Source organism: Labeo rohita, chromosome 14, assembly GCF_022985175.1.
Source record: "Labeo rohita strain BAU-BD-2019 chromosome 14, IGBB_LRoh.1.0, whole genome shotgun sequence".
Lineage (NCBI taxonomy): Eukaryota > Metazoa > Chordata > Actinopteri > Cypriniformes > Cyprinidae > Labeo > Labeo rohita.
The window spans coordinates 779,195-851,283 of record NC_066882.1 but is presented as its reverse complement, the minus strand read 5'-3'; the positions used below and the strand labels follow the sequence as shown (position 1 = coordinate 851,283).

Below are 72,089 nucleotides of genomic sequence, written 5' to 3'. Positions count from 1 at the left end.
TAACTTTAAAATATATAAAATTTTCTTCCAAATCCTAGAAATGCCCGTGTTTAAGTAATGGCAGATGCATCGCGAATGTATCTCCAAGCATTATTTTTCATAACAATAGTATGGTAGTCTGGCATTTCCATTTGGTAAAGACATAAATACTCGGAGACAAGCGTTATTATCTTCTCCAATGTTGTTCAGTTGAAGTAGAAGCAGAGTGATCGGTATTAGTCCCGCCCCTCCTCCGCTCTGATTGGTTGGCTGACTAGAAAGTGACAGTGATGAGCGCAGCGTTTTACTCAAAGTTGAACGTTCTTCAACTCTCGGCGTCAAGAAATAAAACGCCCAAACGCTAAGGGGGAAAAAGACGCTCAGCGCTCGGCGCTCCTGGCACGAGTCCTTTTCCTCAAGTCGAGCCAAATCTGGAGTCATTTCAAGTCAAGTCTGAAGTCTCTACTCTAACTACTCTCTTTCTACATTTGCTTTGTTTGTATGTGGTTTCAGATTGGTTTAGACCCCATTTCCACCTCAATGAGTCTTAATAACAGGTGTAAACGGTGCATCTCCAGGGTGTTGCTATGTGGTTGCTAGGCTGATCTCATCATTATGAGCACTGGCCATTAGCGCCGTCTGACTTTAAGCATCCTAAAATGCGTCAAATGCAGCACTGAGATCCGTTCACCTCCGATTGACTCTGAATGAACCTTCTTTGTCCTCAGAGTTTAAAAGTTGAACGTGGATGTTGTGCAACTCTGCGCAGATAATATATCACACGCATGACAGCTGATAAAAGTTGCTGCGCTGTAATTCACGCTGACAGCTAGACTCCTCTCGCCGCTCGTGCACGCGCATGCGGTCGATCGGTCAGGAGCGCGTTTGGCCATCAGCGCTTATGAGAGATTCTGCGCTGCAAGGCCAAACACGCCAACAACACGCAAACACAATATACACACACACACAGACACACACAAACCTGCCAGCTGCAGCTCATGTGTGTGTGTGTGAGATGAAGAGTTCAAACACACACACACACACATGCTGAAGTACGTCAGTCCCACCCAGAGTGATGACAGCTTTTACCTGAAGCAAGGTAACACGTTCACTAAAACATCCTGCAGAGAGGAAGAGAAAAGGCAAACAAAACACACACAGCTGTGTTTTACACACACACACACACGTATGCACACACCAGGGTTATTGCAGTTAACCACAACTGTTATTAACTTATCATTATTAAAAATTCAAGTGTTTATCAATCAAAAGGTGTTATTAAACCCTTCAGCCAATCAGCACCTCATCAACACAACAACTAAACAAGCAAACGTATTTCTGGGAAACTTATTCAAATCTCCAACTTTAACTGTGCAATAACGAGTCTGAACACAAATTAATTTCTTAATTCTTAATTCATACGTTCCTGGTTTTCTTGTGAACAATTCAGTTGAGTTCAGTGGTGTTATTCTAACTAAAACATCTTTCAGCAAAATTCAATCTTTTCATCCAACGTCATTATCCTGAAAAAGACGGACTGTAGATTATAAACGTGCAGATCTGCTGAAGGTTTACAGACATGAGCTAAAAACCCACAAAAATCTACATCATTAAAACTCTGTGATGATTAAAGAAGACAAGCAATAATATTTCTGGCAAACTCTGTGACATCGGGTTAAAACCTGAGCCAAATAATCATGAGAGTGGAGGATCAGACCGACGAGAGCTGATGTGAGGAACGAGAAACATCCTACATTCATCTGAGATCTGGACAACAAACACACATTCAGAGCCAAACCACAACAGCCACGAGAGAAGAACAGTTACCTAATCAGATTACTATATTCAAGGAATAAGTAAAGTAACACATTACTTTTAAATTTACAGGAAAATATCAGTTACTGTTTCAAATAAGTAACACCAGTTACTTTGTTTCCCACGTACTGATTGTCAGCTCCTGCGTTGCCATGTTGAGAGAAATCAGAAGTAATTGCATTTACTCATCTTATTTGCATGAAACTGATTCAGTATTCCTTTAAACAAATAAAAACAGTGAAATGCAAACTCAGATATGACGCAAACCTGCAATAATTAATCGCTGAATAACACTAATAACCTTTAAGTATTTAATCACATTTTATTAACCAGCATCTTTGCTGCTGATTTTAAATGACCCAATTCAACCATACTAATAAGCAAAAATAAATAAATAAAAATTTAGCAATTGCAATCCAGAATGGCAGCAGCTGAAAGGTTTGTCTGAACTGCATCCTCTACTGCACAGACATAAATGTACATTTCAGCCTGAGGCTTATTTCATTTCACTTTTGATGTGAAAGGGCTTTTTATATTAAAAACAAAAAAGCAAGCCCTGCCCACAGGAGAAAAAGCAATGCAAAAGTAACAACGCATTACTTTCCATAAAAAGTAACATAATTAGTTACTTTTTTAGGGAGTAACTGAATATTACTTTTTAAAGTAACTTTCCCAAACACTGGTTATAAAAAACAAAAACACAAATAAACAAAAAAATATATAAATAATTAAAATATTTTGAAAATTACCTGAAATAAAAAAGCCTTAAGTTTAGTTTATTTTAGTTAGTTGACAAAGCAACATTTATAATTTTTACTGGAAATAAAATAAATGTTAACTGAAATAAAATAATAAAATTAAATAAAATTAAATGAAAATTAAAATTAAACTTTTTATTTCAGCTAGGGGATTTCTCTAAAATTGACTAAAAATGATAAAAAACTATATAGATAAACACAAAAACTACTACAAATGACAAAAGCAAAACAAAATTACTAAAACTTCCATTAAAAATTAAATGAAATATAAAATGTTAAAAAAAATTACAATAGTATCTCAATTAAACTAAAATGGCACTCTTTCTTCCTCAGTACTTTATCCTTATTTTCCAGTAAAAATATTTAAACTTTCTTAAATCAACATACTTTACGAAAATTCAATCAAAATGAAGTTTTTGCTCAAAACAAGAACAAATATCTGCTAATGGGCTCAGAAAAACAAACTTAATTCAAAGGGAAAATAACATTATTTTTTGGACCCTATTAACAGATATATGTTTTTATTTTTAAGTCTTAACTCAGTTAAGTTCTACAAGTAGCTCATAAAGAAACTATTTAAACCTTTTTTTTTTTTTTTTTTTTTTTTTTTTTGCTTTGGTTTTATTGCACAAACTTAATAGAAACTGCATAGCAACACCCTGGCAACCGCTCAGCAGGTTTTGCACAGACAAACTGCAGTCAGAAATCGTTTTTTTCACCGTTGTATGTTGTCGTGAGAGCAGATCTGCGGATGTCGGTAACGCAGCTGATGGTGTGACTGATTGACTGGTTTATGAGGGTTTGAACTGAACTCGACCTCCAGAGTCTGAACGAGACCGAACACGCCTGACAAAAGCACAACATTATAAAGAAAAAAAAAAAAAAAAAAAAAAACACACACACACACACACACACACACACACACATTCCTTTTGCTCTTCTGACAGGAGAATCTCCGATACGACACAATCACAAGTAGGCCTAAACAGTTGCTAAAACTAATCAACTAAAAAATTAAAATGAAAATAAATAATTTAATAACTATTAAATAATAATAATAATAATTTAAATTGAGAACAAGAAGATTAAAAATTAAAATTAAAATAAATATATATATATATATATATATATATAAATAATTTGTTTACCTGTATTTATTTAAATATATACACAATCTTAAATCAAGATACATTTAAGAAACAAAATGACTTAAGATATTAAGTCTTGTTTTCTAAGAAACCAATCAAAAGTATGAGTTAATGCAAAATATTGGTTTGTTGGGTCAGAAACATAAAAGTTTTCCCTTTAAATTAAGGCAATTTTAAATAATCTATTAACAATATATTTCTGACGACATTGGCAGATATTTATTCTTGTTTTAAGCATAAACTCACTTTATTCTGATCAATTTGTGACAGAAAAAAAAGATTAATATCTAAAATCATATTGCATCTCGTAAATATTTTTTTATTTAAATATGTTTAGATATTTGTACTGAAAAACAAGACAGAAGTACTAAGGAAGAACATCAGTTTTTGCAGTAAATAATAACAACTTTGCTAAGAGGAGAATTGTTACTTAAATGCTGCTTTTTCATCTATATAGCTTCTTAAGTATCAACTTTGTTTAGATGTTTCTCCTAAAACTCCCCAGGAAAAATAAAAATAGACACAAATTAGTCACTAGTTGTCATTCAGTACAAGTCTAGAGATATAAAATGATTATAGTTCACACACCTATAACTGTAAGAGAAACATCTGAGAACATAAAAAGCAAAATCTGAGCAATAACTGCCTGTGGGGATCAGCTGTAGTCATAACGTGACTTGATTTGTGACGGCAACAATATTTAGCATCTGAAAGAAAAAAAAAATGAGAAAGGGAGGAGAGTTTAAGCTCTTAATTAGCCATATTTTTATAGCCTCGTTTGTCACGCATTTCAGATGAACTCATCTGAACCTCAGTTATTGTGGCTGTTTCTGTGTCGCCATCAGATCTTTCACAATAACATTCACAAACACATGAAACCAGCAATCCATCACTAATAACTCCTGATTAATCGTAACCCCTGAAAGCGAAATAAAAAAATCTATTAAGTTCACATGTGACTCATGTTCTCCTACGGCAGACGTCCTCAGATGTCCTCAAAGCAGGGTTTCATCACATCACACTAAAGAGAGCCGTGTGCGTTTCACGTGTTTGTGAGTAAACACACACACACACACACTAGTAATAGGTTTGTGCTGACGGACGTGTTTAGCAAACAGCCGGCGCGTTCAAGCTCTCGACAGGTGCTGAGCGACAGGTGGGTGTCAGAACGACGGGATGCTGACGACAGATTCACTTAGAGTGTTGACGATCTGCAGGGGTCAGGGGTCACTGAGGAGGAAGTGACCTCATACATAGACTGTTCACAAGTCTGGGGTCAGTATGATTTTTCTTTTTTTTTAAATCAAGGACACTTTAAACTGATCAAAAGTGTCAGTAAAAACATTTATGATGTTACAGAAGATTTCCATTTCCAATAAATGCTGTCCTTTTAAACTTTATATTCATCTGTGAATCTTGAAAAATAAAATATATGACAGTTTGTATGAAACTATTGTGCAGCACAACTGTTTTTACATTGATAATAATCAGAAATGTTTGTTGAGCAGCAAATCAGCATATTAGAATGATTTCTGAAGGATCATGTGACACTGAAGACTGGAGTAACAATGCTGAAAATTCAGCTGCGCATCACAGAAATAAATTACACTTTAACAGATATTCACATAGAAAACAGCTGTTTTAAATTATAATATTTCACATTTTTTACTGTATTTTTGATCACATAAATTAAGCCTTAATGAGACTTCTTTCAAAAACATTTTAAAAATCTTACACACCCCAAACAGTGGAAACACCAGGACTGAAACACACACACACACACACACGTTGTGTTTCCATGTTTTATGGGGACATTCCATAGGCGTAATGGTTTTTATACTGTACAAACCGTATTTTCTATCGCCATACACCTAAATCTAGCCCTCCCAGGAGACTGTGCACACTTTTATTTTCTCAAAAAAACTCATTCTACAGGATTTATAAGCCTGCTTCATCATGGGAACCTCACAAATGTCCCCACAACTTCAAAATTTACTGGTATTACTATCCTTGTGGGGACATTTAGTCCCCATAACATGATAAATACCAGGTACACACACACACACACACACAGAGATCACCGTGAGCGTTCACTGTTTGGTTTGGGTCTAATGAGCAGCAGTGAGCTGGAAATGAAGGAACATTCTGGAAGAGCAGCTGAAATAACCTGCTGTCCAGCTGTGGACGCTTCAGCTGGTCAATAATGTCCAGTTATAGATCACAGCTACACCATTCACATCCATGGATAAAACAAACGCTTAAACAACTAATATTTCATTCCAATCTGGTGGATGTTTTATCAGTGTCTGAGGCTCTTAATGCAGTGGTTCTCATTCATTTTGACAATAACAACATTAAAAAAGTGGGTATATTTTTAATTTTACAGGAATGTCTGTAGATTAAAATAACTAACTGAAATAATTATAACAGGGACTAAAAAGGGACTTAAAAATATAAATTTAATTTTATATATATTTAATTTTTATAAGTTTTTGCTGAGGTCGCCACTGTCGACTATACAAACGTACATGTTATGGTCTATTTCGTGCACAACTTGTACAAACTACAAGAAGTAAAGCTGTGTGGACATTGACAATATCATTTAAGGAGAAGTCCACTTCCAGAACAAAAATTTACAGATAATGTAGTCACCCCCTTGTTATCCAAGATGTTCATGTCTTTCTTTCTTCAGTCGTAAAGAAATTCTGTTTTTTTGAGGAAAACATTTCAGCATTTTTCTCCATATAATGGACTGATATGGTGCCCCGAGTTTGAACTTCCAAAATGTAGTTTAAAGCCGAGGAAGAAGGGTCTTATCTAGCGTAATGTTATTTTAATAAAAATAATACAATTTAAATACTTTTTAATGTCAAACGCTCGTCTTGTCTTTCTCTCCCTGAACTCTGTGTATTCTGGCTCAAGACAGTTAGGGTTTGTCGAAAAACTCCAATCGTATTTTCTCCCTCAACTTCAAAAATAATTTCAAAATCATCCTACATCACTGCAGAAGTACAGACACAGTGTTTGTAAAGTGAACATGCAAAGAAGATCAAACACCCTTAACAAAAAAGGTAAAACAGTGATATAGGACGATTTTGAAGTTGAGGGAGAACATGAGATGGGAGTTTTTCGACACACACTAACTGACATGAACCAGAACAAAAACAGTCCAGGCAGAGCAAGACAACACAAGAGTTTGACATTTAAAAGTATATAAATTGTATTATTTTTATGAAAATAACTTCTTAGATATGACCCTTCTTTCTTGGCTGGGATCATTTACAATCGTTTGAAGCCGCATTTAAACTTAGGGCACCGTTAGAAGTTCACTATAAAACATAATTTCTTTACGACTGAAGAAAGAAAGACATGAACATCTTGGATGACAGGGGGGGTGAGTACATTATATGTGAATCTTTGTTTTGGAAGTGGACTTCCACCACAAAACTAGCATTTCCATGAAAAAAAAAAAGACCAGAACACAAGAAGGATTCAGATTGTTCAGATATTTGTAGTGGAAACAATTGTTTCTGCAGTGCAGGGAATCTCCAGGAGTGATTCAGCACTAGTTGCTTGGTTTTTATACGTTTACGGTTTAACTTGGCCTGTGCCGACAGGAGCTCCTGAGACCAGCCTTTAATTATAACAGGAAGTAGAACGACTCTCAGGTGAGAGAACAGAGAGAAACACAACAGAGCAGGGGCTTTCCTCTGTGTGTGTGTGTGTGTGTGTGTGTGTTAATAGCAGCATGGCTCACAGCTGTGGCTCTCACTCACTGACGCTTCACACACACACACACACACACACAATGAGTGTGTGGTCACCTCTTTTATAGGATTACACCCTTTCTTTCTTCTTTCCTATTATCAGTGCTAAAGTCAAAGATCAAAGAGTTTAATAACACACACTCTCAGACTCACACACACACAAGCTCTTTCAAACACACAGAAGTTTTACATTTACACTGATATATTCAGCAGATGCTTTTATCGAAATGGCCTTTAAAATGCAAAACACATGACTGATGCACTACAGTACTGAGAAACGCAAATAAAGAAATTAAAGATTTAAGTAAGTCATAAGATCACTGGACATGTGTGTTTTCAGAATAAAGCAGTAGAGAAATGACTCGGTGAATGTGATTATAAAAGGTCAAACGCGTCTCTCTGCACATCTGACTATCTGTTTTCTCCTGCTCTGGATTGCAGACGTTCTCTGGCTGTTTCACAGCGTGGATTCGATCCAGCAGAGGATTCTGGGAGAGCGGCACAGCTGGCAGAAATATGCAGCTTTCTTTAGTCACACATGCCAGAGCAGCGATTCCCAGCCGCAGATGGCATCACACACACACACACGAGAAACACCTCTAGAAACAATCATACCCATATTATCAGGATTGTGATCTGAACTGAGTTAATAGTATGGATAGTTCATACAAAAATGATAAACTAATAAAAACCTTTATCTGACAATTCTGACAAGACTTTTTTTTTCTCACAATGATGAATTTATATCTCACAATTCTTTTTTTCCCCACCACATTAATTAAAAATAAAAAGGTTATTGTGACTTATGTCACAATTCCAACTTACTAAGTTGAGAAAAAATATCTCACAGTCCTGAGTTAATAGTTTTTTTTTCTTGCCATTTCAAGTTTATATCTTACAATTCTACAAGTCTCAATTACCCTCAAATCCCCCAAAACAGGCTTTTATAATGCAGCAGGTGTATTGATGATGAATTAGTTTTTATTTACAATAAAACTAGCTAAAAAAGTTGCATGTACAGCTGCAAAACGATTAGTCGCGATTAATCAAAATAAAAGTTTATGTTTGCATAGTATAGGTGTGTGTACTGTGTATATTTATTATGTATATATAAATACACACACATATGTATATATTAAGGAAAAACGGTTAGATTTATATGTAAAATATTTATATTTATATATAATATAAACTACATACAAGTGTTTACATACAATACATACAATTTTTTTTATATATACATATGTGTGTGTGTATTAATATATACATATTAAATATACACAATACACACACGTAACCATGACATAAGGGTCAATTTTGTGAGATGAGACATCATCTGAAATCTGAATAAATGTTTGTTAGGACAGGACAATATTTGGATGAGATACAATTATTTGAAAATGTGGAATCTGAGGGTGCAAAAAAAAATCTAAATATTGAGAAAATCACCTTTAAAGTTGTCCAAATGAAGTTCTTAGCAACACATATTACTAATCAAAAATTAAGTTCTGATATATTTACGGCAAATAAATTACAAAATATCTTCATGGAACATGATCTTTACTTAATATCCTAATGATTTTTGACATAAAAGTAGAATCAATCATTTTGACCCATACAATGTATTTTTGGCTATTGCTACAAATACACTGATAGGACTGGTTTTGTGGTCCAAGGTCACATATATTATGCAAAGATAAACTTTTATTTTGAATCGATTAATCGCAAGTAATCGTTTTGCAGCTGTAGTTGCATGTACAAAATATTGGAGTTCTGTATAATTTGGATAGAACATACCTTCATACGTTGAATGAAAACATAAAGCAAAAACACGCCTGATGCACAATTCCTATTTATCATTTTGTAGAAATCTTGCAGTTTTTTGTAGGAAAGGTACACTGCATTTGTACATATCTGATATCGTAATCAGTATGACTTTGCAACTCGCAAACACAAACTTTCCAGGACCTGAAATGTGTTCCAAACTCCAGAATCAGGCCTATCGTTCTGCATGTTGTTGATCTGTATGTCGTGCATCTTTATGAATGATCTTTTGATTCGTTATGAACATGATTAAAGGTGTGCGCTGATGTTCATGAGGGATGTTGGCGGGTTTTGTGTCGCGGTTCTCTTTGGATTCTCCAGCGCTGAAGTCATGAGGGCCGCAGACAGCAGATTCACAGAAACACCTGCGACTGCGCCTTCAGCTATCGGCGACGCTCATCTGAAAACACACAATGAGCCAGCATGAGCGCGCTAAACCGCGCTACGACTCCAGGCTTTTTATAACGGATAAATATGGGGAGAAGCGATGGAGGAGAGATACAGAGACACGCGGAGTCACTGAGAGCGAGACGAGAATGAAAAGCCGGAGAATGTGTGTGTGAGACGTTCATCAGTTATCAGTAAAGCATAAACACTCACTGGAGCAGAACTTCCACCCCCATCAGAGAGACACCCACATGACAGACAGGTGTGTGTGTGTGTGTGTGTGTGTGTGTGTGTGTTACCTGCAGGGTGGCCCAGGATATCACACAAGTCAGTTAGGCCTATTCTGAAATCAGACAATCAATCTTTTTACTATGTCACGTAGATAATGCGAGCACTTTAACAGGGCTAAAAATGTTCAGTATATACATTAATAATGGCCAAAAACAGGCTGTTAGAAATTAGAACCAAATTATTTTTATCCTTATTTGTCAACCTCATTTTGCCAGTTACTTTAAAAAATGAATTCATTACACTAATTTAGGATGCAGACTTATGGAAGCCTGTTTTTAATACGGAACAGAAATGTAAAAAAAAAAAAAAAAGCACAATTCTGTGCCTAAATCTCACAATTCAGACTTTTTACATGTCAGATTGTGAGATATAAATGTAATTCTAAGAATTCTAAATTGTGTGATATACACTCTCAACTGAGCAAAAAAAAAAAAACAAGTCTAAATCGTGCGAAGTTACAATTATCTTATTTTTATTTCATAGCAGAACCAAAAATCTAAATTGTGAGAAAGTCAGAATTCTGCATTTATATCTTGTTATTCTGTGCTAATATCATGAATCTGAGTTCATATACGCTGCCAGTCAAAATTGTTTGATCAGAAAGGTTTTTAAATGATTTTTAGTGTTTAATTAAGTTTCTTCTGCTCACCAAGCCTGAATTTATTTGATCCAAAGTACAGCAAAAACAGTAATATATTTTACATATTTTTACTATTTAAAATAACTGTTTTCTATTTGAACATATTTTAAAACGTTATTTATTCCTGTGATTTCAAAGCTGATTTTTTTAGCATCATTACTCCAGTCACATGATCCTTCAGAAATCAGTATTATTACATTTAAAACAGCTGAGTAGAATTTTTTTCACATTTCTTTGATGAATAGAAAGTTCAGATGAACAGCATTTACCAGAAATAGAAATCGTTTGTAACATTATAAATGTCTTTATCATCATTTTTGATCAATTTAAAGCACCCTTGCTAAATAAAACCATCAATTTCTATAATTTCTTTCCACCAAAAAGTTCAGATAAATGCTGATCGTAAGATCTTTCCATTCATCAAACAATCCTGCAAAAATGTACTCAACTGTTTTAAATATTGATAATAATAATATCAATGAGGAGCAAATCAGCATATTAGAATGATTTGTGAAGGATCATGTGACACTGAAGACTGGAGTAATGATGCTGAAAATTCAGCTTTGATCACAGAAATAAATTACATTTTAAAACATACTTAAATAGAAAGTAGATATTTTAAACAGTAAACATATTTCACAATTTTGCTGTTTTTTCTGTACTTTGGATTAAATAAATGCAGGCTTGGTGAGCAGAAAAGGCTTCTTTAAAAACATTACAAATCTTACTGTTCAAAAACTTTTGACTGGTAGTGCATCTTATAATTCTGCATTTACATCTATCAATCACAATCATAAACACACTGGTTTGTAGTGTAAATATTTTTACTGCTTTCTGCACTGTCATTCTTTTAGCTACTTACCTATAGCGGCTGGAGCAGGTAGTTTTACCTTTACTGCAGGTAAAAGTGGGCAATCAAAAAACTTAACATTTAGCTCATGCTTAATGCTAAACTTAATGCTTGTATGCTTAAATACAAGCAATTAGTCAAATGTAATCCATGCAATATTTCAAACCATTAACCCACAGCAAGAGTTTAAAAGTAGAACAAAGGCAGACTTGGCAACCCTGCATCCAACAAGCGGACGCTTTTATCCAAAGCAACTTGAAAAGTGACTGTATTCACTGGGAATCGAACCCATGACCCTGGCATTGCTAGCGCCTATTGCTTGAGCTTCAGGAAAACCTGATTATATTCAGTGTATTTCATCCAGCCGCTCTCCTCTGACTATCTCTGCAGTATGCAGTACATAAACTGAAACACATGCAAATTGAAAATGAATTGAAACCGAGACCTTACAAATTTCATAAATCACTAAAAAACATGTTCTTCCATCAGAATACACAGATACTTCTTAATGAGAAAGATACTCTTTGCAGCAGTTACAACATCTTCCAGCATCGAGTTTTTGGCTCATGATTTGATGAAGCTGCCAAAAGTTCAGATCGTTTGCACACAAAACTGGATTTAAAAGCCAAATGATGTTTTTTACAGATTTGAGCGTCTCCTGTGCATTTGAGAGTCTTTCTAAAACAGACCTACAAACCTAAACATCTACAGAACAAAAGTTACGGGCACAAAAATCTATTTTTAGAGGAAACATAATGTGTGTGTGTGTGTGTGTGTGTGTGTTTCCTGCAGCTGCTGTCCAGATGAGTTTCAAAAGTTCCTCTGCAGGTTCATCTCTCTCTCTCTCTCTCTTTCTGTTCTTCATCATAATCATGTCAGAGAGGATTGTGGGATATAAAGGAACAGAAAGGCAAATATTTGAGCAGATTCTGCATGTGTTTATCAGCAGATGTTTGGAGGATCTGCTCCGCTCGGCTCCTAAACTCTTCTGACAAACACGTCCAGCGCTGCACTCCTCTGATTGTGAGGACGAGCCTCTAGATGGCGCCGATTACAAATGAACTCACAATCAACAATTTAATATGAGCTAATATCAACAGCCAGCACTGACATTCACTGTCACTCTCATTCAGAGGCGTTTGTGTGTAGTTCAATGGTCTCAGATGAGTTTTGTCCACCTTTTGCTTTAGTTTCTTTCATGTCTCACTTCAAAGAACAATCACTAATCCATTCCCGCTTTATGATTATTAAACACAAACATATGCAGAACATATTTCACATGGCATTCAGAAGCCTTTCATGTATCTCTCTCTGTCTGTCTCTCTCTCTCTCTCTCACACACACACACACACACACACACACACACACACACACACACACGGTGCTGTACTGCCATCTCATGGCTCATAGTAGAACTAAATTACACAGGGTTCATACAGATACTGCAAAAATAAATACTAGGATTTTCAAGGATTTCAATCAGAGATCTCACTTATCAAACAATGTCTTCTCTTTCAAATTGTAAAAAAAAGATAAACAGGTAAATAAAAAAACACTAATAAAAAAAAGGCTGATCTGAAACAAACGATTCACAACACCTGCTTCAAAGTCCCGAACTGAATCAAATGATTTGTGATCGACGCTCTGAATCCCGATCTGAATTATGATTCACAAACCAGAATTTCAGATCAGGACGTGGAGCACAAATCATTTTATTTACATTGAGACTTCAAATCACGTATCGCAAACCATTTGATTTGAATCATTCAATTTGTGAAATGATTTACAAACCTGTTCTGATCCAAATCAAATGATTCGCAATACACGCCTCGAAGTCCTGATATGAATCAACTGATTTGTGATTCGCGATCTGATTGGAGCACTTCAAAACAGGGAATCATTTTGCGATGCAACGGTTTAATTTGAAAATGAATGGCTCTTTTAATTTGATCTGGTTTTTGCTAGTGAATCGCTTGAAATGAATGATCAAACCCACGTGTTTGAATCAATCAGGAGTGATTCCAGTGTAAATGAATCAGTTGATTTGGTTAATCTGTTCTACTTTTCATGTCTTCAGCTATTTTTACACAAAATTGTCAGTACTACTACTGTCTTAGCTCGCTAGATATTAATTGAAGTAAGCGAAAAAAGGTATGGTGTTTTTGAAAAGAAAATATGTGCTTATTGAAATAATAAAACAGAAGCAATTTAAACTACTTAAGGCACTTTAAGCACCTTGTATGAACCTTGATTATAGCAGAACTGACACTGGTTTGATTGTGATTTATAATGATTTTTGTATCTCAAACTGTATACAAAGTTTCTAACACTGTCAGAAATTCATCTGAGGATACGATTTATCACAAATGGAATTGATCGACCATTGATCAACATGTTAAACTAAAAAAACTCCAGTGAAAAAGTGATCTAGTCTGAATGAGGAGAGAAATCTGCACAGATCAAGCATCGTATACAAGCCAAAGCAGCTGTATTAAAAGCAAACGCCGGTAAAGGGTGTCTGCTGCAGTACTGTGTTTGTCCAGCAGGTGTCCGTGTTTTACCTCACATCATCCATCAGTGTTCAGTGTGTCGACAGTCTGTTCAGACGCTCCGTGGATGTTTCTTTATGATCTTCGGGATGATCAGGACTCCTGCAGAGGAAAGAGAATGTCCTCAAACATCTGCTGTCCAAACCAAACATTTCACATCTCTCATCTGTTCAGATTCAGACTGCGGTACACTGAAAACATTCCCTGTGGAAAACCGGAACAACCCGACAGTTCCGATCAGAGTTTCACTGAGACTAGTTTTCATTTACATTTATAACAATTACATTTCAGCTGAAATTTTAGTAAATATGTTGTTTTCGTTAGCATTTCCACCCTATATATATATATATATATATATATATATATATATATATATATTTAAGTTTTTGTTATTTTAGTTAAAAAGTTGAACTAGTAAAACTTTAATAAGATTACGTGTTTTGTGAACGCAGTTTGTTCATGTCTGCATGAATTCAGGATCAATGACATGTTCCTACCAATATCCAGCCACTACTATATTGTCCCTAACAATAATTTTGATTTAACAATTACATATATTTGTATGTAACTGAACGTAGCTGAAGTGTTTCAAACTTACGAGCACAGTTGAGTTTAATGATGTGGTTTACCCTCTTTAACTTCATGTTCAGCTATTTTGTGTCAAAATTATTTCAAATATAGTAAATTAAGCTACAAACTCGATTGTAATGCACAATGTTTCCATCTAACATTTTTGAGGTGCAGCTCGTCATTTTAATATATTTTCACTAGATAGCAGTAAACCGGTTAGGTTACCTCACCTCAATATGTTAGTGGATTTGGATGTCTTTGACGTGGAAAGCAGTTATCCTCGGAATTAAAACATGGATATTTATTTGTAAACATCATCCTTGTTTCGCTTATTTGAGATAATCTCATACAACTAGCGAGCAAAGCAAGTAATACTGACAACGCCGTGTAAACACGACTGAAGACGCGAAAAGCGGAGGAACAGACCAAACCAATCAATAGAGAGTCAGAGTCATTTACACCGGAACCGAGCCGACTGATTCAAACGAGTCATTCATTTTCGAATTTCGACATCGCTTGTAATGTTTTAAAAAGCAGTGATGGGTTAGGACACTCCGTCACAAAATGATTCACGTTTCGAAGTGCTCCAATGGGAGCGCGTATCGCGAATCATTTGATTTAGATCGGAACATCGGAGCGGGTTCGTGATTCTCTGATTCAGATCGGACCTTCTCGAATCATTTCGCGAACTGACTGATTTGCGATCCGTGCTCCAAAATCTGATCTGATATGGTTCGCGAATCATTTGATTTAGATCGGAACTTCGGACAATCATTTGATTCAGATCGGAACTGAGGAGCGGGTTCGCGAATCATTTGATTGACATCGGACCTTATGAGCGTATTCGCGAATCATTTCACGAATTGAATGATTCGCGATCCGGGCTCCGAAATTCCGATCTGAAATGATGGTTCGCGAATCATTTGATTCAGTTCGGAACTTCAGAGCGGATTCGCGAATCATTTAATTCACATCGGAACTTCAGAGCGGATTCGCGAATCATTTGATTCAGATCGGAACTTCGGAGCGGGTTCGCGAATCATTTGATTCACATCGGAACTTCAGAGCGGATTCGCGAATCATTTCACGAATTGAATGATTCGCGATCCGGGCTCCGAAATCACGATCTGAAATGATGGTTCGCAAATCGCGGATCATTTGATTAAGATCGGAACGAAGGACAATCATTTGAAGATCGAAAGTTCGGAGCGGGTTTGTGAATCATTTGATTCAGATCGGAACTTCAGAGCGGGTTCGCGAATCATTTGATTCACATCGGACTTTATGAGCGTGTTCGCGAATCATTTCACGAATTGAATGATTCGCGATCCGTGCTCCGAAATCACGATCTGATATGATGGTTCGCGAATCGCGAATCATTTCATTTAGATCGGAACTTCGGAGAATCATTTGATTCAGATCGGAACTTCGGAGCGGGCTCGCGAATCATTTGATTCAAATCCTAAATTCAGAGCGGGTTCGCGAATTATTTACTTTAGATAGGGATTTTTCGCAATTCTTTTTTTCTGATTTATTTTTTATTAGACATTACAAAACATCAAACTATTAAGGTAGTACAATTATTAAAACAAAACAAAGAAAAAAGTACACACAAATACAAATCCCTTAATAAAATTTACCATGGTTTTACTATAGTAAAAGTGTACTAGTATTTTTTTTATAACCACAGTTCTACTACAAATACCATGGTTAATCTGTGTTTAGTGTAGCAGAACCATGGTTAATTTGTGGTTGACATAGTTGAACTACTAACCATTTCATAACTAACTTTTTCTAATCTGATCAAAATGTCTCTGTGTGGTTCATTGGCAAACAAGTGAATGAATCTTCCTCAGAAGAGACAAAAACAGCAACTTCAGTGTCTGACATATATTATAATCATGTCCATTTGTGAAATGTGGATGAGCTCATGAATCTGTTGTTTGATCTCTTCATATTTAAGGAGAAAAATTAAACCTACACCCTTGGGAGTAAGACACAGTTTGACTGTACAGAGCCCATCATTTATCAGAAGACTGCAGTCTCTCTCTCGCATGTATTGATGTGTATGATCTGATCTTTGAGTCAGCAGAAGCTCCTCACAGCTGAGAAAATGAAGTTGTGTTCAGAGCAAAATTAAATTGAACTGAATGAAACTGATGTGAACTGAGTTTATATGTCTGAACCTGAATTTCCATCAAACTGACAGTTCATAATCACATCATCCATCAGAGAGACGCTGAACGGTCATGTGTGACTGTAATATATGGGGTGTGATTTAAATACATGAATATGCTAATGAGATGCATTAGTATGCAAAGAGTGAATGTCAAGGATTTAACGCATTAAAACAAAAGAAAAAGCTGCAGATCATTGAACATTATTAATAACACTTGATGACTGTAAATACTCTCTCTGGGTTTTATTGTGCAATATGATGCCGCTCGTCTGTATAATGAATATCTGCATCATACTGTGAATCAGAACAATATGACAAACACAGATTCATCAGTCAGACCGACTGTTCATCAGGATGCAGATGTGAGCTGATGTGTGTGTGTGTGTGTGTGTGTGTGTGTGTCTGGGGGCTGATGGGTAAAAGCACCCGCTTTTGTTATCAGTGTGTTTGTGTGTGTGTGTCTGAATGAGAGGCAGCAGGTCAAGGGCGTCTGTATTCAACTCATCTCATACACACTGAGAGCGTCTGTCATTGAGGAGTGTGTGTGTGTGTCATGAGCTCTCAAGGCCAAAATCACTGTTATTATGTGACATTCATGGTGAATCTCCTGAAAATGTTACACATTCACCTCAAAATCACTTCATGGGTTTTAGCACGACTGACATGTTTTTTCTTTGTGATGTTATTTTCATATGCTTTAAAATATAAAAATCTTAATGCATTTAGCACTTTTATCCACAATTACACAAGTATTATACATATAATAGTTTTTAATAATTATGTCATTTTTTATTTTATATATTTATAATGTGTTTATTTATTATCAATGTTGAACTTGTTTTCATTTTTTGGTATTCTTTGATGGATAAAATAAAAAAAAAAAAAAAAAAAAAAAAAAAAAGGACAGCATTTATTTAAAATAGAAATATTTTGTAACAATACACACTACCATTTAAAAGTTTCTGAAAGAAATTAATACTTTTATTTTGCAAGGACGTGTTAAATTGATCAAAAGTGCCAGTAAAGACATTTACGTTACAAAAGATACAAAAGATTTCTACATATTTTTATTTGATTCAGATCAGAACTTTGGAACGCAGATTACGAATCATTTGACTCAAATCGTAACTTTGGAGCGGATTCACAAATCACTTGATTTAAATTGGGACTTCGGATTTTTTGTGATTCTTTTTTGTGATTTTTTTTTACAGAGTACAAAACATCAAAACATTAAGGCAGTACAGTTATAAACAAAAAAAGAAAAAGTACACACAAATAGAAATCTCTTAAGAAAATAAACTGTGGTTTTACTATAGTAAAAGTGTAGTAACTGTTTTTATTTTTTATTTTTGTATAACTACAGTTTTACTACAAATATGGTTAAACTATATTTAGTGTAGCAGAGCTATAGTTAATTTGTGGTTGACATGGTTTAACTACTAACCATTTTGTAAGTAACTTTCTTATCTGAGCAAAATGTCTCTGTGTGGTTCATTGGCAAACAAGTGAATGAATCTTCCTCAGGAGAGTGGCAAAAATAAATGCTGTTCTTTTGAACTTTCTATTTCTCTGTCAATCCTGAAAAATAAAATGTATAATGGTTTCCACAAAAATAATAATCAGAAATGTTTGTTGAGCAGCAAATCAGCATATGAGAATGATTTCTGAAGGATCATGTGACACTGAAGACTGGAGTAATGATGCTGAAAATTCAGCTGCGCATCACAGAAATAAATTACAGCTTAACAGAGATTCACATAGAAAACAGCTGTTTTACATTATAATAATATTTCAGGTTTTATAGTATATTTGGTTTAATAAATGCAGACCTGATGAGCAAAAGGGATGTCTTTAAAAAAAACTTTATAAAGTACTATTTAAAAACGTGTATATATATAATTTATTTTTTAAGTCACTAGGAAACTCATATTAGAATAACAACCACCCAAAAGCTGAAGAAACCCATCTGAAGGCCATGTGTATCTCAAACACACAGACACACACATTCAGAGGGTTTTATAGGTTTTGGATTTGTGTTGTACAGAGAGAGAAACTCGTTATTAAAATGTTCAGAGCAAATAAACAGCAGCTTGAGCCGAACAGAACCAGAATGTGGGTCGATCTCTTTCTCCTGGAGCGACCCGAGTGTGTGTGTGTGTGTGTGTGTGTGTGTGTGTGTGTGTGTGTGTGTGTGATGGAAAGTTTAACAGGCTCATATGGCAGTCATTACTGCACAGTTAAACACGTGACACTGATGCCTCTAGTGTTCACTAGTGAAACTACACACACACACACACACACACACACAAACCAGGCTTTTGTTTCCAGCTTCATGTTTTACAGCACCAGTCAACTTTACTTAGTAGCCTTCACCAAGTTAGCCATCACCAGTACTAGTTCTGATAGTAATTTGATAAAACATTCACATGCAAATGCTAAACAATCTTTAAAATCACAAAAATCCCTAAACTTTTGTCTCTCTGTCATTTAGTATGAAGTGTTGTAATGTTTTTGCACTGCTGGATTTTCCCTTTGTTTTTCCTTCATTTCCATGGATTCCCGTCGGCAGAATGACTCACTGAATCCGGACACTGATCTCAGATCATCAGATTTTCCTTCATCTGTCCGAGTCTCAGAACAACCTACAGAAACACAGAAATGACAATATTAATTTCAATCTTAGAAAGTTTTTAATGTCTATATAGTTTTTGTCATTTATTTCAATTATCGCAACATTCAGTTACATTAAAAATGAAGTCAAATCAAACATGCATTTTTCCCCACACAGTAAAAACAGTAATAATTACTTCCATCCCTCACATGTGTTACACAGACGCTCATTTTCACAGAAATATTCTTCCATTAGCAGATAAAACAACATTCGCGCACACAAACAAACATCTGGAGAGGAATTTCACATGGTGAACGACGCTCAGATCATTTCACTGCATGCAGCTTTCATTTACACCCGTATTCTACGGTATTCTTCATTTGGATTCAATTTTGTAATGCAACTTTTTCATTTTTCTATCCTTCCTTACTTTCATAGGCCTGTGTAACTGTCTGACGTGAAGCTGTGTGTGTGTGTGTGTGTGATCTGTCCAGATCTGTGCAACTCACAGCAGCAGCACACGAGTGTGTTAGAGACGCACCGATGGCCTCCGTCCAACACCTCCAACCATCTGACTGGAAAAACAACTAAGAGACTTTAGTAGGTCAAACACACACACACAATTTTTTCATTAATCAAAATAAAGCTGAAAATAAACAAAACAAAAAAATTAACAATAGAAAATATTGTAATATAATATTAGAAAATAATATTAGAATATTAAAGTCCCCCTGTAGTGAAAACCATAAAGTTTTATGTTGTTTATTTGTGGTGTTTTTAATATGCTTTTAGACAAACCATGTGCCAGTCCATTAATCAACACTATTGCTGAGTATTTTCTCCTTAAAACTGTAGTTTCCTAAAGGCTGTCCCAGTAATGCGGTTTGAAACAGCCCCCCCCTTTTTTTTTTTTTTTTTTTTTAAATCGGTCATTATCCATGTTTCTGCATTATATCGTGTTTACTAGAGTTCAGTTAGTGGATCACGGGGAGAAGGGTATAACTGCAGCCTGGAGATCTCCAAATGGGGGCGGGAACTCCAAAATAGGGTGTGGCTTCCTTCCATTGACAGACAGGCACGACACGCATGTGTAAATTTTTCCCCTGATCCACTTAAGTGCAAACTCTGCCCCACAGCTGATTGTAAAGGGTTTATTGGTTGTGTCAATCACAGTGCTGATTTCCTACACTATGCTTCAACAAGGCTAATCCCTAACCTTAACCAGTGAAATTGACTGCACAGTTTCTTAAAACAAAGCGATAGAGTAAAACCTTTCCCCTGTGCTGTGAAGGCTCGCGGGAGAGCTTGCGGGTGATTCCCGTTTATATCATTAAGCAGAGGTTCTAACTCCAGTCTGAGCACCACTGGCCACAAGCTTTGGGCTCTGCTCTCAGTGAGCATATTTCTTTATGTAGCGTATTTAGCTTTATTTTAAAACAAACAGAAACAATGTTTAATTTATAAAGTTTTATTTTGAAACGCAAGTCAATAACAATTGGCTGAAGCCAGAGCCAATGGTGAAAGTCTTTGCGTGACGAGACCCCGCCCCATTTCAGAGGTTCTGCCCACTTTTGGAGATCTCCGGTCTGTCTGCAGTTATACATACTTGGGATCGGGAGCTCTGGCTGGTGTGACTGTGTGGGGGCGGGGCTCATTTGCATATTCATATATGCACATATAGTAAATGAGGCAAGGGTGGTAGAGTTACATTCAAGCTGTTTTAAGGGATGAGAAAATTATTTTCACAAGAAAAAACATTTAAATATGTCATTTTGATGATCAAAGATCAGTTTTAAGAGATAAAAAAAACTGACTACAGGGGGACTTTAAAAATATAAATAAGCAGAAGTATTAGATATATAAAAATTAGATTAGAAAATTTTATTTTAGCTAGTTGCCAAAGCAAAAATTACACAAAAATGTAGATAAAGAACATTTAATGTCTAAAGAACCTTTCTGTTTCACAAAAGGTTGTTTTTGGTGAAAGAAGGCTCTTAGGATTATAAAAAGGTAAGCAAGAGATCTTCTTTAAAGAGCCTTTGACTGAATGGTTCTTTGTGGGACCAAAAATGGACCTTTCAAAGCTCCTTTATTTTTAAGAGTTTATGAAAGATGTTGTAAAAAAATAAATTACGAAAACTATATTGACATTTAAAAACAAAAAGCTAATGAAAATGACAAAAACACAACAAAATACCAACGATTTACCTAAATTATATTAGAAAAAAAAAAAAACTAATACTGAAATAACCCTGTGGGTTAACATGCCATTCAGTGGGTTTGTGTTCCTCACGTTCCTGGTGTGGTTTTGTAAATCCGATCCAGTCCAGTCTTCGGCTCCGGTTTCAGGCGTCCTGTGGGGTCGTCAGGGTCCCGTTTCCTCCGGCCGCTGCACAGGGGGCCGGCAAACATCTGGAACATCCATCTGACGGGGAACCGCTGACGTTCCTCACTGACGCAGACGGACCTCAGATATCAGACCGCCATCTGTGAACTCCACAAACATCTCAACAAACCTGCGCAGGATTTCATCACACTCCACATTCCTTCATTATTGTGTTAAAGGAAAGTTTAGCCTCTAAATGATCGTCCTGTCATCGTTTATTCACCCTAACGTCGTTCCAAACCCATATTTGTTCTTTTGTGGAAAACAACAAGTATATTTTGAGGAAAGTCCTGCTCATAGTTTGTCCAGAGCGAAGGAGGACTGGAGCTTTTAAGCTTCAAAACAAGATGATAAAGAATGAGTCGTCCGTATGACACGTGCATTAAGTCTTCTGTAGTCATCAGACAGAATCTCTTTTGAGATGAAACTTTTTTTATAAATCAGTACATTCATTTCAGTAGTCTGACTTTATGAATGTTTAACGTCTCTATTTAGAAGATTTAGAACATGAAGATGAATAAATACTGATGAACTGTTAAGTTTTGCATAAAATACAAGATTTTTAAGTGTAATCCAGGTAACATTTAGAACATTTTCTGTAATTAAAATCATGTAATCATTATCAGATGAAAAACTTTAGCAACAAACTAAAGTTGAATACGTATTAAAATGTTGTAAATAAATAAAGAAAAATTTTCTATGGAAACTTGTTTCTGCCACTGAATAAAAAATAAAATAATTGCATTATAATAATATGGTAATTGTGACTTTTCCTTTCACAATTCTTACTTTTTTTTTTTATCATAACAGTAGTACAGTAGTACAGGAGTTTACACGTAGTAGTTCTGGCTTTTTCCTCAGAATTGTAAGATATAAACTTGCAACTGTTAGAAAATAGTCTTTTCTTCCTCAGAATTAGACTTAAGTTCAAGTTTAAAATTTCACAACTCTGAGAAAAGAAATAAGAATTGTTAAAAAAAAAAAAGAAGCCGCCTGAATTGTGAGTTGATATCTTTCTTTATTTTTTGCAGTTATGATTTTGTATCATGCAGTTTTGATTTTTTATTCAGTGGCAGAAACAGGCTTGCATATATTTAAGTCTTTTTACTTCAAAATTGTTTAACATTGTAACATTGAATGTTTATTTCAATGTTACTTGCTGTTTCTTTGTAATCGTTTGTAAACCTACTACCAAAATGTAAGTGAAAAATGTTTCAAAGTACATCCTACACCACATTTTCAGTGTAGACTATATTAGCTGAATTTTATTACATACGGTTTTTGAAGAGATTTTAATAAATAATACTGAATTATGATTAAAAGACCATTAACAGTTTTTGCTCTTCTTTTGACACTTTGTGTTGCTCTGCTGATGAAGATGAGGGTCTGTTCCTGCGTCTTCATCGTCCCGCAGCAGGAGGGCAGAAGGTCAGAATGACTCTTCTGCTCTCGTCTGATGGGAATCTGACATGACAAGCTGAGGAGGAGAAAATTCCCCACGAGAGTCAATCCTGAATCCCTGATCAATGAACCAGAGCTAAACAACACGTGTGTGTGTGTGTGTGTGTGCGCAAATGAAGCAGACGGGTTATTGATTGTCTCCTTCATGAGGATGACGGGACGCTCCAGGGACGAACTGACAGGTTTCTTCAGAGGAACAAAAGCCATCAGAACGTGTGGCATTCATTGACCTCGTGAGAAATGAGTGATGCTGAGAGACTGATGAAGAAGCACTGAAGACTCACAGATCAGAACCTGAACAACAGGACAGAATAACAAACTATGAGTCAGAGTTATAAAATAACGTAATGTTCAAGTAAGAATAACTGCAGCAGTATTTCCAGAAAAACACTTACCGGACTGAAGCGATAATCATTTTGTAGAAACATCAGTGAGTGTCAAATCTGATCATCAGGATCTTTTGAGGAAGGTTTGTTTCCAGAAGGGTCACTTTCACTGTTCCTTAGTGGAGGAATGATCTTCACAAGCCTCCAAAACATCTCACATCTTTTGAGGAATGTTTATTTGTTCATCTCTCAATCATCATTGGATTGCATTGCATTATATGTTTGGATCATTTCAATCTCATCTTACTAAGACATATTACTGGAGATACAGACCACTGATATTTTATGTCAGTATCTGCTCTACTGTTATAAAGATTGATTTTCATTACAAGCATCAGAATCTCATCATACAGGGTTCAACGCACCCCCTAAGAAAGAAACATGTTTTTCACTGTGCCCAAAGTATATAATTGCAATAAAAAATTATGTACATTTGTATTGAACATTTTATGGAGCAACAGATTTTGTGTGAACATAAATCATACAAGTCGTTTATTTTGTTTAAAAATCTCATAAATATATGAGGTGGCAAGGGCGGGGGCTTTTACCCCACACAGCATTGATACAAATACTTTAGCTAAAATAATTAGCTTTTTTTTTTTTTTTTTGAATAATATATAAGTTAATACTTGTTCAAAACAATCACTTTAGCAAAGTTTGTACTATTTTCTGTGTATTTTGATAAATAAAATAATTATGTTTTGGTCAATAAATATACAGTCATTAAAATGTGTTAATATAAAACATATTTTAAAATACAGAAACAAAACCATTTTAAAATGTAAAGATTCTGAAAGCATATATGTGATACATATTATATGATATAATTAATAGCATGTTTTAAATTTGATGGTTTCATGGTGATTATCTCTAAGATGGACACCCAACATAATATATGATATTTACCATCTGAATCTAACAATGTCAACAAATGGAAAAAAAAAACAGCATTCTGTTAATTATCATGTTAATTATTGTGCCTTTTAGCCCCAACAGCAGGGCCACTTCTTACCCCAAATACCATACTTTTACATATTCTTTCACTATTTAAAAACTGCTGCTTTAATTATCTTAAACAAAACTGAAAATCATTAAGAAGACCTTTGCCTCAAGATATATTGCATAATTGTAGAGCTTCTCATTTGCTACTTAAATCTACAACATTTTTAAAAACATCAAAACTTAGATCCAGTAAGCACAGAATCAACTTTGCATGTGTTTACATCAAGGATCAGACAAATTTGCACGTGTATCTTGAAAAGCGGACGTTTTGGAAAGTGTTACGCCACATTTTCTGCCATCTAGTGGTTTAGACGAAGCACCTGCAGCAAATTCTTCTTTTTTTTCTCAGTTTGTGTCTCTTAACAAAATTTATCTGTTTTTCCTCCATATTCTCACTATATCACACTATACGAGCCATAAAAACCTGATGGATCAATATGATATAAAACATATGCAACTTTTTTATTTCAGTTTCAATAAACTGTTCCACTGAAAAGCATTTTTAAGCCTAAATTACTCACTAAAGTATGATTATTATTATTATTATTATTTATTAAAAAGGTGTTTTTTTTATTTTTTCATAAAATGACAAAAAAAACAACTGAATTGTTGATCGATCAGAACAAAACGTGAAAACTCATCACTGCTCTCTCCTACTGCTTATGCAAAACATGACATTTAGAGATGACACACACACACACACACACACACACATGCAGTATATGAGGTGCTGAGTGTTTTAGGTAACAGGAAGTAGGTGGGTCTTTTGTCCTGTTTTAAGTCACTTCCTGTCCTTACAGCGACTGACACACAGAGAATGTGCTGATTTATTCTTTACTCCCTAGAACAGACATTTCTCGTCTAAAGCAGCTCTTTGTCCATCAGATGAAAGTACGATCATAAATAAAAACAGAGAGCATCTATCCATCTGTCCTCTGCTTTCATGAAGGAGCACACGTATAATCACGTCTCTTCTGTGACTTCAGACGCTCTTTTATGATCTTGCTCTCATGATAAGCGTCTTTGAGCGTGTTTGTGTTCGGGCGAGTGCAGACTCATCACACGTGAGTTCAACAGACGCAGGTGTTTATAAAGAGAATCACATCACAGGCCAACAAGAAATCAAACCCAACTTTGACTCATTGACTCTTACTGTCAATCGTTCATCAGTGCTGATGTTTGTCGTCAGAATCTTTCATCAGAATGTAATACCTCTGAAACACACACTTTACAGTGTTTTCACCTGATGAAATGTCTTATTCTCTGACATCAAACACAGATTCATCCACATCCAAATTATGCATCAGAGACTTTGTTAAAGGGACAGTTCACCCAAAATGGAACATTTGTGACTCTGGACCACAAAACCAGCCATAAGTGTCAACTTTCCATTGATGTATGGTTTGCTAGGACAGGACAATATTTGGCCGAGATACAACTATTTAAAATTCGGAAATCTGAGGGTGCAAAAAACAAAAAAACAAATGAAAATATTGAGAAAATCGCCTTTAAAGTTGTCCAAATGAAGTTCTCGGCAATGCATATTAATAATCAATAATCAAAATATCACAGTTTTGATATATTTACAGTAGGAAATTTACAAAATATCTTAAAAGAACATGATTTTTACTTAATATCCTAATAATTTCTGGCATAAAAGAAAAATCAATAATTTTGACCCATACAGTGTATTGTTGGCTATTGCTACAAATATATCTGTGCTACTTAAGACTGGTTTTGTGGTCCGGGGTCACATTTTGTCATCATTTACTCCTCCTCAAGTTGTTTCAAACCTGTATGAGTTTCTTTCATCTCTTGAAAATGAAAGAAAATATTTTGAAGAATGTTGGCAACCAAACAATTGCTGGTAGCCACTGACTTCCATAATATGGAAAATACCATGTAAGTCAATGGCTACCGTCAACTGTTTGGTACCCGACATCACCTACAGAAGTTAACCACCCTTTTGTTAAAAAATATAATGTTTTTCATTATGAGAAGCCTTGAATATCTCTTGAATATGTCAGCAACTTTATATTTTATGCAAACGTTTTTTTTTTTTTTTTTTTTTTGAGCAATATTTAAAGATGTGATTTATGATATTATGCTTTTCTTAAATGCATATTTTTGTAAACATCTTTTTCTTTTTTTGTTTTCCCCCAATGTAATTCTTTCATATTTGACATATGATTGTGCCCTCTCTGGTAATATAATTTAATGTTCTGAAATAAAATAAAATAAAATAAAATAAAAGATAAAACAACACATTTTCTCATCCCCTCACAGTGATGGAATAAGAAAGACAAAAAACAGATATTATTATATCTGAATAGCAGAAAAATAAATGTGGTAAAGTCTGTCAAACCTGTTCAGTCTGTTTATTTCTCATGGTGATGCAGCACCTCATGGAAACATGATTTCACAGCAGACGTCACATCAGCGTTGTGTTGGTTTACGAACGTTGAGCTCAGTGTGACAAAACACAGCGATCTGGGAGAAAAATGAGAGAGATGCTTCATCTCATAAACACACAAAGAGCAGGACATTGTTAATCTGTGAAACACAGGTCAGTCTGTCTGCTCGTCATTCTGCGTAACAGCAACACTGATATGATTGTGATCAGTTTTAACACCTGTCTGTTTCCTCTCCCATAATGCCCTGCAGCCTGACAACAGCTGAAATCTCTCAGAGAGCCATTTATATGGTAATACACACACACATACACAGATGTTGATCGAACACTGAAAGCTGAAGGAGCTCCAATTAACACAGTGACATAAATTCAACACACACACACCAGTCAATCTGAGCCACTCCTCCCCCTCACACACACACAGTGCTGTTATAAAGCCGCTGTCCTTGAATGAACCTCAATCATTAGTCACACACACACACACAGAGACTCATTTCTCTTCTCTTGAGGTTAATATAGCACATGTGAAGGAAACAAATCAATGAATGTTTTCAGCTTGTGTGTCTCAGGTCTGAACAAATGCTTAAAAAAAGTAGTAAATAAATAAATAAATAACTATATAACCAGGCATATTTACAGTAGGAATGCAAACGAAGGGATATTTATTATTTGTGTCATATTTACTATATTTAATATAGGGTAAAGTCAGCTGAAATGGGCTATCAGATCAGGTAAAATGGGATAAATAAGGGTGTAGCATCATATCTCTTTAAATGTTTACAGTCAGTCATAACAACTGATGCTACATTGTTGCTTCGACAATTGTTGACATGACAATTTTGATTATTCTGAGTTTTACAGAGTTATGTGAAGTTTGTCAGAGAAACTGTAAGGCAAGTGAGCCTGACATAGCAACTTTCATTCATCACTAATAAGGGTACTTAAATAATTATAAGTAAGCTTACTAACAAAGCAAATGTTTATGAACAATGTTTTGACATTGACACTTTCAAATAAAAAAAAGTTTCAGCTAAAATGGGCTCCATACACAAACAGAAATTGAGGGTGAAAATAGACTTATAGGCCTAGATATGTATACATACTAAATCTTAACTTCTTTTTTAAATTTTTTTTTTTTACATTTTTAATGTCCTTTTTTTTTTTTAAATTGCATTACAGACAGTATGGCAGGAGGACAAGCAAAGAAAGGAAACAGAAACAAAGAGAAGAGAAAGGGAAAGAAAAGAAAGACATTAATGCACAGAAACACACACCTATACAACATAATCGGTTCATTATTTTGCATTGTTTAATGAAATATTTGTTCAAATTTCTAATTAAAGAAATATATTTATGGTGTTGTTTTTACGCCGCACTAAAGACAATAGTGTCAGTTTACTGTTAAAAATAAAAGGATTTCAGTCGAAATTACCTGTTGGTTCTGTTTTTACATTGGCCCATTTTACCTGAATTTTGTGGTTCAAGGAGGTACCTGCTGATACTATAACTCAGAATTTTAAAACAACTGTACTTCACATTAAAAAAAAAAAAAAAAAAAAAAATATATAAGAGACCCATGCTAATTTATAAAAATGTCATTAGATCTCATGCACAGCTTATCTGATGGCCCATCGTAGCTGGCTTCACCCTAATTATATTTTATATAATAGTTCTGTTACATAATAGAACTAATGTATAATAGTTCTGATTCATTTCAGTGTTTGATATTAAAGACATTTGTTGTTAATGTTGGCAGATGGGTAATTGTGTGTTGTCACACTGTGACCAAACCAGATGAGGAGCGCTGATTTAGGAAACAAGCCACAATGGCAGTAAAATGACACATTTGGCTTCTCTCACACACACTCGAGGTCTGACCCTGCGTGACCTCTGACCTGTGCATTCGGCAGGGTCATGGTCTGTCTTAGCGCTTAACGATTACAGTAATGAATGCAGACAGACGTATGTGGATGTGTTCGACCGGCAGGTGTTTGTCTTTATTAGTCTGGGAACATTTATATCTGGAGAGATTAAACTGTGAAAATAAGATTAGATTATACAATACATTCACGTAATTTCTTAGGTTATTGTATGTACACTACCGCTCAAAAGTTTGGGATCAGTAAGTCTTGTAATGTTTTTTAAAGAAGTCTCTTATGCTCTTTAAAGGCTGCATTTATTTGATAAAAAAAACATTAAAAAAAACAGTAATATTGCAAAATGTTATTACAATATAAAATAATGGTTTTTATTTTAATATACTCTAAAGTATAATTTATTCCTGTGATGCAAAGCTGAATTTTCATCCGCTGTTACTCCAGTCTTAAGTGTCACATGATCCTTCAGAAATCATTCTAATATGCGGATTTATTAGTAGAATTATATAGAATTGTGCTGCTATTTTTTTTTGGAACCTGTGATTCTTTTTTTTCAGGATTCTTTGGTAAATATGTTAAAAAGAACAGCATTGTGATATTACAACAATGTAATATCACTTTTTATTAAATTTAACACATCCATGGTGAATAAAAGTATTAATTTCTTTCAGAAAAATAAATAAAAATGTACTGACCCCAAACTTTTGAACAGTAGTGTATATTGTTAGAAAACCTTTCTATTTTAAATAAATGTTCTTCTTATGATTGTGCATAATTCTGAACTGAAATAGAATTAAGGAAAGTAAACAGCACACAGTATTGCAATTTGAATTAAATTAATTGTGGTTAAATAAATTCCTCTTCCTTTAATTAATTCAAATGAAAATTCAGTTTCCTAATTAAAAACAGAAATTCACACTCTTGGATTGCAAGGTGCCAGTTCTTTTTGCACAACACTGTTGGTCTGCAGATGTAAAGCTAATGGAGGTTAGAGTCACATGACCACGTGACACATCATGCCATCTATAAATTATTCAGTGCTCTATTGTGTCACACCTGTGTACTGCAGACACACACACACACACACACACACACACACACTAACAGTCACCCCTCCTCACTCAACAGCACAATCAAGAGACGCTTGAAAACATCAGGAAACTTAAACACACCCACCTTTGTGTCTGAGAATTTTTCACAGACTGTGTGTGTGTGTGTGTGTGTGTGTGTGTGTGTGTGTGTGTATGTGTGTGTGTGTGTGTATACACACTGACTACAGGAAGTTCCAGTAACTGTAAGTTCTGCTCCATGAGACTATAATTCGCCGACATTAGAGACGTGTCCTCAGTTCAACTCTGAACACATGCTCACACACACAAAGAGAGTTCAAGAAATCCTGCAAAGGCATCCAAAACACTGCCATAGCAAACACACACACACAGCTGTTGATACAGAGATTCCCAGAGTTCAGCACACACAGTGACTATCTGACCGTTACCGCTGACAGCTTTACTGATCACTGAATTAGTTTCTCTCCATCCATCTGTCCATTAACACGAGAGCTTGTCCCTCTACAGAAGCACTAATAGAGATATTTTTTCAGTGGTTTTTAACACTTTGGCTGTGTCAGGAAAGAAATGTGAAATAAATGTACATTAATTTAATGAAATCACATGTTTCGAGTAAAACGAGGTGTCGACACATCACATTATATTGTGGAAAAAATGGAAAAATTTTGGAAATAATAAATCATGTTATCAGCCTCCAATCATTTATTCATGTTTTTCTTATTTTGTATTTTCAGTTTTCATTTTAGTTTTTTTGTAACTTCGTGTTTTTGTCATTTTTATTAGTTTTTCCATTCTTTCTGTGTATTACCATTTAAGTTTCATTAAATAAGTTCACTTTTAGTTTTTATTTCCTATTAGTAATTTTAGTTTGTTAACTTGAACTTCTTACAGTTACTGTGATATTTTAGTATTATTGAGATACTATTATCGTTTTTATTATGATTTTGATTTAGTTTTTATTTTTATATTTTGTTTTCATTTAAATTTTAGTTACATTTTTAGTATTTTTTTGTATTTTTTTTTTTTTTATTTTTTTTTTTTTTTAAATGTGCAGTTTTATACATTTTTCGGTTTTAGTTATTTTAGTAATTTTATGTTTTTGTCATTTTTATTCGTTTTTCATTCTTTCTATATATTACTATTTAAGTTTCATTGATTATGTTTAGTTTTAGTTTTTATTTCGTATTAGTAATTTTAGTTCTTTAACGAACTTATTTCACTTACAGTGATATTTTGGTATTATTGAGATACTATTATAGGTTTTATTAAGATTTTGATTCAGTTTTTATTTTTATATTTTGTTTTCATTTAAATTTGAGTTACATTTTTAGTAATTTTGTGTATTTTTGTAATTTCTATTAGTTTTTTTTTTTAAATATGCAGTTTTATAATTTTTTTTTTCAGTTTCAGTTTTAGTTATTTTAGTAATTATGTGTTTTTGTAGTTTTTTATTAGCTCTCCATTCTTCCTATATATTACTATTTAAGTTTCATTGAATAAGTTCAGTTTTAGTTTTTATTAGTTTTATCAGTAATTTTAGTGCTTCAACTTGAACTTCTTTTAGTTACTGTAATATTTTAGTATTATTGAGATACTATTAGTTTTTATTAAGATTTTCATTTACATTTTAGTTAAAGTTTTAGTAATTTTGTTGTGTATTTTTGTAATTTTTAAGTTTTTTTTGTAATGTGCAGTTTTTATAAGATTTTCAGTTTTGGTTAGGTACATCAAGTTAAACTAAATGGTAAAACTAATAAATGAATTAATTAAAATAAAATAAATAAAAATACACATTTAAATATAACTATAAAAATAAAATAAAATAAAAATAATAAAATAAATAATGTTTCTTTTTTCCTACATTTCATTTTATTTCAATTAACATTTCATTTTATTTGAAGTATCAAATTTTCTCGTTAAATTTTTTTCTCACATAATATTTATATTTTCTATTTTTTCAGTTAACAAAATTATTTTTAATAGTTTTAGTTAATGATAACAACCCAGACAGACATCAATCATTTAAAAAAAAAAAGAGAGAGAAGTCCTGCACATCATTAAATCTGAGTGAACGCAGGACGAGAGGTTTTCGCAGTGCGCTGCTGCGGTTTATTACGTGGCCCAGCGTCACGTAGCCCATAAATCTGTCGGGTCAGCGTAACGGGAAACATTTAGACATGACTCGGTTAAAAGTTTGAGGTTTGAGCTGCAGCCCCTCAACCTACGGCTGCCACGTGCAGCTCAGGACGCGGCTGTGTAATTACGGCGCTCACCGCAGGACGAACGATGGAAAGACTGAGGAAAGCTGGAGTAATACCAGCGTCTGCTGCTGCACATCAACTCACTGCTTCACTGCTGTCAGATTCTTAGAGTTCTCAAGGGCTTTATGCTTTCTAAGGGCCACAAACAAACCCTTAAAGAGACAGTCCATCCAGAAACAAACATTCTGTCAACATTCACTAAACAAGACATTTCAAGAAATGACCACTTAATGAAAGTCAATGGGTTCAAATATTGTTTGGCTATTCAAAATAACTTTTACAACCCTTTGAAATCTTTACAGATAATAAACAGATGAATATTGGACTCCTGGTTTCTACAAACCAAAAAGTTAAAGGAACACAATAAAACCAGTCATTAAATCCTGAACCATATGAATCTCTTTCTTACTTTTCTTCTGTGAACACAAAAACTGTTTAGCATCATGTTTACAGTGCTTATCGCCATACAGTAAAAGCGGAACAAAAGCATGAAAAAAACATACTTTGTATAAGTCAGGTGCCTCATTCCAAGTCCTATGAAATCATATGACAGCTTTGTGTCAGAAAGATAAAAATAAAGTTCTCCATTGTAAATCTAACCCTGCGATGCAGGTTCAATTCGAGACGTGTCTCAACAGGTTTGACGTCGACTGTCAAACATCACCGGTTCTTTCGTGATGTCGGCCAAAACTGGGCCAGGTTTGACCTGAACGCAAGCGCGAATGAGATTTGAGAGCTATCCTGCCTACACAAAGCTATTTAAAGCAAAGTACTTTTTTAGAAAGCCACAGTCCCCTTCTTGTTCACTGTATGGATGAACAGCTTAGACACTGTGTGATATTTCTGTGTTTCAAAGAAGAAAAATTCTAAGTACTGTATTACACTTTGGGTTCATGGTTTGGATACCTGTGTAATTCTTTACCTAGAAGCGTGAAGAACCGGATGCAGAATCAGCTTTTCTCGGTCTTATCATTCGGACTCTGAAAACACAAGATACTTCATGTGTGAAAACTGTCTGAGATATCGCTGGCTCCTTTCTGTATGAGATCTAGTCTGAGATACAGGGAAAAAACATCAACACAATGCATTTTTGTCATGGTGTCTACAGGCCGTGTGTCGAATCAGAACACAGTGTCCGTATCTGAATAGTGTGCAACTTACAGTCAGAGTTATCAAAGAAATTACAAACATAGAAAACAGAGAAATTATTTAAAGGAAAGACACTACAGGTAAATAGGATAAAAATTTGTATCTATTAGATCCCACCATACTCGCACCAGCTGATGAATTGTTTTTCACCACAAATGTTCTGAAATGTTATGTTTAAATATGCAAATATGGCATAATTAACTACAAAAAAATAAAAATAAAAATAAAAAACTTCAGAATATTAAGTTTGGTGCAAGTGCTGCTGATGTGGACAAACAACCTTTGAAATCTACAGACTTAACAGATTAAGTGCAATAAAATGCATTTTAATTTACAGACAATTTACTCACCCCCTTGTCATACAAGATGTTCATGTCTTTCTTTCTTCAAGGGTTACTAAACCCCAAAATGTAAATTTTGTCATTAATCACTTACCCCCATGTCGTTCCAAACCCGTAAAAGCTTCGTTCGTCTTCGGAAACCCAATTTAAGATATTTTGAATGAAAACCGGGAGGCTTGAGACTGTCCCATTGACTGACAAGAAAATACCACTGTCAAGACCCACAATAGTATGAAAGGCGTCGTCAAAATCTGCCATCAGTGGTTCAATCTGAATTTTATGAAGCAACGAGAATAGAATACTTTTTGTATTGTTTGCGTCCAGCGGATGAAACGAATTGTTGAATAAAGAACATTGCTTCATAAAATTCAGATTGAACCACTGATGGCAGATTTTGACGACGCCTTTCATACTATTGTGGGTCTTGACAGTGGTATTTATTTGGCAGTCAATGGGACGGTCTCAAGCCTCCCGGTTTTCATTCAAAATATCTTAAATTGTGTTCCTAAAACGAACGAAGCTTTTACGGGTTTGGAAGACACGGGGGTAAGTGATAAATGGCAAAATTTTCATCTTGGGGTGGAGTAACTCTTTCAGTCATAAATAAATTGTTTTTTGAGGAAAACATTTCAGGAATGTTTGCAAGTTTGAACTTCCAAAATGCAGCTTAAATGCAGCTTCAAAGGGCTCTAAATTAAAATCTAAAGAAGGGTCTTATCTAGCGAAATCGGTTATTTTCTAATAATAATAAAAATTACAATTTATATCCCTTTTAACCTCAAATGCTCATCTTGTCTAGCTCTGCGATGCGCATGCATACTCTGTGCATTCTGGTTCAAGACAGTTAGGCAATGTCTCAAAACTCCCATCTCATTTTCTCCTCCAACTTTAAAATCATCCTACATCGTTGCAGAAGTACCGACCCACTGATTCCAAAGTGAACATGCAAAGATCAAACGGCCTTTACAAAAAAAAAGGTAAAACAGTGATGTAGGATGATTCTGAATTTGGAGGAAAAAATGAGATGGGAGTTTTGAGACAATCCCTAACTGTTATGAACCAGAGTGCACTCATGTGCTCATGTATATTGCAGAGGTAGACAAGATTAGCATTTGTGTATAAACATTAATTTATTTAAGAAAATTACTAATCGTTTTGCTAGATAAGACCCTTCTTCCTTGGCTGGGATTGTTTAGAGCCCTTTGAAGCTGTATTTAAACTGCATTTTGGAAGTTCAAACTCAAGGCACTATTGAAGTCCATTATATGGAGAAAAATCCTAAAATGGTTTTCTCAAAAAACAATTTCTTTACAACTGAAGAAAGAAAGAGTAAAGAGTAAATGACTTGTACATTTTTGTTCAGCAAGTGAACTAATCCTTTATTCTAAAGTAGATCTGATATTTGTAAAGACAACATGCATGATGCTCACCCGTGTAAATCGCTGTCCCAGGGCATTTCTACGCTGCTCGAGTCCCTCCTTCAATGCATGTCTGTGGGTTTAGTTTTGTCAAACCAGCAAGAGCAACAAGAGCAATGACCAACACCGCAAATGAAGAAGAAACACTTAATGAATTGCTTTGGCAGAAAAGCAGATATGTTTATTAAGCACTTTAATATGTCAGAAAATTCAGCTCAATATAATACAGGAAATTAAATTTCAAAATGTGAAAGTTTTCAATGTACACGGTCAGCTATTTACAATCAACCTTCTCTTGAAATGAACTCCAGGCTCACAACCAAAACAGCTGAACAAAGAAGAAAAAACAAAACAAAACAACAGCATAACAGATGGCTTGAGATTTCTGAATACTGTCCAGGGTTCATCTTCATCTTAAAAGGCTCATTCTCTGTTCGTCCTTGTCCTAGGCTTAGTAAAGTGGCTTTCTGTAATTCTTCAGAGGACAAGCTTTCTGATGCAGTTACACCCAATATGGCCTTACTGAGCGTCTCCTCTCATAGCAAACAGATGTCTGAAATCCACTCCACACCCGCCCCATTCTCCCTCCCCCACCGAGAGCCGCGGCTCGGAGACATGAGATCCGGCTTCACAAGACCGTGGGCTTTTTTGTGTTTTAACTTTGGCTTGAGGAGTATACATTTCAAACCCTGTCCTGAAATCCAAATATTACTGCGGTTCGCTGCTTGGCATGAGTAAAAAGCACAATGACCTTTCTCTGACCTGATCATCAGAAGTCCCTGACGTCGCCTGCCGCATTTTCTCACCGCTTGTTGCATTTCTCTTTAAATCGCTGAGGACTCTGCATTTAGCACCAAACTCTGTAGTTAACGATACACCGTCGGTTGTTTAAATATGCAATTATGTAAATAGAGAAAAACACAAACAAACAAACAAACAAACAAATAAAGACAGGTCCCACAGGGACTAAATAATGAAGTACGGTAAAGCCAGAGTTACTCTTCTTTAAGGGCATCAATAATGCTACAAACATAATATAGAGTTTAAAATGATGTAATAAGACGTTTGTGGTTCAAAAATAATAATAAAAAAATTATAATAGGCGACGCCAAAACATAGCACCATGATTTTAGCAAATACAGCACACGAAAGCGGCTTTTTCTCTGAAATAAATACGTGCGAAGAGTAAACGAAGACTGGTTTCGTGATTTTATGAGTGCACTGAAGGACTAATGGAGACTGAAGAGATTTGAATACGACGGAGAGTTCGCGAAATCTGTCAGAGGAAACAACGTACTCCAGCGGCACATTGCTGTCAGTTGCACTTATACAAGTCAAGACAAAACAAACATTTCTCTTTTTTTATAGTAAACTCTGATAAACAAACAAAGCATTAAAATGCAAAAAACTAAATACAATTAAGATTTTTTCAAAAAAGAAAAAGGAAGAAAGTGCATCCACTGCCTATTAAATATTAATGCATTAAATTAAAAGCGTCTGTGTGCATCATGGTCACCACAAGAAGGCTGGAGCATCGACAGGCACGAGTATGAATTTGCATCACCATTGGCCGATAACCCCTCTTCGGTTCTTTCGCGTTCCTTTCTTCTTGAGATGTTCCACAGGGAAGTGTGGAAAATGGTTTCAGTTCTTTTGCGGATGAATGCGTTCACTTTGGCACAGTCTCTTTCTGAATGACGAATTAGGATTAAGACATCTGAAACGGCATCAAAACTACTTAGGTCAGTGTTTGAGAAGTTATTGGCATTCTTACAATACATAGATGAGTGGTTCTTAAACTTTGCAGACCAAGTACCACCTTTCATCAAATCAGAGTGCCTAAGTACCACCTAGTCACCAAGTTTCTACTAAAACCAACCCAGCAGGCGCCAGACGTAAATATAACGTCAGATCATCGGTCAGGCGCTGCATGTTGGTTGAGAATGAAAATCGGGTTGACGTCAAGATTTGACATCAATTTGACATTTACTTAACGTTGGATTTTGCACTCTAAAAAATGCTGGGTTAAACATAACCCCGTGGTTGGGTTAAATGTTTAACCCAACCTTCTGGGTAGTAACCCAATTGCTGGGTCAAAACAACCCAATCGCTAGGTTTGTCCATATTTAACCCAGCATTTTTTAGAGTGTGGTTACACAACCCAAAAACAACAAATTACAAACGTCAGCTGACATCAGCGTTGAACATCCAATTAACATTGACATTGAACTGACACTGAATTTTGGTCACCCATCGTCACAACTGAAATTTAACGAAATATCAACGTCTTATGACGTTGTGTGCCTGTATTTAACAAAGACCAGATTTTGATTAATATTCCTATCTGATTAAAAATCATGCTGCCCTTTGTAGTTAGAGAGCACCTAAAAAACACAATTATACCACAATAGTAGCATTTATAAGTTTGTGGTACATATACCATAGTTTGAGAACCACTGACTTTGCTGCACCTCTATAACATTTATAACCACTGCTATAAACGCTGCAAAATTGCAGCTTTATGTAATAATACACTGTAAATCTACATGACAATCTAATAATACTGTGAATGTAAGTTACAAATGTGCTTTCAGCCACAAAATCTCCCAACTCGAATTACAATAGTCTTTAAAACGTCATGTACTCACCAGTTATAACGGCGTCTCTTTTTTGCAGTTTAACCCAGAGTCCGATCCTTCAATCTGAAGCTGTAGGGCTTGTTTCAGGCTTAGTTCCGTCTCCCCTATTGGGTAATTGTCCAGAAGGTCCTGGTGGCCCCTGCTGGGAACAGTTCTGGGGACTGAAACTCTCCCAAGAAAAACTTGGTTTCCCTGTAGGTGGTAGTTGGGGTTGGTCATAATGCCATTTCTCTTCTTCTCCGCACAGCTCTGAGTCTGAATATAAAACTGCTCCTGCAACTGGACAGAATCCAGAGTACTGGATCTTCCCACCATGATCTTACATTGAGGATCTTTCACTGCAATGTTGGACACCGGCTTATTAAGCACAAGCCTTTTATCAAACTGAGTCAGTTCGTATTCAAGAACCTGGCTCTGTGAATAAGAGCCGTTCTTGCTCTTCTTCTTCTCACCAGATGTTCCTTTGTTTGAGCAGTTTTGGCCATTCTTGGACGCTTTGGTGGATTTGAGGCCTGGTTTCACCTGGCTCCAGTCAAACTCGCTGGTTGGAGAGCCAGGCTGAGTGCCGACGGACCTAGTGGTGGAGGAGGGAGAAACGATGGATTGACGACTGCGACTGCGAGGCAGTGAATGCTGCTGGATCTGTTCAATGAAAGAAAGGGCATGGACGCTGTCGATGGGGACAGTCTGGGCAGTCGCAGTGGACGAGGTGGTCCTCAGCGAAGAGTTCTTTGAACTTTTAAGTGAGTTATTGGAGAGAGAGGACTTCTGCCGGTCCACGGTTGAGTCTGGAGATTCAGACGGTGAGCTAAAAGCATGAACAGGTCCGTTGGATTGTCCTCGGCCTGCTGAATGCACGTCGCCAGCTCCTGTGCTTCCAGAGCTGCTGGACTTTATAGTGAGTGACTGTACTTTCCCAGCAACCGAAGCGGGTGTTTGCTGCTCCATGGTGTGGACGGGAGACGGGTTGCAGCCATTGAGACTCGTGGCACCGTATTTTTCCAAGAGTTTGATTATGGAGGTGTGTCCACCTTTGGCTGCCACTCTCATGGCGGTGCGTCCAAACTGGTCAGCGTGATTAGGATCCGCACCATGCTCTAGAAGAGTCTGAACCACGTCAATGTGGCCCTCTTGAGCGGCGATGCCCAGAGCTGTGGCACCCTGGTTGCATGTGTGGTCTACAGCGGTGCCGTTGTCAATTAAGATTTGAACAATCTTTATGTGACCCTGCCAAGCTGCCGACTGGAGGGCAGATCTTTTCTCGTTATCACATGAGTTCACGTCCGCATGGTAGTTGATTAGCAACCTGACCATCTCTACATGACCTTGCCAACATGACACATGCAAGGCCGTTCTGCCTTCCAAATCACTGGCTTCAACATTGGCTCCGTTTTCGAGGAAGTACTCCGCCATGGCCAACTGATTCTCAAGTGCCAGGATGTAAAGAGTCGGGCGTCCGTCTGCATCCTTGAAGTCAATATCTGCCCCGTGGCTCAGCAACAACTCCGCGATGTCTCGGTGTCCCTCGAGTGCCCCAACTCGGAGAGCATTTCTCCCATCATACCCTCTCTGGTCAATACACGACTTGTTCTCCAGCAAGATGTGCACGCAGTCGTAATGACCCTCTTGGGCAGACAGAATCAAAGGGATACGTCCATCGTTGTCAACCTCTGTGCAGCGGGCACCTTGTTCAATGAGAGCGTCGCATACTTGTCTGTGACCCTCAAAAGCGGCCATGTGCAATGGCGTCCATCCTGCATCATCTCTGTGGTTTTCATCCAGTCCTCTGTCCAGCAGAGTTCGGACAACTTCCACGTTCCCCTGTGCGGATGCAATGCTCAGGACGGTCCTGCCTTCACTGTCAATACTGTCCACTGCCGCACCCCAGAAAAGCAGAGTGTTGACAACAGAAGCGTGTCCCATAGACGCTGCAGCAAGCAAAGGCGTTCTCCCATTGTTATCAGTGTGATCGACATCCGCTCCTCCTTCTAGAAGCAGATCAACCACATCCACATGGCCTTCGTAGGCAGCCACCAGAAGCGGGGTCATGCAGTCTTTGTCGCAGTGGTCCACCTCGGCTCCACGATCGATCAGCAAGCTCACGACCGCGCCGTGGCCTTTACTGGCTGGCACGCAGAGAGCAGCAACGGAGAGTGCCGTCCTGCCATCCACATCCTCATGATTGACCTCAGCCCCATGATCCAACAGATGCTCTACAATTTCTCTGTGGCCCATGTATGCTGCGGCGATCAATGCCGTTCGTCCTTCATTATCCGCCTTGTTGACTTCAGCTCCATGCTGAAGAAGATTGAGGACTATATCTTCGTGACCTCCCCAAGCGGCAGCTCTCAGGGCAGTCCTACTGTCAGCATCCGCACAGTCCACCTTAGCGCCTGCATACAGAAGCGCAGACACAACTTCCGAGTGACCTCCCCAGGCTGCGGACCTAAGGGCAGTCCAGCCATCATGGTCCGTGTGATTGATGTTGGCATCACACCCAATGAGGCAGTTGACCACCTTGGTGTGGCCTTGTCTAGCTGCCAAAGTAAGTGCTGTCTGTCCATGGTTGTCCTCCAACTCCATGTTTGCTCTCCTGGAGATAAGGAGGTTCACAACATCCAGATTTCCGCTGTATGCAGCATTGGCTAAAAGAGTTCTCCCGTTGGAGTCGGTTTGATTAACAGAAGCACCGTTATCTAGTAGAGTTCTAATGGAGTCCTCGCGTTCCAAGGCTTGTTGCAAAATGCACGAAGCGTGGTCATTTTCGTTGCTGACGTGAGCCCCAGCTTTGACTAGTAGTTGGAGTACCTCCTGTTCTTTTGGGATTGAAGTGGACAGGGAGTCTTTAGCAGGGGTGCCATTCCACACCATCCAAAGAGCAAGATTAAAGGGCTCGATCTGCAGGTTCGAGTTGATCAGGTGGTAGGCAAACTCCTGCACCTCCAAAGGTTTAAGCTGCTTTGCTCTGCACGTGTAACTCATGGCCATCATTCTGTGTCCTTCTGCTGCATTGCAAAGGTATTTCTGTGTGCAGTGTTTAACATCCAAGAGCCATTCAGCGAAGCTGTAGTGAAATAAAATCTTCGTACTCCCAAGTCCATCAATGAGCAACTTAGAGAGAATGTCCATCTTCTTCTGAAAGTCCTCCATTGTCAAAGTCATGTTTTTAGTCCAGACTGCATGATAGAGCTCCCTGATAGTGAGTGGCCTGCAGGCAGCCAGAATCACATTTAGGATGGGCTGGACTTTGGCGAACTGCTTTCTGACAAACAGTCTCTGACAGAGCCAAAGGTAGAGTCCGTTCAGTGTCCCCGGGATGTCTCTGATTTCACGCAGCATGATGAAGTTCTCAACCACTCCGTCAAGAACACGTTCAAGGTACAGGAAGCAGCCGCTGCTCTTGATGTGAAGCTGGTTCAGCATCTCTGCCGTCTCCTTGGTGAGGTGCTGCCGCAGGGCCTCCTCCTGGTCTAGGCGGTGGAGGATGTATTGCTGCACATCTTTTACAATGTAGGCCTTCCGTAGGTCATCTAGGCTGATCTTTCGGAATCCTATAAGAAGGACAGAAACAAAAGGTGATTAGTTTGGCCTGAAGTCCTTGCAGAGGACTGCTAGTGGTCACATTTGATCACAGTGAGGTTTTTCTATGAAGAAATTAAAAGACAAAATCAGTAAGATGACAGCTATAGATATCTGTGAGTATCAGCCTGAGAATTTCATGGCATTTACTGAATTCTAGAAAACTGGGACACAAGCAGACAACGCTGACTTTGCATATTTGATCTGATGATGTCAGCCACAATCTGACATGTGCTTTCATAAAAGATTAAGTTTTAGGTAAACAAATTAGGTTCGCATTGAAAAGACGTGTGTTCAAAAATAAAATGTACACTTGAGTTTGCATACCCCTTTTGTCTCCTAAATTGCAGAACTCATACAAGCATGACAAAGATTATATTTACCACAAGACAAAATACTAACAATTTAGTTTTCACCCCTTATTTCCTAGCATCTTGTCTTATCAATAAACATTTGCACCTATCATAGCTTTGTCTGTCTGTGTGTGTTTCAATTGTGTGCTTTTTTTAAAAAAAAAAAAGAAGTGGCAACTTCACTACTCAAGACAGGATCATTATTGTTCATTCAGTCTTTCTTTTGCTTTGTGGAATATATCTGTTATGTGAAACGGCTTCATCAAGCCAATACGAAATAACAAACAAAATGCATTTTTATAATGTTAAACATCTTGCAGATATCACAAGAGGAATGTAAACTTATGCACTCAACTGTATCAGCAGCATTGCAAACACACACAGGGACCTTCATCTTCATGCACAATATACAAAACTCAAGTCCAGCAGTGACAGATAAAGGCAGTTTTCCTGCAGAAAAGATGATTGGAATTTGCTTTGTTTTCTCTAGAAAATAAAACAAGACGTATAATGATTCCTGTGGCAGAACTAGGTCACATCTGCAACTTCACCAAGTATGAGGCGCACTCAAGAGTTTCACATAAACTGTAAAAAGACTTTTGCAAAATAAAACAAGACAGAACCAAGGGTTTTGCAAACAAGTACTTCTGCCAGCAGATGTCAAGGCATTCTGCTTTAGATAAGTGCACATTCCATCGTTTTTTTGGGGGTCGGCATGCATGTTTAACAGCTGCCCAAAGGGCAGATTGTGCATTTTATGCACAGATTTTATTTACAGTTCCCATGGACTCAGACTCGCTGAGGTCAAAGGAAAGGAAAAAACATGAACTCCTCTAAGGTCGTTCACATATGTCTCCATCTTTGTGTAGCCCCACTGGTGGGAGAGCAGCAAAACATTCCTTTTCCATGTCATTTAATTAGTCGCTCACTTATACAATCTATACGAGTCCATTTTCTATGGGAAAGAGGATAAAAATAGGCATACTTCCTGTCTAAAAGGAGCGTGTTTACAACAATCCCAAGTAAATACAATACTCTTTTCAAGCCAAACCCCAGAAAAGTGTTTCAGTCCTTCAGAAAGACAAACCAGGAGCAACACAAAAACAGAATACAGATTACATCTTTCCTGGCCGGTCCCTTAGAGTCTGAAAAGTTCACAAAACCCCTTTGAATGAGATTATATAACGTCCATCTTTCTGAAAGGGCTCAGGAGTTATTTTCTTTGTCTTGGGTGCTTAAGGCCCGAGGCTGCAGTCAACAGCTGAGGTTTCCCAAATAAAACCTGTGTGAAATCTAAACCGGGGCATGAATGACAACAGAGGCACACCTGTGGACAATCATCCCGCCTTCGTGCCATCTTTTTTCTTCTTCTCCTCCTTCATACCATTGGCTTTTAATATCCAGCTATAAAAGTGCATTATTGCCCACCCACTCTTCAGCGGCGGTGGTTCTGGTATTTTTCCCATGGGGATTTTTAAAAAGTCTTTGTTAAAGCATTATAAGCCACGAACCAAGCCAACATTACAAACTTTGATTTGAAGCAAAAAGGCAAATAAGACCAAAAGTACAAGCGTTCTTAACATCTTTAGTGAAGGAAAGACCTAGAATCCCATGAAGAATTCAAATTACATTAATAAAATTAAAACGCTGGAGAAATATAAAAATATTAATTTAAATTTGTTGGATACAATGCGGAAACAATGTGGATATTAATTTAAATTTGTTGGAAACAACGTGGATACAAAAAAAAATATGGATACAAATATGTAAGTATTTAGAAAGCAATGATTCAATTATGTCATTGGGAGTGGGTGGGGCTTTGTGGAAATAGGCGGAGCTAAATACATACTTTGGTGCGCTTTCCTTGCTAAGACTGATTGGTGGACTTTCCTCAACAGCATCATGGGTAATGTAGTTTTCATCATGAATTCTGCTATTAAACATGATTCATTAAAAAATATGTTGAATTCATATGAGCAGATTGGTTCAACAAAGCATTTACAATCGATTAACAACCTCAAGAGGTCTGTAGAAGACTTATCAGCTATTGTTAAAAATAATGCCGCTCTGGAGAAAATGAATTATATTTTTATTTCCAAAACCTGACTGTTGCGCTCTATTACATAACATTTTGCTCCAGTTTACAGCAATAACCTTTAAATGATGTTGGCCTGGTCAATAGCATGTAGTGCAGTTTACAACCCATGTTCTCTCCCTGAGCCCCGTCCCCTCTGAGGCTTGTTTTTGTCATTAGTGAACTAACTGACCCAGACCTTCACCCTGCATTCAAAACACACAACAGTCTCTGTGCCTTCAGTCTGTGTGACTCCAGATGAAGGAAATAGAAAGGCTGAAAGAGGAAGGGGCCTTGTTGGGGGACTAAAAGTGGGGCAGTGGAACAGATGACCCAAATATGTTATTTGGCCGGCGGGTCCGGCACGTAACTAACTCATCTGTTTAAGTGGGTTGAAGGGATGTTGGGTTTGGAAAGCCGCCACCGGTTAAAGAGTTCACCGGGTTTAGAATACGGATTACAAATTACTGTCTAGTAAGTACTGGAGGCATTTCAAGAGTTCATCTTTTTAGTCTTCTAAAAAAAAACTAAAGCCAACTAAACCTCTTTCATTATGTTTTCAGCATCCTCCCAAACACATGTACTTTCAATCAGAGGCGGGAGGTCGAGGAAACCCCGACAGGATGCCGGTGACCATTGTGACCCTGTTCTCCATGTTTCCAATGAAGAAAATGTAGCTCTGTGCCAGATTCTTCTTATTTTGCTTAGTCTTAATAATGCTACATTGCATCACATGTATGAATTAATTGCAACATTTTGACCACGTAACTGATTCGATTCTGTTAAACTAATACAGCAAATTAATTCAGCAGTGTAGGTCTATATTGATTTTTCTTTTCTTCTGAGCATTATTGTTGATGATAGTAATTTAACAAGCTTTATTCATGCAGATCTATTTAACAGATCACGTTTTGTCTTTTCTTTAAAACACAATATTTCTGCCTCATTAAATCATTTGGAGATGCAAGTTTATTTACTGTTGACAGCGTTTTTGTCCCATCTGAACGACAGGTCAGAAATCTGCAACACCTGCTGATAAAGCCGTCGAACAACAACATCCACCGTCCAGAGAACAGACGCAGTGCTGTTATATTCAGGAGATGCTGCAGGCAGTTTGGGAGGAAACTGGATCTTCCAGCATAAATGAATTCATCAATCATGCGATAGAGCGACAGACAGGTGTGCTTACATAAGGAGTGGCCATTGTGAACAACACTCGGGTGTGTGAACTTCACATGCACGTATACAGATGCTTGTGTTCCCACAGGAATGAGAGATTTCACAAACGAGATCTCAATATCTCAACTGCCTGTAAAGCAGTTTTGCTTAAGTTTCCTGTTTCTCAGGTGGTTCTCATGGAAAAACATCTCTGCAATCTCACGTCTCAATAATGTCTCAGACTGTTCTCAGATTTGCTAAGATCCCAAAGTCTAAAGACTAATCTCCAGAAGCATTTTAAAAGAAACATTCAGTCAAGTCACATTTATTTCTACAGCGGTTTATAGAATACAGATTTCACAGCAGCTTTACAATAACAGACTGAAAAATAACAGTGTCAATGTTGCAAAATTAATCAATTATGAAACAAATTCACAAAATGTGGCCACCATAATTTATATTAATAATTTATTAATTGTTATTTCTTAAAATTATTAGTACTACTTAAATAAAAAAAATCTAAACCATTATTATTATTAAATATTATTATATTAACAATATATTATAATATTATTATTACTACTCCAAAATAAAAAATATATATACTAAATAAAAACTAAAGAAATATTAATATTGGAATAGGGCTGCACAATTCAGCCAACATTTTGTGAATGCATAAATATGGCAATAAAATAATAATAATAATAATAATAATAATAATAATAATAATAATAATAATAATAATAATAATAATAATAATAATAATAAGTTATTAATGTTTTTATTAATAGTACTACTACTAAATAAATATAAAAATCTAAACTATTATTATTATTATTATTATTATTATTATTATTATTTGTTGTTGTTGTTGTTATTATTATTATTGTTACTACTACTACAAAATAAAATATGTGACCCTGAACCACAAAAAACAGTTATACATCATCTGGTTTGTTAGCATAGGACAATAGGACAAGAGAGAGAAAAATCACCTTTAGAGTTGCCCAGATTAAGTTGTTAGCAATGCATATTACTAATCAAAATGAAGTTTTGATATATTTACGCTAGGAAATTTACAAAATCTTACTTAATATTCTAATGATTTTTGGCATAAAAGAAAAATTGATAAGTTTGACCCATACAATGTATTGTTGGCTATTGCTACAAATATACCCGTGTTACTTAAGACTGGTTTTGTGCTTCAGGGTCACATATATATATACTAAATAAAAACTAAGTAAGAAATATTAATATTGGACTAGGGCTGCACAATAAGTATACTAATAAAGTAATAATAATAATAAATAAAAACAAAACAAAATATTATTATTGTAATATTTTATTGTAAAATAAAAAATAATGTGTTTAAGAAAAAGAATTAATAAAAGTTAAACCTTTTATTTTTGAAAGAAAACCACAGGGAGCCCTTAAATCACGTAATCATTCACTCTGAAGCACACAATGCATGTATTTATTTAACTAAATCACTGCCTTTGTGAATTGTAACTGCACTAAACCATATTGTGATTTGTGGTTTTATTTCAATTAATCGACAATATTACTAAATATTAATTGTCTTTTAAATCCTGAGACTAAAAGTAGCTGAGAGCTGCATTACATCTCCTGAGCAGAGCTGACATGAACATTATAGGTAAGATTATGGTTTGATTAGTCAATGATCAAAACAGTCATTAGTTGCAGGCCTGCGTCTGAGTTAAGAGGGTGTTTCTGAGATCATCTGCCGTTGATGTGGTCTTTCCAGTCCGTCTGAAATGCTAAAGCGGCACAGAAACCCTAAACCCCACACACATGTGTCTTGATTACGTGCTATTTTAACTCTCTCTCTCTCTGTACATGCGGTGAGGGTTCTGCATGAATGAAACATCGCTCGCCCACAGCCGCCCGAGAACATGCAAGCGTCCGCTGCTCCGCGTTTGTAATTACGCCAGTCGAGCTCTTACCGAAGAGAGCAAAGTTTCCTAAAATACACTTGAATCAGCAAACTTCCCAAACGCAAGCCGCCCAATTCAGAGCTCAAGTGTGTGTGTTCAGATCCAAATACAGTGTTCAGATTACACACAAACGCCTCAGCGGTGTGTTGAGTCAGAGGACCAGGCCGCTCTCACACAGAAAGACAACTAAAATCATTATATACAAACATTAAATCATGTACAGACACGTTCTCTGCTGCAGACCGAGATGAAAGACTATTGCGCTATTGTTGAACCAGATGCAATGATACCGTAGTATAATAATGCACTAGATGTTTTACTTTAGCTTTACTTCTCATTGTATTCAACTACAGTTTAGTACAAATTACATTGTATTGACTGTTATTCAAATTACAGATGAAAAATGCGTCTGATTTCACTGTTCTGAGTTCAAAACTACTTTGTTGTCAGCAATAACCTAGACTCTTTAATATGTAATACATTAAAATTAAATAAAATTATTGTAAATACAATAAAAAAAAGTTAATTATTATTATAAATATAAATAAAAAATAAATATAGATCAAAAATAAAATAATATAAATAAAAATGTTCAGCAGTACATATAATTTAATTATGTGTGTAATTTTTTTAGTTAATGGTAAAATATTACAATAATAATATTCCTTTTGTCTTTATTTAGTAATTCTTATATTTACATTGTTTATGTAGTAATTCTTATATTTACATTCATGTACCTGGCCAGCAAAAAAAAACAATTGTCCAAAAAAAATAAATAAATAAAAAAATAAAAAAAAGGTCTCAGCCAAATCAGGACAGAGGCTCATCACCAGTCTGATGACAGCTCAAGGATCGGGATGTTTGCAGGAAAAAGAGATACCAGACTCTTCCTGTTCTCTCTGCCAACATGAAGCATGTATTTCTTCAATCCCTTCCACTAGAAAGAGCTGCACTTTAGTCATTAGCATGATGTCTCTCTTCTCGATCACTTCACAGGGTTTCGCTCTGCCAGCTCAAGGTTAAATGTGCGCTGCGTTTCTCTCCGGAGAGACGGACAGAAGACGGAGGGTGCGGCTTTGAGGCCGTTTTTAAAAGGACTGCATTACTAAGGCAGAATCAGCAGTTTGGAGCATGATAGGATATGATCACACACACATATATATGCTCCTGGACCTCATGCTGGAGAGTCTGGCCTGTCACCAACAACAATATAAAACAGCCTGACCAGAGAGAGACAGACAGTCAGACAGACAGACAGAAAGAAAGAAAGAGCGAAATTCCAAGGGAAAGGAAACTTTGGGATTGTGGAGACTCAGGGAGCAGATATACACTTCACCTGTAGACAAGGGGCCTGTGTATGAGTGTGTGTTTTTCTTTCTGATCTGTGGTGATTCCCAGCACTGCAAGCGGAAAATGAACCATTCATTTATGAGAAATTCAAAAGCATATTGGAGTCAGCAACCTTTTTGTCATTAGGTGCCATTTTTTGTGTTTCTAGTTCTTCACTGTGCCTGTATACACATGCATACACATTAATAATTGAGCACCAATAACAGCTGATAAAAACGAGCAGCAAATCAGCATATTAGAATAATTTCTGAAGGATCATGTGACACTGAAGACTGGAGTAATGATGCTGAAAATTCAGCTGCGCATCACAGAAATAAATTACATTTTAACAGATATTCACATAGAAAACTCATATTTTAAATTGTAATAATATTTCACAATTTTACTGTATGTTTGTGTAGTTTTACTGCATTTTCTGTTTTAAAAAATGTTCTTATTCATAATGTTCTTATTTTAAAAACAACTGTTTAAACAAGTTTCACAATTGTTATACACAGAAGTTCATAAAAATGTTTTTTAAAAATTAACATTTCAATTATAAATAAAAAATGTAATACACAAAGATCTATATTATCAATGCATTGCATTATTAATCTCAAACTTGCTAATTTGATTTACACAGAAATTGTGCAAAATATTCCTGAACTTTTCCTATTTAAGAAAGAAAAAAACGTTCTAAAGTCCTAAAAGCTGTTCATTTTCAGGTTTAAATTAGATTTTAAATAACAGCTTTCTCTATGTGACTCTCGAACATCACTGCACATCTGTTTGTGCTTCACCATCATTGCGATTTGTGTGTGAAATGTTGGAAAATGGTTATTGTAATAGAGGTAACTTCTTCATTTCTGAAAGAGAAACAGCAGAACTGTGTCGTTCACTCAAATCACACAGCGTGATGAAGCATCTGAAGTGATTAACACTGGTTATCAACTGCTGGCATATGTGACCCTGGACCACAAAACCAGTCATAAGCAGCATGGGTATATTTGTAGCAATACAAAATGATCTATTTTTCTTTTATGCCAAAAATCATTAGGATATGAACTAAAGATCATGTTCCATTAAGATATTTTGAAAATGTCCTACCATAAATATATCAAAACTTAATTTTTGATTAGATATATGCATTGCTAAGACAATATATATAATATTTTCTCAATATTTAGAGATTATATTTGCACCCTCAGATTCCAGATTTTCAACTAGTTGTATCTTGGACAAATATTGTCCTGTCCTAACAAATCATACATCAATTTGAAAGCATATTTATTCAGCTTTCAGATGGTGTACAAATCTCAATTTCACAAAACTGACCCTTATGACTAGGTTTGGGGTCCAGGGTCAGATATTCGTTTCTGATCACAAATTGCAATTTGTATTAAGAAGAATTCATTTTATTGGTATTTCAGCTTAAATTAGATGTGCCAACTCCACTTTAAACGCGACACAAGACAGTTCTGCACTGTTTCCCACAGATTAGCCTTTGACCCCCGAGCCCCCGTCGCCATGGGAACGGCACAGAGGTCACAGAGATCTGCCCCTCACACCCAAACACTGCTAACGGTCAAACGTGTTAATGAATAAGCGTGTGCGTGTCACGCAGGCGGGTGAATCTGACATCTGACCCGACTCACAAAACGCAGTTGTGCTGCTGCATCAGCGTCTCAATCAGACTCTGCATACTGTGATGAAGATCATAAACTGACACTCATATTTATGCCTCATAAGAGCTTAGCACAACTACATGCTTGTAAAATCACTGTATGGAGTCTCTTTTGCTCGTCAAGGCTGCATTTATTTAAAAAAATACAGGAAAATGTGTTAAATATTATTACCTTTTCAAATAACTGTTTTCTATGTGAATATCTGTTAAAACGTAATTTATTTCTGTGATCAAAGCTGAATTTTCAGCATCATTACTCCAGTCTTCAGTGTCACATGATTCTTCACAAATCATTCTAATATGCTGATTTGCTGCTCAACAAACATCTCTGATTATCAGTGTTGAAAACAGTTGTGCTGCCCAATATTTTTGTGGAAACTGTGATGCATTTTATTTTTCAGGATTCACAGATAAATAGAAAGTTCAAAAGAACCACATTTATTTCAAGTGGAAATCTTCTGGAACACTTTTGATCAACTAAATGCATCCTTGATTAATAAAAGTATGAATTTCTAAGAAAATAAAACACTCAGTGTGAAATCGTGATTTTATCTATTGGATCTGATTGGATCATAGCTGTATTTGCTACTATGATGCTACTAGCCAATATTAACATTCGCCACCAGCAGCCTTACATTAGCAGACAATGCAATAATGTGCACAATAAAAGCAGGAACACGTTATTCAGAAAGTAAACAGAGCGGATGTTGATGTCATGTTGACTTTGGAGCAGGTGTTTATAATCTGCGGTTTAATGCATCTGATTTTAACTCTGGACATGAACCACTTCGGGATTTCTGTTGAACTTCTGGTCTAAGGTCAGTGTTTACTGGTCACGGATGTTTACTGTGAGCCACCACACACACACACACACAACCCGAGTGTATTTTTACTACAGTCTGACCTGGATTCTCAAAGCCTGCAGCCTGTTTTCTGTGCTGAGACCATTCACACACACAGACACACACATTCCTGTTCACAAACAACTAAAAACCTCAAGTAATTTCTTCTCAATCCAGCAGTGATGTCATCAGAAACACCACACAAAGAATTGCGAAATGACTGCACAACTGGACACCGCAGCGCTAATATCAGCTTGTGGTTTGCAAGATGAAACGGAGAGAACGAAGCTCATATTTTCAGTCTTTTAGAAAAACATACTGACCAGACGTTCGAAACTTAAATCCACAGAGAAGGAAAGAGCATTTACTCAAACTAAACTGAAAACATCTTGTCCAAAAACACATTTACACATCAATGGCTGAATGGCCACGTACATCACATGCTCACTAATGGATTGGTGAATGGGTGCCGTTAGAATGCGAGTCCAAACATCTGATAAAAACATCACAATAATCCACAAGTAATCCACAGCATCTTGAGAAGGTTTAAAGTTAACAACATCTTAATGATGGATTTGTTTCTTTTGTCTTCTGAAGACATTAACTGATGGACTGGAGTGGTGTGGATTACTTGGGCATTATTGTGATGTTTTTATCAGCTGTTTGGACTTGCATTCTGACGGCACCCATTCATTGCAGAGAGAAAGAATGACATATTTCTACAAATCTGATGAAGAAACTCATCCTAATCTTGGATGGCTTGAGGGTGAACACATTTTCAGCAGATTTTCATTTTTGGGTGAACTATCATTTTAAATGACATATATGACTCATTGCTGTTGGCAGATCTTGTTAGGGAAAAAAAACAGCAAACAAGAACAAGCTCATAAACTGAAATAAATCCAAATCATTTATATTGCAAATAAGAACAAAATATCACAACCTGCACCTTCTTATTTTAATTAATTAATATTTTGGAACACTTTATGAGCAAAGCCCAAACAACAAGCCAAAAGATGCTTATAATGTAACAAGTGCCAATGTAAACTAAATCAAGCAGTTTTCGTAGTGCCATGCCAGATTCTACAGCTATTTTTTCATGGTAAAATTACATGTTTTTAAGAACTAAAAACTTAAGCTCTATTTCAAATAAAAACAAGCCTCAAAATGCCTCAAAAATGTAAAAATGTAGAAAAAAGCAAAGGGTTTGAAGAAACGACAGAGTAGGAAAATCACACAACAGATTTAACAAACTCTGTCAATGAAGGCTTTTCTTTCAGACCGAACGCATACGGCCAAATCAAACAGCCGCGTTTATCTGTCCTCACATAACACACGCTCACTGTCTCTCTGCTCATTAGAAATATTCACACATCTGGTGCTGATTTCCTGCTGCAGGCGCTGAGAAACTCATCCAGTCTGATCTCGACTGACTCTCAGACACACAAACACACACAACAACGCCTTTCCTTTCTAGCATTGAGAGACATTATGTTTTCAAATGAATACACTGCAGTATTGCTTTAGTCCTAAAAAGACACCAATTACATAATTCATTTTTATGCAAAGTAACACAAAAACAGACTGATGCATACATACACAAAACTCAAAATCCCAAAGTCTGTAATTCAGTACAGCTGCTGATTTGATTTGATGAGTGATGTAAATGTAAGGAATAATCTGATTATTCAGCACTCAGGCTCAGAAGCAAGGTTGAGGTAGAGATCGTCACCTGTGAAGAGTTTGGTGATGTGTTTGTTCTGTCGGCGTGCGGAGCAGACGAGCAGCAGCCAGGGCGGGAAGAGCTCGTGATGGGCAGCCAGCAGCTCGGCGATGTTTGCCGACCTCTGATCTCTGTCCCCGCTCAAACAGCCCTCGTCCACTGAGTCCACCAGCACAAACAGAGACTGAGACGGAGCCTTACAGCTCAACAGCGGCAGCAACACACACCTGAGAGACAAACACAGATGAATAAAACACTTTTTAAAACACAACATTCACAAAAGTTTTGACATCGGTCAGATTCAGCTATTTATTTGTTAGTGATTCACAAATCTGTTTTTAATTTTTCCAAGTTTTGTATTTTTTGTATTTTTTTATTTTTTTTTATTTGGTTTGTCTGATTGATTGATTGACTGATTCATTCATTTAATGCTGTATCAGCAGCATTAGCTATAGTCATAGGAAAATTAACAGAATTAAAAATAAATAAATAAAACCATTAACATACAAAAATACACATACATACTTAAAATAACAATAGTAACAACAGTAATAACAATTATATAGAATCTTTTCATTTAAATGTATGATAAAAATTCTAAAATTATTCCAGGAGAAACATTTTTACACATCAATTAATGTTTTTAAATAAGAATTAATCATTAAATATGATTGAGTTATTAATGGTTTAATTACATTACCAATGATACACCCTTATAAAATGAGTCAACATTTTTTTTTTTTCAGAAATCAGAGGATGTTTTGTGAATTAATACAAATTTATTATCAAAAATGGTGGTGAAAAAAATGAGTCAAATTTCTCTTTTAAATTAAAATGCCATCAAATGTAACAATTCCTTTCATATTTTGGCAAATTTTCTGCACAACAGAGCTTAACTGTTTATATTAAACACTGTGATATTCTGTTAAAAAAAAATAAAACATTTTTTAATAATATAATAATATAATAACAACAACAACAACATTCAATATAACAGAAATAATAGTAATGTAATAGTAATAATAATAGTAATTTAACTGAAAAGTATAATAACAACAATATTCAAATTATGATTATTTTGACACTTTAATTATATGCAATATTAATATCTTCTGTTACAATTTCTTCAAGTTAAACTTTAATTGTGGTGCAACTTTTGTTTTGGTAATAAAACTGCAATAACCTTGTATTAATTTTTGTGTAGTGAAGATCTTCAGTGTGTATCTGGCAATAGTTTTCTCAAATTAGATGCTGCTGAAGTGACTCTCAGAGCAGCTCTGAAGATGAAGTTCATGTGTTCACGTCCTCCTTGTGTCACACGTGCTTTAGTATGTGTAGTAGAGCAAACTGACGCACGCACAACATGCAGATTCACATTTACACAGCAGTGTTTATGAGCTTTAATATTCAGACACTAGTTTATATTGGGATTTTAATAAGTGTACAGCCCTACTTTTGATTTAGTCATCCAAAAATTGGCCAAATTTCTTGATATTCTGCATTATAAATTCCATTTTCATGACTCACTCTCATCAGAGTCTGTTGACATGTGTTTGTCCACTAATTTCTTGCTCGTTTCAGTCATTATATCACACACAGTTCAACTAAATGAACTCGATCATCACTGTTGGAATCACTGCACAAGATTCACATGAGGTTTTGTTTGTTTTTAAATCTGATATTTGTACAGTAAAATCATGACTAATGTGCACGTCTGATCTCATCTGTCTCTACACAACCAGCAGCCGTAAACCACTCAGATCACTCATCATATCACTGCTTCATTATTCTAATACTGCACATGCGACTGAACACACATACGAGTCTGAATATGGCCGTTCACTGAGTCTCATTCGGCCCACGTTATACACACATTAACAGAGCGGTGCTCAGACACAAAGTGTGTTTGTGCATGCGTGTGGGCGCATGGCCTGAAATCTCCCAGCATGCACTGGAGCAGAGAAACACAGCAGATTGTCAGGTAGCAGTCAATCAGAACAACAGAGACATGATTCATTTAACTGCGGCAGTGACACACGTCACCGAATAGTAATTAGGCTTATCACTAAACCACACTGTTATGAACTGAACAAAACCTTACAGGTTTCTTAATCCTTAATATCATCAAAGTACAAATGAATAACTCTATGCACATAAAGTACACTCACATAAAGCAATATGTAGTATAGAGCACATCTCAACTGCTTTATTCCTTATATCATCACAAAATGTAACTAAATGCAACTATAGGGCATGAGGATATTAAGACCTTCTGTAAAGCTGAAACAATTTGCATTGTGAAAAGTGCTATATAAATAAAACTGACTAAAAGTCAATTTTGTAGCACAGAGAAAAGTGAACCAGACGCTCATCTGTGCCGCATCATAAACCAATGCATAAAAAGACACTGATTAAATGACTGTGATATTCAAACTAGCAAACCAACACCACAACGTTCACGCATCATAATCAATTACATCATTGTTCTGTGGAAACGCAGGCTGAGAGACGTTCACAGATTCACAATCTGAGCACCGACATCAGCATCGGCTCAGAGAGAAAGAGAGAGTCTGTCTCGCTCATCTAATGTGGTCTGAACCATCGACTACAAACTGCTGAATCATCTCTCAGAGAACGACAGAGACGAACCGAGCTCCACCCTGTTCATCCTTCATTAGTTCCATCACCGCATGAGCAGACCCCAATAAACCCGTCTGCCCTGGAGTAAATTAACAGATTCTGGTTTTGGATCAGCATTCAGTGCACACTGATGAAACACTCACATACTAAACAGCCGCTTTTTCTGACACGTTAAGATGTCTGAAGATGTCCCGGCATGACTGATCAGCAGTGAAAGCACTTAACCTGCCTGCTGACCGCAGTAAAAACACAGACCTGATCAATGGGCTTCAGTTTACCACCACATTGTGCATTTCCTTCCACAACAACACCACATCCTCATCTGAGGTCTGTAAGATCACGGCTGAAACCGGCCTACAAACAAAACCCTGTGAATCAACACGACTTGAACCCAACCTGAACCTTAAAAGGAGCTGTTTGTGAGCAAAACACATTCTGTTTTAATTACAACAAAACAGTTTTTAATTACTTTTTTCAAACCCAAATTATACTGCCAACCTTCAATATTATTATAACTTTATTTAATACTTTTTTCAGTAAGAACGATTTTCAACATTGAAAATAATCAGAAATGTCTCTTATGCAGCAAATCAGCATATTAGAATGATTTCTGAAGGATCATGTGACACTGAAGACTGGAGTAATGATGCTGAAAATTCTGCTTTGCTCACAGCAATCAATTACAGTTTAAAAGTTATTTACATAGAAAACAGCTGTTTTAAATCGTAATAATATTTTACTGTTTTTACTGAATTATTGATTCAGTAAATGCAGCCTTGACGAACAGAAGAGACATCTTTCAAAAACATGCTGACCCCAAACTGTTGAACAGAAGAGAGAACTGTAACTGAATAAATCAGATGTTGACTCAGAATTTAGGCACATCATAAACCCTTAATACAAATGTAGAGCTCCTACAATCATCTACAGATCTTCCCTTACTTTCAACAGAACTGTAGAGTTCACAGAGTTCATGTGTGAGCTGCAGGTGAGACCTTCACTCGAGGTCACATCAACACACACATCAAAAGACATGAGTTCACACACACACGCACACACCGATTTCTGCAAGGCAGTGTGAATCAGAGTGAATGAGCAATAGTTTCATCTATTGCACACACTAAAGCATGTGTGATGCTTGTGGTGTTTTCAGCATCTGCTTTCTCTGATCTCCAGAGCTGCTGAGCTCACTAGTATTTCACCTTTTCTTTTGAAAAAATACATACAGAAAATTAAATGTTTGATTTAACTTGAAATATATTATAATTTATAATCCTAAAACATACATTTACCTCAAAACTGCATAGGATACCCAACTGAATATGGTAAATATTTAAATTAGTAAACTAATAAATACCACCGTACTTTCACAGTTTACACAAGTTTTCTGAAATGCTATGTTTATATATGTACATAAGACATTGTCTAATTAAATGTGCACTAATTTGCATACATTTCCAAAACAGAAATTTCAACAATGGATAGAGCTTTAATTATTATTATTTATTTTATTTTATTTTATTTTTTTTGCTGACATAGAGTTAAAGAATTTGTGATTTCTCTTTTTCCTCTCTCAGTAAATAAGAAAATACTGTCAACAGCAGGAAAAAATGTTACATAGATTCATTTGATCATTAATCCAATATATTCAATAAATTTGAATATGGCTCTTTTGATTTGGTTTTTGCTAGTGAATCACTTGAACTGAATTACTGAAGTCGTGAGTATGAATCAATGGTGGTGGTTCCAGTGTAAATGATTCACTCTGTTGATTCGGTTTGGCATTTCACATCTTCACTGTCAGTCACTGTCAGTACTACTGCCGGCTTAGCCTGCTAGTTTTATGACATTAACTGAAATAAGAGAAAAAAAAAGTATGATGTTTACAAATAAAATATCCACATTTCCATTCCAAAGATAACATGCAAAGAACAGCATTTATCTGAAATAAGAAATTTATTTTTTCAATGTGTTTCAATTATTTATTGGTTAAATAAACTTTTAGTTCAAAATGCAGGTCAAAAAGCATGTATATCTAACTGAAGTCATAATACTTAAAATTTAACAGCAATTTATTAAAAGTTGAAGAAAAAATACATTTTAAGAGCCCTATGAAATCTGAATTATTTTTCCTTAAATTTCATTTTATTTTTCACAAATTCCATGTTTTTTATGTTTTATGCTAATTCCATGTTCCAGTGTCTTGATCAGAGACGCAAAGCTGTAGATGAAAGATCGACTCTTCCAAATGCCAAACGAATGCTGCTCACCTCTTGAACGTCTCAGCTGGGTTTCTCTCGCACTCTCCTGGCTGCAGGGCGCTCTGGACCGCCGGCTCTCTCACTTTCTCCTCGTATTCCGGCACGAGTCCCGAACGGCGTATCTGAGACACCAGACCGCGGACGAAGCCGCTCACGCACAGCGTGTCCGAGTCCTCGGCCCGGCAGAAGTGGAAGCCCAGACAGTGCTGGTGCAGGCCGCGGTGGACTCCGTGAACCGAACTGGGCCACAGTAACTCCGTACACAGAGCCGTCTTCCCGCTGCCGGGACCGCCGACCAGCAAGACGCCCCACGAGCCGCCCTTCCCCGCCCGCCGACGGGGTTGAGCGGCTCTGCGCTTCCTGGAGCGCTGAGGTTGCTGGTTTTCTCCTGAAGGCAGTGCTGGATCTTGTGGAAGACCCACTCTCGGCAGTAGAAGCGTTTGCCCTGCAGCAGGCTGGTCTGGGCCATGATCTGTGTCCTGCGGGTCAAGGGTGACGTTCAGACGTTACTGGGCATGCTCAAACCCTGAGAGAGCATCTGCGTAGACACCCGTTCATCATCACGATGAGATTGAGTGACAGTTCCTCCCTTTGATAAACACAGGACCAGTGGACTGCAGAACTGGAGCCTGAAGGCGATGGGCTTGAATCCTCACACCCTACACAGCGAGGTCTCCATCAAATCCATCCATGTCTCTGAGATCACAGTGTTTCTCATAATGCGACTTTAACGGACTGATGAAACACCCTGAAACAAACACCACAGTCCCATTAAAGCAAACATGTAATTCACACTGTTTACTTGCAACATGTTAAAGTGAACAATTATCTCTAACATGGCATTAGTAATGCAATGGTCATGGGTTTGATTCCCAGGGCATGCATGAACTGCTCAAAAGTATACATCAACTGCAAAGTATGCCTCTTTAGGTACTGCACTGGCAAATTGCATAAATGCAATTAATGAAAAACACAATCATCTTCATAATTATTCATCAACATTCAGTAACTTGATCCACCTCTGAAAGTGTATTAATGTCCTAAAAAAAGTATGATTTCAAATGACACTTTGACACCTCAAAAACCTCTATTGTGTGGGACTTTCCTTTGATTATAAATGTGTTAGCTCAAACATGGCATTATAACAATGTAATATTCATAGGTTTAATGAACTGGGAATCAATGGGTTTGAAATTATCAAATGCATACACTGAATGCAATGTACGTCACTCTGGATAAAGCACTGGCCTAAAGCATAAATGCAAATGAACATTTCCATTTTCATCAGTGAATATTCCTGTAGCTCAAACATGGTTCTAGCAATGCTACGGTCATGGGTTCAATTCCCAAGAGAATGCACGAAATGATCAACTGTACACTGAATGCAAAGCAAGTTGATTTGTGACCCTGGACCACAAAATCAGTCTTAAGAAGCATGGATATATTTGAATCAATAGCCAAAAATACATTGTATGGGTCAAAATGATTAATTGTTCTTTTACGCTAAAAATCATTAGGATATTAAGTAAAGATCATGCTTGATGAAGATATTTTGTAAATTTCCTACCGTAAATATATAAAGCATGAGCCAAAAGCATAAATGTAAATGATCAATGAAAAACATGTTTTTCACCTAATTTATCAGCAAATTAGATTGCAAACAAAGAGTCGTGCTGACTTTATCCCTGTGTAAAAATAATCAGTGGGTGCTCATCACCTAAATTGTAATTGTGGAGCATCACAGGCTTCTTTGGTTGGCATGACACAGACATGCAGAAAGCACTTTGGCCAACATTCAAAAGAGCAACGAACCACTGAAACATATGCAAATACTGAGCCAAGTGTGAGGAGAAACACAAACACTTCAATAAGTGCGAGAGAATCAAGCATCCAAGCAGCTCGTGAGTCAGCAGCATTTTTGGGAATCTTAGAGACGACTTGGAATATCGGTCATCCTAAAATGCTGCGAATGTACGATAATTGATACTTTGGTGCACTAAAAATATTGGTGATTGACTATAACTTTATGCCCCCCAAAAAATAATGATCATTGGCAATTAAACATTTACACCCTTATAATATTGGCGATTGACAACAGATCTTTAAATGCCCCAAAATGTTGTTAATTCACAAATGATGACCCAAAAATATTAGTACCTGACTATGATACTTTACTAGTGATTGACAGTGGATCTCATAAAGCCCCAAAATACTGGTGTGATTGACAATGGATCCTATGATGCCCCAAAAATATTGCTGATTGACAACAGATCTTTTGATATCCCAAAAAATGTTGTTGATTCACAAACGATGCTCCAAAAACTCAATATAGCCCAAAAACTGCTGACTAGGTTTTGAGACACAGCCAAAGATTACTAATGGAAAAATGTCAAGTCATGGCTGTCGACAAATAATAAAACCAACAAAGCCTAATCACCACAGTTACTGTAAAATCACAGTAAATTAATATAGGATTTAAAAAAAACAGTGTTTGACAAAGTTTTAAAAACTGTCCCATTTCTTTACGTTCTATCTGATGACAACAGCTGCTAATACTAATAAGTTAGCAGAGTTTTACTGTGGTAAGAATCACGACTGTAGCCACTATTGTTTTAATGGAAACTTTGGTCACCGGAGTAAATTATTTTGAGGGCCGAATGAATCTGAGCGCCGCGATTCTTCAAACGGATCTTTAAACACCCAAAACCAATCTGTTCAAACACCCACCAGAACGCGACAAAAACAACCTACCTACAGTAACGGGTCACACACCAAACCCGAGCTCCGCCCGTCCCGGGTGACAAAGACTCTGAACCCCACACACACACACACACACACACACACACACACACACACACACACACACCACACACACACACACACACACATTACACGGGCTCCCGGTTTCAGTCCATGAGACATTCGTCTTTAAATTTAAAAACATCTATTTGAAACGTGACGGTTATTTTAACGGCTATTCTGACTAAAACACCGCGTTTACTCTGAGCGCGAGAGACGCGACGCAACGCGTCAACACCAGATTCAGAACGCTCCTGCTGTCGGCGCCGCAAGCGTTGCGTTGATCATAATGGAAGCGTTCTAGTTTGTCGCGTCGCGTCTCTCGCGTTCAGCTTAGACGCGGTGACTCTGTGAGGAACTTCAGCTGAACGCGGTAAATATCTAGCAAATATCTCACCTCCAGCGCCTCTATCCTCTCAGATATCATATCTTATCCACAGAGAGACACTCTTGTGGCGGTTTTCTGTCCTTATTCCCAATCCCGAATCTTCCGTTCACATTTTCCACTGGGGTTGTGTGTCGGTTTGTCTGTGGAGCTCCTCCCGCAGACCGACACTCGCCGAAGCCGAGACTCCGCCCATCGAGCCTGACGCATGCGCAGAGGATGATGGGAGATGTAGTTGTGTGATACGTAAGCACGCAGACGCTGTAGTTTGTTAACGTTAAACAATACAAACATTGTTGTATACAAAAGAAAGAAAGAAAAAGAACGTACACGTGCAGAAACATACACAAAGTCAAATTATAAAATTAATTAATTAATTAAAACTGTATATATATTATTTGTGCTACAAGCCAGAAAGACATAAATGTGACCCAGTACCACAAAAACAATCATAAGGGTCAATCTTTGAAACTGAGATTTATGCATCATCTAAAAGCTGAATAAATTTGCTTTCCATTGATGTATTGTTTGTTAGGATAGGGCAATATTTGTGCGCGATACAACTATTTGAAAATCTGGAATCAAAATAAATCACCTTTAAAGTTGTCCAAATGAAGTTCGCTTAATCAAAAATTAAGCGTTTATATATTATGGTAGGAAATTTACAAAATATCTTCTTTACTTACCCTACGTACACTAATGATTTTTGGTATTAAAAAAAAAAAAAAAAAAAATCGATAATTTTGACCCAACCAAATGTATTTTTGGCTATTGCTACAAATATACCTGTGCTACTTAAAGCACTTAAACAGCACTTTTGTAATTGAACTACATGGCTGTTGTCATTGGTGATGTTTCTGCATTATATGAAACCTAAACCTGAAACCCCACCAGCCAGACCAATCAAGAGAATTGAGATAATTGCTGCAATTTTCTCTCTTTGTGTTGGTCGCAGAATAAATGCCAAATCTGAGGCCTTTGGGGGGTCAGAACGGTCCCGGCACTCAGGGCTTTGTGAATATGTAAAGTGCCCTCAGCCAATCTGTCTCCTGCAGTCTGTCCTTCACACAGCTGTCAGGTTTTCTGCTTTACCATCATCAAATGCAGCCAAAGTCATTATTAGTTGACACTTTACATGTGTGAAACACAGGAAACACTTGTCAGTTGTCAGTTCACATGCATGTGTTTGCTTCAGTGCGTTTTCAAGAGCAACCCAACTAACAGGGATTATTCTCACACCTTTTTTTATGTTATATAAATGTAAAAACAAAAACGTTCTTAGTGTTTATGGAACATTCTTGTAACTATTAATATTTGACATACATTCTCATAATGTTGAGAGAAAATGGTCTTAGAACAACATTCTTAGAAGGTCCTTATAATGTTATTTGTACTTGAACATTCTAAGAAACGTTTTTATAACCTTCTAACATAAAGAATTACAAATATTTGTTATATTTTGGGTGAAAATAAACTTAGTAGAATGTTGCAAGAAATAGTTTTGTCACCGTTAAATAACATTACAATCATTACAAGAAAACTGAACTTTAAACATAATATGATAATAATAATAATAATAATAATAATAATAATAATAATAATGTAATAATACGAAACATTTCAAAATAATATTCTCACCATGTTTTTATAACATAAACTGGTTACCTGTGAATGTATAGTATATTCTAGAAACCCAATTTTTGCAGTAACGTTTATGAAATGTTCAAAATAATCTGGGGTGTGTTTCCCAAAGCTACTATGGTTTATAAAGTTTCTGTGCTAACCTTTCGAGAACATTATTAAAGACCAGAGGTGTGATTCCCAAAAGCATCGTGAACTAACTACGGTCGCAAGTTCCGCCCGAAAACATTTAAAAGAAACATTCCCATAACATTTGCAGAATTCTACATTTACATTTACATTACATTTACATTTATTCATTTAGCCAGACGCTTTTATCCAAAGCGACTTACAGGTGGGGAATACATCAAGCGATTTGTCCTAAAGAAGCAAAACGACCTACGAGGTGCTCAAAATACCATATAACAGGCATTGTTCAATTAAGTACAAGCTAGAAAGGGAAAAGAGTAGAAAAGGAATTTTTTTTTTTTTTTTTTTTTTTTTTTTTTTTTTTTAAGTCAAGTAGTGTCGAAAGAGATGGGTTTTCAGCAGTTGCTTGAAAGTTGTTAGGGAGTTGGCATTCCGGATAGCGGTGGGAAGATCATTCCCCCAGCCAGGAACGGTGTAAGAGAATGTTCTGGAAAGTGATTTTGTGCCTCTTTGTGATGGTACAATGAGGCGTCGCTCACTGGCGGATCTCAGAGTTCTGGAGGGAGTGTAGATTGGTAGCAGTGAGTGGAGGTAGGCGGGCGCCGAGCCTGTGGTTGTTCTATAAGCAAGCATCAGTGTCTTGAATTTGATGCGAGCTGCAATTGGGAGCCAGTGCAGGGTGATGAAGAGAGGTGTGACATGGGCCCTTTTGGGCTCGTTGAAGACCAGTCGTGCTGCTGCATTCTGAATCATTTGTAAAGGTTTGATTGTGCATGAGGGAAGACCGGCTAGAAGAGCATTGCAGTAGTCCAGCCTGGAGATGACCAGGGCCTGGACAAGAAGTTGTGTGGCCTGCTCTGTTAGAAAGGGCCTGATCTTTCTGATGTTGTGTAGGGCAAACCTGCAAGATCGAGCAGTTTTAGCAATGTGGTCTTTGAAAGTCAGCTGGTCATCAAAGATAACACCAAGATTTCTGGCAGAACTTGATGGGGTAATTGTTAAAGTACCTAAGTTGATGGTAAAATCATGTTGTAGAGTCGGAGTGGCAGGGAAAATAAGGAGCTCAGTCTTTGCCAAGTTGAGCTGTAGATGATGTTCTTTCATCCACTCCGAGATGTCCGCCAAGCAGCCTGAGATCCGTGCAGCTACTGTTGGATCATCTGGTTGAAATGAAAGAAAGAGCTGCGTGTCATCAGCATAGCAGTGGTAAGAGAAGCCATGTGCCTGTATGATGGGCCCCAGTGATGTAGTGTAAATGGAGAAGAGGAGGGGTCCAAGAACTGATCCCTGAGGAACCCCAGTGGCCAGATGATGTGCTTTGGATACCTCCCCTCCCCAGGCCACCCTGAAAGACCTACCTGTGAGATAGGATTCAAACCAGCGAAGTGGAATCCCTGTGATACCCAGTGATGAGAGGGTGGACAGGAGGATCTGATGATTGACTGTGTCAAAAGCAGCAGAAAGATCCAGCAAAATGAGTACCGATGATCTGGAATCAGCTTTTGCAATCCGCAAGGCTTCAGTGACTGACAGTAGTGCAGTTTCAGTTGAGTGGCCGCTCCTGAACCCTGACTGGTTAGCATCCAATGAACTGTTCTGCGCGAGAAACAGCGATACCTGGTTAAAAAAGACTCGTTCAAGTGTTTTTGCTATGAATGGAAGGAGAGAGATTGGTCTATAGTTATAGGATGGATAGTTAATGGATACTTCTGCCTCAGAGAGGGGACAGAAGGAGAAGAGTGGGGTGTTAGCTGTGGATGTTGTCGGTATTAGTTCCTGTATGTGTGGAGCCAAGAACTGGCTGCTGATAGTTGTAGTTTTGTTAGTAAAGAATGTGGCGAAATCGTCGGCTGTTATGGAAGTGGTGGGAGGTGGTGGGGAAGGGCAGAGGAGCGAACTGAATGTTTTGAAGAGGTTACGTGTGTCTGGAGCATTGTTGATCTTGATGTGGAAGTATGAGGATTTGGCAGCATGGACTTGAGCAGAGAAGGATGAAAGCAAAGACTGATACATACTCAAGTCAGAAGGATCTTTAGATTTGCGCCATTTTCTCTCTGCTGCCCTAAGTTTGGAGCGATGTTCGCGGAGAACATCGGATAGCCAGGGGTTAGGAGGGGTGGCCCGTGCTGGCCTGGAAGAGAGAGGACATATAGCGTCTAGGCAAGAGGTTAAAGTAGAGCATAAGGTGTCAGTGGCTGTATTAACTTCTATAGATGAGAAAAGGGTTGTGGAGGGAAGAGAGGAGGACACTACAGAGGAAAGATGGGAGGGTGAAAGGGAGCGTAGGTTTCGTCTGAAAGTAACAGGTAGAGGGGTTGGAGGTGTACTGGCAGTAATATGTAAGTTACAAGTAATGAAGAAATGGTCAGAGATGTGTAGGGGTTTAACCAAAGTGTTGTCTGCAACGCAATTGCGTGTGTAAATTAGGTCTAGGTGGTTGCCCGATTTGTGAGTGCTTGTAGTAATAAGACATTTGAAATCAAATGAAGCTAGGAGTGAGTGAAAGTCTGCAGCATAAGGCTTGTCCAGATGAATGTTAAAATCACCAAAGACTAGAAGTGGAGTGCCATCCTCTTGGAATGAGGATAGCAGCCCATCTAGCTCATCTAGGAATGTGCCCAGTTGACCAGGAGGGCGGTAAATGACCACAATGTGGAATTTAATTGGAGCTGTTACTGTGATCGCATGAGATTCGAAAGAGTTAAAGTTGCAAAGCAGAGAGTGGTTAAAGAATTTCCATTTATTAGAAATAAGTATTCCAGTACCCCCACCCCTTCCAGTGTGACGAGGGGTGTGAGAGAATGAGAAATTATTGGACAGAGCAGTGGGGGTTGCTGAGTCTTCTGGACGAATCCAGGTCTCAGTCAAGCCCAGGATACTAAGTGTCGAATGTGTGGAAAAAGCGGTAATGAAATCTGCTTTGTTAACAGCTGACTGGCAATTCCAGAGGCCGACAGTAAATGAAAAAGTATCAGTGGAGGAGGTGACGATAGGACGAAGGTTAGTGAGATTGCGTTGACGTCTGCGTGTGATGTTAGAGCGTTGTGTGGTGATAACCGGAATGTATTGAAAGCACATGATAGCGGTGGAAAGAGGGTGCAAGCAGCGAGTGTATGAAGGGAAAGTTAGAAGAGTACCTAAGTGCGTTGTCGGTTTCGTTGCTGGGTTAAAGTCGCGCAGGAAAAAGTCGCAGGTCTTTACCCTCGTCGGTCTTCACACGAGGAGGCTGAACACGGTGGCTGAACGCTTCCGCGTCAGCTCACAGATAAAGATTATATACACAAGCGAATGGAAGTGGAGTGATAACAGCTGGGCCCGCCTCCTGACTTAAGCCCAAAGTCTATATCTATGCAAATGCCTCGAATCGAAACTAAGAGCGAGATGCGTCGCACTTAAGTGCCCACAGGATTTCAGCAATACTAATTTCAATAAGTGCAATCGAAAGTGCTAATTAAAACGAAACAACAACACTACAAATAGGCAGAGAATGAAAAAAGACTTTCTAGCACTACTTAATAATTTAAACAATACCTATGGCAATAGTGTATTAAGCAAACACTTACGCGCAGTCGCTGTTGCTATCTCCGTGGACAACAGTGCTTCTCCCTAAAATTCAAGAAGAACATTCTAAAAATGAATGTTCTTTTAACATTTGAATCTGGACGTTTAGAGAACATTCTGAACTAACGCTTTCATAACTTAACTAAAATATTCTTAGAACATATTTTTCTTAGCTAATCCTGTATCCGTTAGTGTATTTGTTATTGTGATCCTCAGTTCACAGTGACAATTTCCAAACAAAAAAGCCCATCAGATGCCTTTGTGACGAACAATAAAGCGTCAGTGTTTTGTGATGAGAGAAAGATAACAAATAAATAATCACATGTAAATGAGGGACAATTACCAATCAGGTAAACCAGAAGATGAAGAGAGGAATAATTGCAGTCAATCAGAGGCTGAAGACTCATCTGAACCGCACACAATCTCTCTCTGTTTCTCTGTTCAGTGTCCAGTGAAGGGTTTGAAATCAGCGCTTCTGTTTGACAGGGTTTTATCACTCTGACCTCTGAAGTACAAAGGTCAAAGGTTAACAGTGTTCTGACTTCTCATCTCCATCTTGTCACCAGCACTGCAAACTTAGGAAATGAAAACTATATGCTTCTTATTGTACAAGGATGATATTGTACAAGGAACAGCTGTTAAGAATAATTTTGATACTGTTAGCAATGTTTCCAGATGAACACTTGGATAGAAGCTGCTTGGCTTTACTTGATTCTACATTAATCTTTAAAAAAAAAATCAGTGCATCTCAAATCTGATCTTCAGGATCTTTTATAATAAAAATTGAGTAAAAAAAAAATAAATTTTAATCTTTTTCTCCATATTCTTAAAATATCAAACTATACCAGCCACAAAAGCCTGATGGAGCAATTATAATATTCAGAAGAAAAGACATGTGCAACTTTTTTTCTGACTATTATTTCTTGTGGGTTAACTAACATGTGTCTACTTAATTTCTCTTGACAACTTTTATAACAAACGTGACATCTGAGGTAAAGCTGATATTCTAGATAAATAACTAAGAACTTCTGAGCAAACTCTGAGCAGTGAACGGTGAGTTTGCGTATGTTTGTGTTGAATGCGGGTACACGAAGCCCCAGACGTGTGTGTTTGATGGTTTGTGGCGGAGTGTAAGTGTGTGTTGAGTCTTATCAGCAGTATTTCAGCTCTTTCACCCTGAACACTGTGTCTGTTTTGACTGCGGCGGTTCAGATTATATCAGTGTGGAGACACAACGCTTGAGTTCCTCTAACAGCAGTGTGAACACACAGTTTCTCACCCGCCGCGGCCCTGCATCACACCTGATACAGTTACCCTCACTTTTAACAGGTCGGGTCACCTCGCATCCAAAAACTCTCACTGTCAGTCAGGCTTACGCGGTCTTGCTTCTCAAGTAATTTGATCTTGTTTTGAAGATATTTTGTGTCTAATTCAAAGACACAGATTAAGAAATTGATTTTTGCACAACAATTAGTATGCAAAAAATGTAAGTGTAAAGATATTCTGCTATTCCACACCTGCTCTACAACGTGCACATGTACAAACTGACTAACATTCAGACTGCTTAAACTATTTAAAATAGAGTGAATTAAGATACAAACTCAATCATAATGCACAATGTTTCCATCTAACATGTATTCCGAGCTTTAGCTGCTCATGGACCGTTTCACTAGTTAGCAGTAAACCGGTTACCTCACCTCAATATGTCCATAGATTTGTGTTTGTGTCTTCGACGTGGAAAGAAGTGATCATCAGAATGGAAATATAGATGTTTTATTTGTAAACATCATACTTTTACGCTTATTTCATTCTATCTAATAAAACTAGCGAGTTAAACCGATCGGGACATAAGAACGCTTATCGCGAATCAATGGATCGGAATTTTGGAGCGTGTTCGCAAATCGCAAATTGAATGATTCTTCTGTCTTCAGGTGCCCTGAAAACACAATTGAAATATAAAAGATTATTACAAATATAGCTTCACAATACTCATTTAGGCCTCTGTGGTGAACGTATGATCAGAAAATACTGCCAGACAGATATTTAACCTTTAGTGAATTGTTTCAAATTGAGTTTTTTAAAATAATTTTTACTTTTTAGCCGCCTAATTTCACAGGTTCGTGTGAGCGTCCGGGATCCACGACACAGTCTATTTTACAAAGAGAACAAACACTTCACACAAGATAAAGTTGTAAAATCTTACATTATCGAGGAGTTACATGTTTAAGTGATGAATTTAAACAAAATGGATCAACATAAATTTACCTCAGATTGTAACTAGGACCGATTCATGAGCAAATTAACTGACAGGGAGGTATAAAATGACAAAAAGGGGAATTTGAAAATGTCAAAACACAGAACAATATAAATCTAAAGTGAAATTCAACATTAGATATAGAAAACAATGAATGAAAGTACATTTATAATGCTTACCTTCGGCTTAGCACCGGTCCGCCTGTCAGATGACCGTTTGACGGTTTGAATTTCCACGTGGCTGCATTGCATTGTGAAAGCCGTTCGTTGGGCAGGTAGGGTCCTATAATGATAGAATGAAGATATGTTCAGGTCATATATGGTAATATAGCGAGTAGCTCACACCTGGTGTCATGCGCAGATTATATGGCGGTTCAGAGGAGAATCGCCGCATAGAGTGAGTGTATGTTGAACCATTGCGCAGTGGTTAAAGGGGTCATCAGATGCCCATTTTCCACAAGTTGATATGATCCTTTAGGGTCTTAATGAAAATTCTCTAATATACTTTGATTAAAAATTCTCAATGGTTTTGTAAAACAACACCCTTTTTACCTTGCCAAAATCAGCTCTGCAAAAATCATCTCATTCTAAGGGGTTGGTCCTTTAAATGCAAATGAGCTCTGCTCACCCCGCCCCTCTCTTCTCTCTGTGGAAAGACAGTCTTGTTTACATTTAGCGCTAAACTTCCCAACTAACTTCCTACCACATTATAAGGAAAGGCGATCGCAAAGATGCATAAAAAAAAAAAAAAAACGCTTATACTCACTTCTGCTGTAAGTGAAGCTGGATCATGAATGATTTGCGTGAACATAGACCAATATATGTAGATCGGGAAGCGCATTCACTTCACAAACAAACAATCTACTGCATCTTCAGCGGCTCAGACGTCGGGAGTAAATGATGACCACTATGTTCATTATTACATCCAGCAACACAACACCTCAAACCTCCGGCATCAAAACATGGAAAGTTACTGGACTGTTACAGCTGATCTGAGGTAAGAGCTCATGTCAATCAACTATTGTGGGAGTGTCCTCTGTGGGTGTGACGCCACAACAACAGGCATCTGAGAACGGCTCGATTTGGAAAAGGGGATATTATTTTTACAGATTAATTAAAAACCACTGCATGGATTTTTTTTTTTCATTGTAGGGTAGATTTGTACATACACTGAAAAACACACATTAATGTTCAAACAACATGAAAAAGTGAACTTAGCATCCGATGACCCCTTTAATAAAGGGACCAAAGTGGAAAACACCTGTATCGCCTCATCTATATGCCATCCTAACATTGCAGATCCCATCCTCTGTATGTTTTATCAACGTAGAATTAAAAAAAAAAAAATACATAAAGGATCTAACGCGATGGTTATATCTTCATGCTTTGGTAATATACAGAATGAATATCTTCCGTCTTCGCGATTGCTTGCGCCATCACGTTTACGTCACGACGTTAACACCAGCGCAAGTTTAAATAGAGATCTATTTATTCAATTAAATTCAAATCTATTCTGTTTAATAAATCTTTATTATTAAATATTATATTATTATAATAGATAATAAATATTAATAATCTAACAAATATTCTATATAAATAGTATTTATTATTATTAAATATTCAAATTATATATTATTATTATTATTATTTAATCTATTTATCTCTTTAAATCCAACTTTATTTAATTAATATATTTTATTTTAAATCTATTCAATTTAATTATGTTTAATAGTTCAAACTAAATCACACATAGATGTCAACTGCTGTTTCTGTCAATGTCCCAGTGAAAAATATCACTCAATAAATAAATAAATAAATAAATAAAAAGTTCAAATGGTCGCATTATGGTATGTTTTTAAACATTTAAATATTACACGATTTTAACACCTAAATGTTTCATAAAAATAGACGTGATATTTACATTTTTTAAATCAGAACACAGGATTGAAAAAAAAATCATATTTTTGTAAGGTTATCATACTTTGGGTTTATGCATAAACTTTATTTTTAAGATGTTTTTCCAAGGTATTGTTAGATGCTAGTGTTTTCTGTCAAAACTATTGCAAACATTTGATTTCAAACCCAGTATCATAGCTATTAAACTATTTCTTGTTATGATGTTATGTTATCTTATGATCTTTTTATGACATACAGCGTAACTGCGCTCACGGTGACCAGAGTTCGATTCCCCTCTGGAGGTCCTTTGCCAATCCCGCTCCCCTCTCTCCTCCAGCTCTTTCCTGTCATCTCTCTACTGTCCTATCACAATAAAAGGCATAAAAAGACCAAAAATATAAGTAAAAAAAAAAAAAAAAAAAGTCTGAATTTGTGGTGGCTGTGCTTTAAATTAAATTATTACACAGTTCAGACTCATTCAGGGCAACTTAAGTCAGTGCTATATGCTCGATAATTTTTCTTGGCGGAAGCTTTGCGTTTGGTGAGTGTATGCTGAACCATTGCGCAGTGGTTAAAGGGGTCATCAGATGCCCATTTTCCACAAGTTGATATGATCCTTTAGGGTCTTAATGAAAATTCTCTAATATACTTTGATTAAAAATTCTCAATGGTTTTGTAAAACAACACCCTTTTTACCTTGCCAAAATCAGCTCTGCAAAAATCATCTCATTCTAAGGGGTTGGTCCTTTAAATGCAAATGAGCTCTGCTCACCCCGCCCCTCTCTTCTCTCTGTGGAAAGACAGTCTTGTTTACATTTAGCGCTAAACTTCCCAACTAACTTCCTACCACATTATAAGGAAAGGCGATCGCAAAAATGCATAAAAAAAAAAAACCGCTTATACTCACTTCTGCTGTAAGTGAAGCTGGATCATGAATGATTTGCGTGAACATAGACGAATATATGTAGATCGGGAAGCGCATTCACTTCACAAACAAACAATCTACTGCATCTTCAGCGGCTCAGACGTCGGGAGTAAATGACGACCACTATGTTCATTATTACATCCAGCAACACAACACCTCAAACCTCCGGCATCAAAACATGGAAAGTTACTGGACTGTTACAGCTGATCTGAGGTAAGAGCTCATGTCAATCAACTATTGTGGGAGTGTCCTCTGTGGGTGTGACGCCACAACAACAGGCATCTGAGAACGGCTCGATTTGGAAAAGGGGATATTATTTTTACAGATTAATTAAAAACCACTGCATGGATTTTTTTTTCATTGTAGGGTAGATTTGTACATACACTGACAACACACATTAATGTTCAAACAACATGAAAAAGTGAACTTAGCATCCGATGACCCCTTTAATAAAGGGACCAAAGTGGAAACCACCTGTATCGCCTCATCTATATGCCATCCTAACATTGCAGGTCCCATCCTCTGTATGTTTTATCAACGTAGAATTAAAAAAAAAAAAAAAATACATAAAGGATCTATCGCGGTGGTTATATCTTCATGCTTTGGTAATATACAGAATGAATATCTTCCGTCTTCGCGGTTGCTTGCGCCATCACGTTTACGTCACGACGTTAACACCAGCGCAAGTTTAAATAGAGATCTATTTATTCAATTAAATTCAAATCTATTCTGTTTATTATAAATCTTTATTATTAAATATTATATTATTATAACAGATAATAAATATTAATAATCTAACAAATATTCTATATAAATAGTATTTATTATTATTAAATATTCAAATTATATATTATTATTATTATTAGTTAATCTATTTATCTCTTTAAATCCAACTTTATTTAATTAATATATTTCATTTTAAATCTATTTAATTTAATTAATTATATTTAATAGTTAAAACTAAATCACACATAGATGTAAACTGCTGTTTCTGTCAATGTCCCAGTGAAAAATATCACTCAATAAATAAATAAATAAATAAAAAGTTCAAATGGTCGCATTATGGTATGTTTTTAAACATTTAAATATTACACGATTTTAACACCTAAATGTTTCATAAAAATAGACGTG

At 36.7% G+C, this 72,089-nt stretch overlaps 2 protein-coding genes across 2 annotated transcripts; both read right to left on the bottom strand.

Annotated features, from left to right (window-relative positions):
- Positions 1-35,140: 35,140 nt before the first annotated feature.
- Positions 35,141-60,734, bottom strand: ankrd50 (ankyrin repeat domain 50). The gene is given in 6 exon segments (XM_051127836.1): positions 35,141-36,849; positions 37,781-41,322; positions 52,478-52,695; positions 57,379-57,697; positions 57,700-58,117; positions 60,566-60,734. Coding segments are annotated over 4 exon segments (4,215 nt in total). The 5' UTR covers positions 57,839-58,117; positions 60,566-60,734; the 3' UTR covers positions 35,141-36,849; positions 37,781-37,783.
- A 1,916-nt stretch (positions 60,735-62,650) lies between these two features.
- Positions 62,651-65,510, bottom strand: LOC127176675 (uncharacterized). The gene has a single exon (XM_051128464.1). It carries the CDS (start codon positions 65,399-65,401, stop codon positions 62,687-62,689), a length of 2,715 nt encoding a protein of 904 aa, XP_050984421.1. The 5' UTR covers positions 65,402-65,510; the 3' UTR covers positions 62,651-62,686.
- Positions 65,511-72,089: the final 6,579 nt, after the last annotated feature.

Excerpts from the sequence above, each read along its gene's own strand:
- LOC127176675 (XM_051128464.1), bottom strand. The coding sequence starts at position 65,401 with ATGTGCTTTCAATACATTCCGGTTATCACCACACAACGCTCTAACATC.